This window comes from Nicotiana attenuata, unplaced genomic scaffold (assembly GCF_001879085.1).
Source record: "Nicotiana attenuata strain UT unplaced genomic scaffold, NIATTr2, whole genome shotgun sequence".
NCBI lineage: Eukaryota > Viridiplantae > Streptophyta > Magnoliopsida > Solanales > Solanaceae > Nicotiana > Nicotiana attenuata.
In genome coordinates, this window is record NW_017671424.1 from 134521 (window position 1) to 206609 (window position 72089).

The window sequence follows — 72089 nt, forward strand, 5'->3', positions numbered from 1 at the left end:
CCTTAAGGTTTGCACACTTGAATCACACACGAACTGCTTGCAAAAAAGTCCTTCCTACTTTTGCTTCCCAATTCACGTTTAACTTCTGCGTTTTTGTGCAACCCATTTAATGTGAGAACATCCTGCAATTTATAGAGTTAGTAGATGAAGAAATAACTAGAGTTCTGATGCAACTCATCCTTGGTGGAAGAGTTCTAGTTGATTTCAACTTCTAACTCCTTCCCTATCTTGACTTGTGTTCTCTTTGATTAAGGACTCCTTCTCCTTATCAATTATGCAACCTTTTCGATCAGGAGATATTAAATACACCAAGTTAAGCTTATCTCCTTCACGTGCATCTCACATGCTTGAATCTGCCCGTTTTTGTGAACCTGAGGGATGGACCACTGGATGGACCTGGTTCATGTCTGAGTTCCTTTGTCAGTCTTCAAAACTAACCTTTGCTTGGGCCAACACTTCGCTCTCTCTTGATGTGGCACATGAGCATAGGCTATGCTCCCAAAGATTCTCAAATGCTTGACACTTGGCTTTCTTCCACTCCATGCTTCTTGAGGGGTTTGGTCTCTAACATTCCTTGTTGGAGACATGTTGTTCAAATAAACTGCACAAGAAACAGCTTCGACCCAAAATTCCTTGGGCATACTTTTAGCTTTCAACATACATCTAGCCATATTGAGAATCGTTCGATTCTTTCTCCCTGCAACTCCACTTTGTTGGGGTGAATAAGGTACCATTAGAGGGTGACAAATTCCATGAGACTGACAGAAGTGATTAAATTCTTTTGAGGTGAACTCGCCTACTCTATCGGACCTTAAAGATTTTATTTCATAGCCACTTTAAATTTTTTAGAAACAGCAAAAGCTTCAGATTTTTGGTTCAAGAAATAAACCCAAGTCTTTCTACTAAAGTCATCAATGAAAAGCATAAAGTATTTACTTTTACCAAAGGAAGGTGGATTTATTGGTCCACACACATCAGTTTGAACAAGCTGAAGCGGTTTGGTTGATCTTGACGTGGCCTCATTTGGAAAACTCCTCCTTGCACGTTTTCGAAGAAAACAAGCTTTACACAATGATTGGGATGGTCGATTGATGGTATCATGCACCATGTTCTTTTCTCCCATTGATTTGAGCGCTTCAAAATTCAAGTGCCCAAATCGCATGTGCCAATACCATGATTCATCTTGCACATTAGCCTTCAAACACTTTACATCAATTATTTTAAGATTCAGAGAAAATAATCTATTCTTTGCCATATGCACTTTAGCAATTAGAATTCTATTTGAATCTATAAGCCAAAGATGCATATTTTTCATGTGGATGTCATATTCCTTTTCAAGAAGTTGGCCCAAACTCAAAATATTACGTTTTAATTTTGGTACATAATAAACATCTTGAATTAGCTTGTGACTACGATCTTTATAGGAGATCAGAACTGTACATATTCCTTCGATTTTAATCTTTTAGGTATCTTCAAAGGACACATTACCTCTCACCGTTTTATTGATCTCCACAAACTTCTCTTTGCATCCATACATATGATTGCTTGCTCCATTTTCCAAATACCACGAGCTACAATCATCCTTGTCTTCTTCCTTGAGTGCCAGCAACAACGTTGACTCATCTTCTTCTTTCTTGTGGTAAAAAAGGTTAGCTTTTTCTTCAATATTGATACGACATTCCCAAGAGTAATGGCCATTTATGACAATTATGACACTCAATTTTTTATTTGTCATATCTTTGTCCATTATTTTCTTAGTAGTAGCCACGTCCTCTTCCTCCTCTTTGTCCACGACCACGTCCAGGACCTCTGAGTGTTTGGTGGATTTTAACTTCATTGTTGAAGTTGTTACCATTACTTCTTCCTTTTCCATGACTGCCACGGCCTCGTCCCCGTCCATTCCCTCAATAGATCTTTTCACCTCCATAATCCTTGAAGGATGCTTGAGTTGTAAGAAGTTGCTCCAATGGTACTTCTTGACTCCTTTTGATCTTTTCTTCGTGGGCATGTAAAGAACCCTCCAATTTCTCCACCATCATAGAGTCTAAATCTTTAGACTCCTCAATAGTACACACCACAAAATTAAATTTAGGTGTTAAAGTGCGAAGGATCTTTTCTACCACACGGACATCTTCTGTGTCCTCCCCGTATCTTCTTAATTGATTTACAACATCCTTCACTTTTGAACAATAATCTGAAGAGAATTTTGTAAAATCTCCCAAGCTTCCTTTGAGGTGGTAGCATCTGCCACCTTCTCAAACATGGCATCATCCAAATATTGCTGGATGAGCATGAGGGCTTGTTGATCCTTCTTCCTTGTCGTTTCCAAGACATCTTTTTTATTTTGAGCCAGAACTTCCTCATTATCGGATTTTGCATACCCTCTATCTACGATTTTCGACACATCCTGGGAGCCAAGAATGACTTTCATATGTAAACACTATTTCTCATAATTATCTTTTGTGAGATGGGGGTACTGAAAAGACATCAGACCATTATTCGCCGTGGCTATTGTGGGAATATAATAATTCCGCTCAGAAATAATATCCACAGTAACAATCACCAACTCTTTTAATGGGTGTATAATACAATACCTGAGTGGAGCAATAATACCACTATAATATTACAACTTAGTAGTGTCAAGAGACTACTATAATTTTAAAATAAATAACACTCTTTATTTAAAATACCTCACTATAATATTAATCACACTCACTATTTATCTCACAGACTACAATCTTTGGATTAATCTCTCTAACTTATATTGCTCCTCTCTAATTTTGGTGTACTTAAATTGAAGGAACGAAGCTCCTATTTATAGGAGAACCTGCCAAATATTGAACCAATCATATTGCATGGTTCTGCAACTTGTAATTTACAGCTTGCAAATTGCAAGTTTGTTACAATGTAAAACGTGTTGCACCGACCAAAACCAACTACGCAAATTGGTTTTGCAATTATGTTTCTATCGCCCATTGCAACTTGTTATCATTTTCGTTTTTTTTAAGTGGGTTCCACAGAAGCATCAGCAAAAATAATAAGGAATGCACCAGCAAAAATAATAATGATTTGAATACATTTGTTTACTCAGTATTAAATTATCAACATGGTAATAAGTTAATTATTTGAGCTGAACATAAGGATGTGGGATATATGCAGGTGAGTAACAATTGCTACTATTTGTTGAAGTATTATATCAAGCATTGAATTACAACTACCAGTTTTTACCTTTAGCTCATTATTTACTAACCTCAATTTTTGCAAAGTACTCATTTAATTCATGAGAGTTATTTCTTTGGACTCATAAATATTACAGAAAACAACTTCGAAGGAAAAGAAGTCTAATACGCGGATTAAGAGCTTTAGGTGGTGGTGGTTGAGGCAGTGTAAGAAGTTAAAGGCTCTCTACAAAGGCTCAAAAATGTGCTCACTTGTTTTTCTGATCATAATGAGTATTACAGACACCTTAATCCAAAGTAATAAATGCAAATACCATGGATAAAAAATACAACCCGATTTAAAAACTAACAACCAAATATGACCTCGGAAGAATCGAATTCTTCAGAAACCTGCATAAAAATGAATCAGCGACAGGTCAAATTTCTTTTTGAGAAAACTACCTTTACTAAAAAAAGTAACTATAAGTAAATCTGGAGATTTTGTCTTTGTCACTCTGTGTCTAAGACTTTTTCCTGACAACTTGTACCACCAGGTGTTCAATATTTCCCTCTTATATGCTTTCTTTCCTTGCAATTTCTATTTGTGGAGAAATTTGTATTTATCAGATGAACTCTTAAAAGAGATGTGGTCGGATCTTCAAATATAGTAAATAATTTAACAGATCATTCAAAAGGGGTTGAGGTTTGTGCAGCATAACAGTCAAATCTGCACCCATTATCTGAAAAAAGAAGTGAATTAACAGAAGAAAGATGCAAAAATACTTAAAATTCTCTATAATATAATTAACAAAAGAAAGAAATATACATGATGGGTCTTACAGAAGGACGAACAAATATTTGCTTTTGCTTCTAATAGTGATAAGAGGGTAAAGCAACGCCAATTTACATCGATTAACATACTTGTGCCCAATACCCTTAGTGTGTGCATCAACATCAACATCCCTCTCAATAATACATATAAAAGCTCTCTTCTGGCAAAAGATTCTTTATCAAATTGAATAATGAATAAAATAGAGGATTCCTTGCAGAAAATAATGAAAATTGAAAAGTTAATAAGACAAATACTTTGTTGTTGTAATTGTCACCCATGCATCAAAGCACTGAACACATCAATTGCTTTAATTCTCTACAACTCAGCCCTCCGTCAAAAGCAGGAAAGTCTTCATCTTATCTTTCCTTTTTACTATTTTCTTTCCCCTAATCCATGCACTAAACCTACCAATGCAAAGCTATTGCCGTCTATCATCTATAAATATTTGGTTCATTGAATTGCCTACAGTCCCGTTGTATGATTGAAGGACTAGACATATTGTACTCTTTGAATAGGGACAATGGAAGGTTCAGAAGATTGTATATTGAAGCATATACATCGTATTTTGAAGAGGATGAAGGTTCAACTTTTTTCACAAAGAGCACTTAGTTTTGCAGGAATCATCTATTTCTTACTTCTTATTGTTCTTCTTTCAATCAATAAATCCATCACTAATGCTCAAAATAACCAAGCTTCTCTTTATCAACCTTCAAAACTCTAAAATTACAGAAAGTTCGCTTTTAAAGCTTCTTCCTAATTTGTTTTCTTGTCATAACTAAAATTCACTTTTCTGCATCATTTGCTTCCAACCTTACTGAAGTACAACCAAAGAGTTTTAAAATCTTTTGGGGCAGTTGATATACGTTTAAAATTACTTACAACTATCATAATTGTTGCTCCATCCAGCTATCCCATAAATTATGATTATAAATAGAGAAATAGATTAAAAATTCAAAGTCAATCAATGAAATTACGAAATATGAAATCAGTCTAATGTTACTTATTTTTTTATTTTTAAATAATAGAAGAGCTTTCGGTTTCGACCTGTTAGCCTATTATCAATAAAAATGAAATCGAGGCCATTTTGGACTTTTCAATAGCATTGTGCAAGAAACGTGTCCTTCAACCTCAAATTGAACAGTCCAACGCACCACATTTGCTTTTCTTTTCTACCTTTCTCTAAGGTGTTCTAAATTTCATCTCGCTTTCTTTATCAAGTTCCATCTTCTCGCTTGTTACACCGTTCGCTATTTACTTTGTATAACTCTCTCTTGGTCAGTTTGTTTTCCTTTTGCTTTGTGATTGCTCATAGATTTAGATTGTAGATTGCGTTGGAACTTCATGATGGCAATTCATCACTGAAAGATCTTGTCAACCCTTTCCTTTGGACATAGTGTGTGTGAATGAAAGGTATAATAAGTTTCCCCCCTTTTTTTATGTGGTCCTATTACAGTCGCTGCACATCCGTTTCATGCACATCTTGGGCCGGGAATCCGGGTATCACCGAATATATGAGCTACTAAGTATCAACAGAGTCAAAACTTCTAATATAACTGTCCGGAAAGATATAACAGTGCTAAATAAACTGAAAAGAAGGAGAGTCAAGGTTTGTGGGCGTCATAACAACTACCTCAATAATATCCAAGCAGATATTGCACCAAGTCTAGCAACCACCGTGCTCATAAGTACCTGGATCTGCACATAAAGTGCAGAGTGTAGTATGAGTACAACCGACCCAATGTACTCAATAAGTAACAGGACTAGCCTTGGGCTGAAAGCAGTGACGAGCTCAGAAAGGTACAGTCCAAATCCAGATAATAATAGTACAGATATAACAGGAAAATGACAGTAATAACTCAATGAAATCGCATAATCAATTCGTACACAGTACAGAAATGTAGACATGCATTTAAGTTTAATAGTTTAAGCTCAACACTGTTAAGATATGCCAAGTATAACTAATATAAGGAATGTTGCATCTCTATGTCTACGTGTCAAATATGCATGTCACTTGTAATGCATCACAGAGATAAAACTCATGTACTCACACTCTCGGAGTACTCAATCTCACTGTCTCACACTCCCTACTCATCACTCTCAATCACTCACCACTGTATGGTCTGCTACGGCGTGCAGCCCGATCCCATAATGAATCAATAAAACATGTTGCGGCGTGCAACCCGATCCCATAATGAAACAATAAAATCTACTGCGACGTGCAGACTATTCCCATAATGAATTGATAAAACATGTTGCGACGTACATCCTCTCCCATAAATATCACTCACAATTTGGCCCTTAGGCCCCGACTCAGTCATCAATCTCTCTAGTCTCTCGGGCTCACAAATCTCATGCCAATTAGCCCAAACAATGATAACATGATGTACCATTAAATGACAACAGAGACTGAGATATGATATGCAATGATGAATGTGAATGAGTATATAATTGCAGTTTAAGCAAATAATTCAAAAGCAAAAATGACCTCAGTGGGTCCCAACAGAATAAACATATAACCTAAACTTGATTTCAAACATGGATCGCAGCTCAATTACTTTAACACATAGGTATTACATGAATAGCAATAAGGTTTGATAACTAGGCGGTACCACGGAGTCAACCGAATCACAATTACCACGGTGCACACCCACACGCCCGTCACCTATCATGTGAATCATCTCAACACCAACCACTTAACACGTATTTCAGAGATTCATACCCTCAGTACCAAGTTTAGAAGTGTTACTTACCTCAAATGGCGAAAATCACAACTCCAACAGGCCCTTGCCTCGAGAATGGGCCCTCCAAACGACTCGAATCTAGCCACAGACAACTTAATACAATCAATACAAGCTATAGAAATCGATTCCATACGATAAAGCTAAGTTCTTTAACCAAAGTCAAAAAGTCAACCCAAAATATAGCTTATGAAGTTTCCCCAAAATTTCCCAATTTTTCCATCCCAAAACACTGATTAAATGGTAAAAACAATGATGGATTCATGTATATTAATCAAATTCGAGTTAAAATCACTTATCCCAGTCAACTCCTTGAAAATCTCTCCAAAAATTGCCTCAAACCGAGCTCCCAAAGTCCAAATGTGAAATAATACTCTAACCCTCATTTTTTAAATTAAATAGTCTGCACAGTTGTTCCTCTTCGCGATCGCGGAGAAAAAAAATGCTACCCTAAGATTTACTCTTCGCGAACACGGTGATTAATTCCCCCAAAAGTACACGATCGCGGACACACACACGTGCGACCACGTAGAACAACGCGTCTGACATCCCATATCTCCTCTTCCTGCTTCGCGAATGCGGCACCTCTCACACGTTCGCATAGCACTAAATCCCCAAGCTTCGTGATTGAGGACCAATTCTCGCAAACGTGTAGAACAATTTCACCAGTCAGCTAAACAATCCTTCGCGATCACGGACCTTCACTCGCGATCTCGTATAAGGAAACCAACAACAGATATAACGGTAGTCCAACAAGTCCAAAAATGAGCCGAACATGATCCGAATCACTCCCGAGCCCCCGGGATCCCATCCAAACATACCAACATATCCTAAATTATCATACGAACTTATTTGAAGACTCAAATCACATCAAACAACATCGAAATACGAATCGCACACCAATTCAAGCATGGTGAACTATTAAACTTCTAACTTCTAAAACCAATGCCGAAACCCACCAAATCAACTCCGATTGACCTTAAATTTTGCACACAAGTCATAAATAATACAGCGGCCCAATTATTAATCCCGAAACCAAAATTCGAGCCAGTAACAACAAGATCAACTCTCGGTCAAACTTCTCTGCTTTTCAAACCTTCAACTTTCCAACCTTCGCCAATTCAAGCCAAAACGACCTACGGGCCTAGAATCATACTTGGAGTCTCGAATAGGTGTGGGTAGCTGCTCCGCATCTCCCACCCGGTCTCCCAAGTAGCTTTCTTGACTGGATGACCTCTCCACTGTACTTTCACTGAAGCTATATTCTTTGACCTCAACTTTCTAACCTGCCTTATCAAAATGGCCACCGGCTCCACATCATAAGTCAAATCCCCATCTAACTGAACCGTGCTGAAGTCCATAACATGAGACGGATCACCAAAATACTTTCGGAGCATGGAAACATGAAACAATTGGTGAACACTCGATAGACTGGGTGGTAATGCAAGCTTGTAAGCCACCTCTCCAATCCTATCAAGCGCCTCAAACTGGCCAATATACCGAGGGCTCAACTTGCCCTTCTTCCCGAACCTCATAACACCCTTCATGGGTGAAACTCTGAGCAATACCTTCTTTCGAACCATGTAGGAAATATCACGAACCTTCCGATCGGCGTAACTCTTCTGTCTAGAACGTGTCGTGCGAAGCCGATCCTGAATCAGCTTAACCTTTTCCAAAGCAACCTGAAGCACGTCAGTACCCAATAGCCTAGCCTCACCCGGCTCAAATCAACCAACCGGAGACCGGCACCGCCTCCCATACAAGACCTCATACGGAGCCGTATTGAATACCCGATTAGTGGCTGTTGTTGTAGGTAAACTCTGCAAGCGGTAGAAACTGATCCCAAGAACCCCCGAAATCCATGACACAAGTGCATAACATATCCTCTAATATCTGAATGGTGCACTCAGACCGTCCTTCCATCTGAGGGTGGAATGTTGTACTCAACTCAACCCGTGTGCCTAACTCTCGCAGCACTGCTGTCCAATACTGCGATGTGAACTGCGTGCCCCGATCTGAAATAATGGACAATAGCACACCGTGAAGGCGAACAATCTCACGGATATAGATCTCAGCCAACGGCTCTGAAGAATAGGTAGTCCCAATGGGAATGAAATATGTGGACTTAGTCAACCATCTACAATCACCCAAAATAGCATCAAATTTCTTCAAAGTCTGTGGGAGCCTAACTACGAAGTCCATGATGATACGCTCCCATTTTCACTCAAGAATCTCAAGCCTCTGAAGCAAATCGCCCGGCCCCTAATGCTCATACTTCACCTGCTAATAGTTCAAGCATCGAGCTACAAACTCCACTATATCTTTCTTCATTCTCCACCACCAATAGTGTTGCCTCAAGTCCTGATACATATTCACAACACATCGATGAATGAAATACCGCGAACTGTGGGCCTCCTCAAGAATCAACTTACGTAACCCATCCACATTGGGCATACAAATCCGACCTTGCATCCGTAACACCCCATCATCTCTAATAGAAACCTCCTTGGCATCACCGTGTCAAACCGTGTCCTTAAGGACAAGCAAATGGAGGTTGTCATACTGACGCTCTCGGATGCAATCATATAACAAAGACCGAGAAACCACGCAAGCTAGAACCCGACTAGGCTCCAAAATATCTAACCTCACGAACTGATTGACCAAGGCCTGAACATCTGATGCAACTGGTCTCTCACCAACATGAATATATGCAAGGCTACCCATGCTCACCGCCTTTCTACTCAAGGCATCAGCCTCTATATTGGCCTTCCCGAGATGATACAAAATGGTAATATCATAATCTTTTAACAGTTCCAACCATCTACGTTGCCTCAAATTTAGATCCATTTGCTTTAACAAGTGCTATATACTCCGATGATCTGTAAATATCTCATAAGACATGCCGAAGAGATAATAACTCCAAATTTCAAATGGGGGGACGATGGCTGCCAACTCCAAATCATGAACAGTGTAGTTCTTCTCATGAGGCTTCAACTGGCGTGAAGCATAAGCAATCACTCTACCCTCCTACATCAAGACATACCCAATACCAATCTAAGAAGCATCATAATACACTGTATATGAGCCCGACGCTGAAGGCAAAACAAGAACTGGAGCTGTGGTCAAGACAGTCTTGAGCTTTTGAAAGCTCTCCTCACACTCATCAGACCACCTGAATGGGGCACCCTTCTGGGTCAACCTGGTTAAAGGCATTGCAAATGGACGAGAAACCCTCCACGGAGCGGCGATAATATCTGGCCAAGCCGAGAAAACTCCGAATCATAGTAGCTGAAGACGGTCTGGGCTAACTCTGAACCGCCTCAATCTTCTTCGGATCCACCTTGATCCCCTCGCTAGACACCACGTGCCCTAAGAACACCACCAAACTGAGCCAAAACTCACACTTGGAGAACTTAGCATAAAGTTTCTCCTCCCTCAATGTCTGTAGTACAATCCTCAGATGTTGACGTGAGTACATAGGATATCATCAATAAATACTATGACTGGAACACAATGTTCATCAGATGCATGAAATCGGTTGGGGCATTGGTCAGACCGAAAGACATCACAAGGAACTCGTAGTGACCATAGTGGGTCCTGAATGTCGTCTTAAAAATATCGGAGTCCCGGATCTTGAACTAGTGATACCCAGACCTCAAGTCCATCTTAGAGAACACCCTAGCTCCCTGAAGCTAGTAAAATAAGTCATCAATGCGCGGCAAAGGATACTTGTTCTTAGTTGTAACTTTGTTCAACTACCTATAGTCAATGCACATCTGCATAGTACCATCTTTTTTCTTCACAAACAGAACTGGTGCACCCCAAGGTGACACATTAGGCCTAATGAACCCCTTATTAAGAAGCTCCTAAAACTGCACTTTCAATTCCATAAACTGCGTTGGTGCCATGCGATACGGAGGAATAGAAATGGGCTGAGTGACCGACACTAAGTCAATACCAAAACCAATGTCCCTGTCGGGTGACATACCCAACAAGTTTGCAGGAAGCACATCCATAAAGTCTCACACTATCGAAACAGAAGCAATGGTAGGAGTATCAGCACTAACACCCCTCACAAAAGCCAAATATGACAAACACCCCTCCCAACCATCCGTTGGGCCTTTAGATATGAAATCACTCTACTGGAACATAGTCCAAAGAACCTCTCCACTCGATCCTACGTAACCCCGGCATTGCCAACGTCATGGTCTTAGCATGGAAATCCAGAATAACATGACATAGGGACAATCAATCCATGCCAGAATCACGTCAAAATCAACCATACTAAGCAATAAGAGATCAACTCTCATCTCCAATCCCCCAATAGTCACCACACACAAATACACACGGTCCATAACAATAGAATCGCCCAACGGCGTAGATACATGAACATGTGTAACTAAGGACTCACGGTGCATATCCAAATATCGAGCAAAATACGATGATACATATTAATAAGTGCAATCAGGGTCAAATAATATGGAAGCATCCTTGTGGCACACTAGAACAATACCTGTGATCATTGCGTTTGAAGCTACGACCTCTGGCCTAGCAGGGAAAGCATAGCATCGAGCCTGACCACCACCTGATAGGCCTCCCCCTCTAGGGTGACCTCTAGTTTCCTGAGCTCCACCCCAAGTTGGCTGAGCGGGTGGTGAAGTAACTAGTGCGGAAGTCATAGCCTGACCCATCTGCTGAACTGGACCTCCCAAAAGACGGGGAGAATGCCTCTTCATATGACCAAACTCTCCACACTCAAAGCAACCCTGATCCGACAATAGCGGCTGGTACTGAATCAGACCCCGAGAACCAGAATAACTATTAGAAGGACCTGGTACAGATGAACTCTAAACTGATGGAGCACGAGATGAACTCTGAGCTAGGAGGGAACTGAGAGATGACTAACCCGGACGAGCACTATATGAACCATGGCTAGATGATGCACCACAATGAACCGGATGAGCCATCTGAGCAGGCCTATAAGGGTTACCCCGGCTGTGGTGGGGCTGTCCTCCAGAAGAAACACCGCTGAAACCACCCGAACCACGAGGCCTCTTGGCCTCACTCTCCTTACGCTCCTGGCTACGAACCTGCTCTAGCCTCCTAGCAATATCAACCACCTCGTCGAACCTAACACCTAATGCAATCTCCTAAGTCATAACGAAGTGCAGTCCATAGTTGAGGCCATCAATGAACCTCCTAATCCCCCCCTCTCTCCCCGTGGGAACTAACCAGATCGCGTGGCGAGCCAACTCTAAAAATCTCATCTCATACTGGGTCACTTACATACACTCATGGCGTAGCTACTCAAACTGCCTACGCAACTCCTCCTTGCGGGTCTGTGGAAGAAACTTCTCTAAGAAGAGAACTGAGAACTCATGCCACGTAAGTGGTGCAGCGCCAACTGGCTTGCTCAACTCATAGGCCTCCCACCATCTGAAGGCTGCCCCCGACAATTGAAAAGTAGTAAATAAGACGCCACTAGTCTCTAGAATACCCATCGTGCGAAGAATCTGCTAGCACTTGTCTAAGAAATCCCGAGAATCCTCTGACTCATCCCCACTGATTCTGGAAGCCTGAGCCTCCCAAACTTCTCTAGCCTCTTCAGCTCCTCATCACTCATAGGTGGACCTACCTGGGCCTGAGCAACTGCAACCCGTTGGGCTAGTAGTACCCTCGGTGTCTGAAGTCCCTGAACTACCTGCTCTAGAGTACGGGCGGCGGGAGTCTGAGCACCTCCCGGCCTGAGAAGTGGTTGGTTCGGCCTGAACTGAAACCGCTTGAGCAAGGCTAGTGCATACAATCAATATCTGGGCCAAAGCCTCCTAAAGGCTTGGAATCACAATGGGCACAGTCGGTGCCTGAGCTGGTCCCACCAGCTCAACCACATCTGGCATCTACTCCTGAGGTGGAGCAACCGGTGGCTCCACGGGTGCTGCTCTAGCTGCTGTATGAGCTGCACATTGGCCTCTACCGTGGCGCCGGCTAGGGCGGTGCACGGATCGGATCGAATCGGATTTAGCATATTTATGATTCGAATTTCGGATTTCGGATTCTGAAAAGGGCAATCCGAATCCGATCCGGATTAACATTGGACCGGATAGGATTTTAAACTTTGGATCGGATAATTTTTCAGATTGTCGGATCGGATTGTTACTCATTAGAGTACTTGTTCGTAGTACATAAACAGATGCTGGCAATCACTTTCCAAATACAAATTGAGCAATTATATCTATCAGTAAGAACGACCACTAATAATTCAAAAAAATTATACTCCACGCACGGCATAGAAATAAGTTGAATGACATGTCAAATGCTGGCAACACTAACAAATAAAAAGAGGTTTCATTCTTTTGAATCAGAAAAGTTGGTCAACAATGTCCAATTTACACACATAGGAAAGATTAGTGTATAAATTATAAAAGGAAAAGAATCAGAAAGGGCTAATCCTCCAATAATTTTAAAAACCAATCATAAAATACATACGACAGAACCAAAGAGCATTTTTAGAATGCAAACAAAACACAATTCATCTCCATTCATCTCCAGTTCTCCACACAACTGTTACTGGACAGTAAACACCATTCATCTCTAAACAAAACCACAATCTGAAATATTACATAATGCAACAATTGTCTTTCAAAGTTTCAAACCAAACCAAACTGAAGACCCCAAACAAAACACAATCAATTGTCTTTCAAACCATACCGTCATAGCAAAATAAAACAAACCAAACTACTAAAGTCCCCAACAGTTCTTTAACAGATTACACAAAACAAAAGAGTTCCAAGTTCCAACTTTTGGGAAGCCGCAACAGTCAACACAAACCAGCAACACAACCAGCAACCAGGCCAAATGTAGCTCTCAATCTCAAATTCTCAGTAGGACTGTGAGACAACCAGTTAAAAATCTGCAATTTCAAACAATTCAAAGAGTATTTTCAGAGAAAGGAAAAGACAGTTCAAGGCTTCAAGCTATATAGATTCCAGAATCATACAATAAAACAAGAAGCAAGTGCATAATGAAATACCTGAGCTTGTACAACAAATGGAAAATCACTATATGTCGACAATGCAAGGCTCTCTTCCCATATTAATAAATTCTGTTCAATAAGATAGTAACACAAGAAATTAGTTTAGAAGTAATCTAATTAAACATACAAATAAAGCATACATTAAACACAAGTAATAAGATAGGCTTACCAGCTTCAAGTTGTTCAAGATTATCTAAATCTTCTTCAATTTTAACCGGAGTTGTTGATTCATTCCGAAGCCAATCTTGGACACACACAAGAGCCTCAACCAATCTAGGAGTCAATGAACTCCTAAATGGATCAAGTATGCGTCCGCCGGTGCTAAAGGCTGATTCTGAGGCAACACTAGAAATCAGAATGGCTAGCACATCACGTGCCATTTCAGCAAGAGTGGGAAATCTAGGTGAGTTCAACTTCCACCACCTCAAAATGTTAAACTTTTCATAGTCTTCCTCAACATCTTCACCCAAATATTTATCTAACTCCGTTTTATAATCAACTCCACCACATTTCTTATGCTTCTTTAAATCTAGCATGAATTTTGAGAGCAATGATGAATAAGATGGACCAGAAGATGGAGAAGATGGAGAAGATGGACATGAACCAGAACCACCATTTTTCATTGCATACACATTGAACAAAGTATCCATGTATGTTTTCACATCCTCTTGTATTTTCAAACCTACTGTTTCTCCAAACATAGAGTATTAAACTAATGGCGTGGATCAAGCACACACGAGATAAAAATCATTTTGTTCATCTTATGTGGATCCCCCCAATACTTGTCAAATTTCTCTTTCATATTCTTTGCCATTTCTCTCAAGAAAGCATCTTCATTTTGCATCAACTCTTTCAAAGAAGAATCAACAATACATATTTCAAGAAAGTGCACATTAGACGTAATATAAAGTGTACCCGATACTTTCAAGGTGAGTTCATAAAATTTTTTCAGAAACTTCACAATACGTCTTACACTATCCCAATCACTACTTAAAAGTGGACCTGCAGGTTGTCCATCCTCACAAATGTAGTTAGAAATACATGACATTAAATCATAATCAATATCACAATATTTTGTAAAGTTTTACTCATAAACTGTAGCAACCTTCAACATCAAATATGTGGAGTTCCACCTAGTAGGAACATCCAAGCACAATGAGTTTTTAGAAGTTATCCTATCAAGATCACAACATTCTTTAAACTTTTTCCATCTTGCGGGAGATTGTCTTATGTACCTAACAATTTGTCTTATTCGTTCAACAGACACACTCCCTTCTCTCAACCCATCTTGAACAACTAGATTGATGATGTGAGCCATACATCTCACATGAACATGCTTACCTTCCATCAAGTTAGTGTTCCATCTAGTAAATTGCTTGGATAACTCTCTAACCATCACATCATTAGAACTCGCATTATCAATTGTCACAGTAAATACTTTATCCACTCCCCATTCAAGTAAACACTTAGCAATATCACTAGCTAAATCTTGACCTTTATGACTAGTAATTGGACAAAAATTCAATATCCTTTTATGCAATTTCCAAATCTTGTCAATGTAATGGGCTGTAACACACATATAATTAATTCTTTGAATTGAAGTCCATGTATCAGTAGTAATACATATTCTCTGTTTTGATTCTTTAAGAATAGACCTCAAAGCAAGTCTCTCTTCATGGTACATCTCAAGACAATCCCTAGTCATAGTAGTACGAGATGGAATACGAAATAAAGGTTGAAGAGTTCTCACAAAGTCTCTAAATCCATCTTTTTCAACAGAAATAATGGGAAGTTCATCTTTAATAATCATACGAGCTAAAGCCCTCCTACATGCCTCTTGATCAAATTTCCAAGGGATAACTGAAACATCACCTGATTGATTCGGTTGAAAACCCAATGTTGTCTGGCTACCTTCTGCCTTGTAAGGATTGGTCGGACATTTGGGAATATGTAATAACAAATTGCTTGTGCCTCTATGCTTGGTATCAGCTACATATTCTTCTGAACAATACTTGCATTTCGCTTTTTTCACACCCTCGGCATCAGTGAACTTGTTGAAGTAGCGCCAAGCAATTGATCTTTCTTTAACCATTTTTCTTTTCTTCGAACCCGATTTAGATTCACTGTTGTTGGTTGTGGAATCAGTTGAAGCATTACTTTCACCAACTTTTTCAACAATTTGAAGTTCATTCTGTGTCTCTGCCTCATTTTCCATCTACCAAGACAAACAAAAAATCAAAATAAAATTAGAAGTAGAAGAATAGAACATGAAAGAGACGTAAAAAACAGAACATAAAGCCAAATCGATACATACATACAAAAATTGGAAAAAGACAGCATGAAAATTCAAAATAAAGATGTTGTAATCTCTCTCTAACTCACACAAAAAAAAGACACAAAAAACACACATTATTTGATTTCTGCCGTGAAATAAAAGGTGGAAAACATCACATTTGAGCTCTAAGAGAGAGGGAAAAAGCAACAATGAAACCAACAATAACTAATAGTTAGAGAGAATGACAGGCTTACAGTCGATTAGGATTGGAAATCGAACTGTGAAGACTTGAGAGTTGAGACTTCGAGAGGAGTTTTCTACTTCATTGGACTTTGGAGTTCACTGACTTGAGAGTTGAGACTTCGAGAGGACTGACTTCGAGTGAAGATGAGAGGCGGAAGCTTCAAGCTTGGTCTTCAATGGACTGAACTGTGAAGAGAGGCGGAAGAGAGGAAATATGTGAGAGTGAGAGAGAACATCGATATAACCTAGGGGTTGTCTGATAAATGAATAAGCTTACTTAACCCTAATATTTTAGGGTAGTATTTATATATAGGCCCATATAATTTCGGATTTCGGATCGGATCGGATTAAAATCAAGCCAATTCGAATCCAATTCGAAAATCTGAAATTTTATAAAACATAATCCGTATACAATCCGAAAATCCGAAAAGAGTGGATCGGATCGGATTTCGGATATCCGATCCAAATGCACAACTCTGGCCTCTCGCGGCCCTAACTGGTGGTACTGGTGGCCGTCCGCCCGATCCAATTGCAGGTGTCCTCACCATTTGTGAGAGAATTGAAATACAGAAGTTTAGTTTCCGAAATCAACAATTCTGCACGGCAAGAATACAAGAAAGTGAAGTTTCCTAATGGTTCGGTAGCCTCTCGAAGATAAGTACAGACGTCTCCATACCATCCGCAAGACTCTACTAAACCTGCTCATGACTCGTGAGACCTATGTAACCTAGCTCTGATACCAACTTGTCACTACCCAAATCTCAATATATTGTGATGGCAGCTATCCCAGAACTAGGCAAGCCGACAATCACAAAATAACAACGCATTTTAAAATGAAAGCATGATGTAGTAAGTTTAACAGTGTAAGATATCATAAATAACTAATAAGACAACTGCGACTCAACAACAAAATCCCCCAAAATCCGGGTGTCACCGGGTACATGAGCTACTAAGTGTCAAAAGAGTCAAAACTTCTAATACAATTGTCTGGAAAGATAGAACAGTGCTAAATAAACTGAAAAGAAGGAGAGTCGAGGTCTGCGGGCGTCACAACAACTATCTCAATAATCTCCAAGCAAATATTGCACCAAGTCTAGCAACCGCCATGCCCAGAAGTAACTGGATCTGCAAGCGAATTGCAGAGTATAGTATGAGTACAACCGACCCAATGTACTCAATAAGTAACAAGACCATCCTTGAGCTGAAATCAGTGATGAGCTTAGAAAGGTATAGTCTAAATCCAGATAATAACAATACAAATATAGCAAAAACATGATAGTAATAACTTAATGAAATCCCATAACAAATTCGTATGCAGTACAGAAACGTAGACAAGCTTTCAAGTTTAACAGTTTAAACTCAACACTGTTAAAATATGCCAAGTATAACTGATATGAGGAATGTTACATCTCTATGTCTACATGTCAAATGTGCATGTCACATGTAATGCATTACAGTGATAAACACATGTACTCACACTCTCAGAGTACTCAATCTCACTGTCTCACACTCTCCACTCATCACTTTCAATCACTCAGCACACTCAATCACTCAGCACTGTATGGTACCTACGCTCACTGCTGGTATGTCAGACTCCGGAGGGGCGGATCCTGCCCAACCGCTAATATAAGCCAACATAGCCTGCTGCGTCGTGCAGCTCGATCCCATAATGAATCAGTAAACATGCTGCGGCGTGTAGCCCGGTCCTATAATGAATCAATAAAACCTGCTGCGGTGTGCAGCCCGATCCCACAAATAGCACTCACGATTCGGCCCTCAGGCCCCAACTTAGTCATCAATCTCTCCAGTCTCTCGGGCTCACAAATCTCATGCCAATTAGCCCAAACAATGATAACATGATGTAACAATAAATGACAACAGAGACTGAGATATGATATGCAAATGATGAATCTGACTGAGTATATACTGCAGTTTAAACAAATAATTCAACAGCAGAAATGACCTCAGTGGGTCCCAACAGAATAAGTATATAGCCTAAATATGATTTCTAATATAGATCGCAGCTCAATTACTATAACACATGGGGATTACATGAATACAAATAAGGTTTGGTAACTACACGGGAGCACATAGTCAACCAAGTCACAATTACCACAGTGCACGCCCACACACCCATCACCTAGCATGTGTGTCACCTCAACACCAACCACATAATACGTATTTCAGGGATTCATACCCCTCAGTACCAAGCTTAGAAGTGTTACTTACCTTAAACCGCGCATATCACAACTCCAACAAGCCCTTGCCTCGCGAATCGGCCTTCGAATGACTCGAATCTAGTCACAAACAACTTAATACAATCAATACAAGCTACAGGAATCGATTCCATACGATAAAGCTAAGTTCTTTAACCAAAGTCAAAAAGTCAACCCAAAACGTCAACCCCGAGACCACATCTCGAAACCCGATAAAATTTACAAAATTCGAACACCCATTCAATAACGAGTCCAACCATAACAAAATCATCTAATTCCTACCTCAAATCGCCTTTCAAATCCTCAAAATATAGCTATGATGTTTCCCAATTTTTCCCACCCAAAACACAGATTAAATGGTAAAAATAATAATGGATTCATGTATATTAATCAAATTCGAGTTAGAATCACTTACCCAAATCAAATCCTTGAAAATCTCTCCAAAAATTACCTCAATCCGAGCTCCCAAAGTTCAAATGTGAAATAATACTCTAACCCTCGTTTTTTAAATTAAATAGTCTGCCCAGTTGTTCCTCTTCGCGATCGCGAAGAATAAAAAATGCTGCCCCTAAAATTTAGTCTTCTCGAACGCAAAGATTCCATCGCGAATGCGGGTGACTAATTCCCCCAAAGGTACGCGATCGCGGACACGGCACCTCATAGAACAATGCGTCTGACATCCCAGGTCTCTTTTTCCTTCTTCGCGAACGCGGCACCTCTCACGTGTTCGAGTTGCACTAACTCCCCAAGCTTCGCGATCGCGAACCAATTCTCGCGAATACGTAGAAAAATTTCACCGGTCACCCAAACAACCCTTCACGATCACGGACCTTGACTCGCAATCACATATAAGGAAACCAGCAACAGACATAACAACAGTCCGACAAGTCCAAAAATGAGCCGAACATGATCTAAATCACACCCGAGGTCCTCCGGGACCCCATACAAACATACCAACATATCCTAAAACATCATGCAAACTTAGTCGAAGTCTCAAATCACATCAAACAACATAAAAACACGAATCGTAACCCTATTCAAGCCTAATGAAATATTAAACTTCTAACTTTTTGTCGAAACCCACCAAATCAACTCCGATTGATCTTAAATTTTGCACACAAGTCATAAATAATACAACGGACCTATTTGAACTCCTGAAACCAAAAACTGAGCCCGGTAACAGCAAAGTGAATTCTCGGTCAAACTTCTCAACTTTCCAAACCTTCAACTTTTCAACTTTAGCCAATTCAAGCCAAAATGACCTACAGACATCCAATTCAAAATCCGAACATACTCCCAAATTCAAAATCACTATACGAAGCTATCGGAACCATCAAAACTCCATTTCGGAGTCATTTACACATAAGTCAACATCCGGTCAACTCTTTCAACTTTAGCTTCCAACCTTGGTACTAAGCATCCCAATTCATTCCGAAACATCCCCGTAACCAAACCAACCACTCCAGAAAGTCACATAACAACAAACAAACATAGAATAAGCAATAAATGGAGGAACGGGTCTATAATACTCAAAATAACCGGCCAGATCATTACAATTAAAGATTTGTTTCTCTATGATCATATGCTTAGGTCACATTTTTTTCTTTATTTATAAAGGCTTCTTTATAACAATAATCTTCTCTGTTTTGTAGTCTAAGTATTAATAAATACTTTCTTTCCATTATCTTTTATTTGGTTGACATATGTTCAAGGAAGAAACTAAAATTTTTGTTACTTATCTTCTGAATGGGTGCATGATATTCATATTTAATATGTCAACAATATGTACTGCTGTGCCTTAAAGTAATGGAATTAAGCTGAGTTATAGTCAATCTCTACTGATATAAAAGTGATCACATATTTTTGTTATATGCTTAGACCGAGTATTTAAATATTAAGAATACTAGTCTTAGTTACATATATCCCTGTTCTTCTACAAGTTAATTATGACATATACTGTCATATTTAATGGATGTAGAAATTCTAAGTGTTTCTTTGTTCCTATTCCAGACATGGCTGGACGGGGACAAGCTCGAAGTACCCCAAGTAGGAGTTCTCGAAGTCGAGCAAGGCGACAACATAGAAGGATGTGTCGTTGCATGACTTATTTCTGTATTGATTCAGACAAGGAGTCTGAAGTCATCAGGAATGTCCCAAAAGAGAGGCAAAGTGATTTAAGGGATCGAAGGGCCGAATGAGGGGAAGGAGAAAAGAAATTTAGGGAGTTTAAGAATTTTAAAATAGGCCCTGATGCTTGCATTCCTGAACATGTACACTTTTTTTTTTTAGTTAAAAAGAGCCGAATTTTCTAATTATATAGAGATTACTAATTGGTAAGCGTTAGCAATTTTGGCGGACTCTCTTCGAGAGCCTTGGGGTGAAATTTTAACTGATGTTTATCATGATATCTGGCCTAGTGAACCTTTTAGCATATATGCGCAAGAGTTAGTATTCAATTGGTATATGTATGTCCTAGAAAACATGTATTATTTTAATGAAATTTAAATTATGTTGCTTGTCTCACTAGTTACATATATTATTTATTATTTTATTTTGTAATGGATTGAGACTTGAAATGAAATATACGCTAAGAAGTTTTTAATATTAATTAAAATATTTAGATATATATGATGGATAGAAACATAGTGACCTTTCGATTCTATACTAAATGTAGAATTAATATTATAATTAATTTTTTTGAGTGTGTAATCATAGCATAAATTGAATGAAGTATATATAAATGATTTAAACTTGTAATATTGTCTCTAATAATAGATATGGCATCGAAAAGTATCATTGCTGACTTGAACAAGGGTGACAAACGAAATGGTGAAAATTATGACATTTGGAGTCGTAAGATGTGGTATGTACTCGAAGAGAAAGATGCTCTTGAAAGTATTAACTATGGTATGAGTCACCCAGAAGAGTGTAAGACTGCCTAACACAAGAGGGATCTGGAAACTTATAACATTTGAAAAAAGAAAGATTCCACTGGACGTGGAATTATTGTAAATTCAGTTGTTAATGATCTCATCCACGAATGTGAGTAATATCCTACTGCTCAAGCCATATGGGCAAATTTAAGAGAGACATATGACGGTACAACTGTGACTCGCCTTAGACAGCTCACAATCAAGTTTGACAAGTACAAAAAGTGTAATGATTATTGGTGGCAAAATAGTTAAAAAAAATACTTATCCACCCATATTATCCATTAAAAATGGGTTAAATATGGATAAGAACCATATTATCCACTTAAAAAAGGATAATCAATGGATAATTAATGGATTTAACTTTTACATTTGTAAAGCCTCAATTTGAGGGTTCCTCAAGTTTGGAAGACTAAGAATTTTTCCAAAAGTGATCATATTCAAGAAGCCATGGATAATATGAATATCCATATTATTCGCTGATTAACCCATTTTTTATCTATATTAAATATGGATCGTATCAGATAATTTATTCATTTTTTGCAGTACCCATTTTTACTCGTCCATATCTGATCCGCCCCGCCCGTTTGCCACCCCTAGTAATGATCACAGTGTCAAGCAACATCTAAGGGTAATGTCAAATATGATTGCTCAACTCTAAAGTGTTGGTCACGTTCTCTCTGATGAGCAGCAGGTTCAAGCAGTAATTCGGTCTATTCCCATTAATTGGGAACATCTAAAGGTTAACTTGACCCACAATGATAGCATCAAAACTTTAGCTGATGTTGTCATTCATGTGGAGCTTGAAGACGAGCGGCTTGGTGCTACTAAAGCTGTAAATCTCTTCATGTCCTTATTTATAATTTGATACTTAAAAGCACTTCTTGAAAAGCTTGGCCAAACCCAAATTTTTGGTATAAAATGCTTTCCAGATTGATTAGTCAAACACAAACCGTTTTCCTTCAAAAATACTTTTTTCGAAAAACACTTATAGAAAAGACACTTTTCCAAATAAATTAATTATTTCAGCTTGACCAAAGAGGCTATTAATCTCCTCTATGTTTTTGGTTTCTTGCAAATGATTTCGTGTACATATTTAACCAGATGTCCACATCCTGTTTGCTTTACAGTTGTCAAAATACAAAATGTCATTTCCTTCTTCTATTTTTGGTACATGCAATTATTCCTGCCAATGTAGAATCTTTAGCCAGCGTCGCTGGCCATCAATAAACTTACAGGATAATTGCACTTTTGATATATTAGCCATTCTTTATTCTCATTTTGATCCTTTTGATATTTGATTGAGTATATTTAATTTCCAATTAATAAAAATGTGTATTTTTAGTCTCTTTCTTTAGAATTTGTGCTATATTTTAATAATTATAGAGGTATATCGTCCTCAAATATGGAGTAAAAATATGAATATAGCATAACACATGAGTAAATAGATGGTTTAATAATTGACAATTCCCTAAATTTGTGTAGATTTACAAGTAGGTAGATCGCACAATATAGATTTCAATTAATTGAAGTTTATGTATGCTTAATCATAATATTATAAGGAACGGAATTAGAATTTGTCAATGTTTCAGCCATTAAAAGCACAAATAAATTATTCTTGACTCGATTTTCATTAGACCTATTTTGGATGTAACAATCATGCAAAAAAACTATACGTCACCCGGTAGCAGGAACAATTAGGTTATTGTTTGGCATTTATACAACGGTTAAGTCCATCTTTAAATTTTATGCGTTTGGAGCAAAAATAAAGTGAAAAGTTTTCCCGCCAAAATTTTATTTTTCTAAGTTATGTTGTGTTTGGTTGATAGTTTTTAAAATAAAAAAAAAAGTTTTTTATCGAAATTTGAACTTGAGTTTATTTGATAGTTTTTTCAAAAAATGAGTTTTGTCGAATATCTGAATTATACAAATTGTGTCTTTTTTTGTGCAACCTGGGGATGTAGCTCAAATGGTAGAGCGCTCGCTTTGCATGCGAGAGGTACAGGGTTCGATCCCCTGCATCTCCAATATTAATTTGGAACTGCATTTTTTATTCTCTATATTTCTTGATGAAAGTCCACTGTACTCTTTTAGTTTTCCTTCACAAAAATTCAATATATTATTTGATATGAATTGTTCCAGAATAACTTGCTTGTTCTTCGAGCCCTCCAGACCCTTCACTAAAAGCTAACTAATATTTTTGCCCCAAAATGTGGTTTTGAGTATCCCAAAATATTTTTTGTAGTGTCAACTGTCAATATATAGTACCTGATGATGCATTCACTATATTCAACTTGGTTATGTACATACAGAAACAATAGAGGCGGAACCAGGATTTCAAGTTTATAGGTTCGAGATTCTAATCGTTTTAAGCTACTAGGTTCTAAATTAATGATTTATATATATTTAATGAATTTTTTAAGACAGATACATAGTTCGATCCAAAGCTACTGGGTTCAGCAGAATCCGCTCGGAGCACTCTAGCTCCGCCCCTGGAAACAACTACTGTTGTTGGAAATCACCTGAAAGAAAAGAGTTCGCAGAACATTTTTTCAAATTTTGATTACTAGTATATTTTAATCTCAAATTAGTTAAAATAGGCAGTGTGATCTCAATATCTATTCTATTTCATTTGGACTCTTCTCATTCTAACTCACATGTGTGAACAATTTGGTTCCAACTCTAGATAAAAAAATAAAGTTACTAATAAATTGACAATTAATATCATTGGGGAGGGTGACCAGGCGGGATACAGCGTAACTTGAGCTAACCGAGGACATGATCCTGGATAGGAGGATGTGGAGGTTGAGGTTAGGGTAGAAGGTTAGTAGGTAGTCGTGTGTTTCTCTTTGTCTTCATTAGTTCGATAGTATTAGTGTTAGTATGGTACCCCTTTTATCCTTAGTTAAATATTATCGCATATCTTGTTCTGTTATTACTTGCCATCAGTACTCCCTTAGTTTGCTATGAGTACTTCTTTCATATTCTCTATTGCTATCTTGGATCTAGTTTTCTAAATATGTTGTCTTGCTATCGATACTTTTTTGCATATTCTCTATTGCTATCTTCGATTTAGTTTTCTAAATATATTGTCTTGTAATTACTTGCTATCAGTGCTTCTTCTATCTTCTTTAGCCGAGGATCTATCGAAAACAGTCTCTCTGCCCTTCCACAGTAGGGGTAGGGCTGCGTACATCCTACCTTCCCCAGACTCCGCTTGTGGGATTACACTAGGGTGTTGTTATTGTAGTAATTAACGTTGACAATGTAATATCCCATATATTGTAGTTTGTCTTTATTTTTATGTTGGTTTATCATGATCATATTATGTATTTTTTCCTTCCTTTTTTTGGGTAGAAATACGAAATTTTCATTCATTAGATAGTACGATTACATAAAGGTAAGGTCCCAATGGGATCACTGGCAGTTGCAATCCTAGGGCTGTTGATACTAGAATTACAGTTAGCAAAAGGATTTCCAAGTTCAGCCAAGTTTGCTGATACAAGCCTAGAAGGCTAGAACTAGTTGAGCCGATTTTGTCTTTATCGAGAAGCTTCGTAAAGGCAGCAGGAGGGTACGTCCAACTGACAGTGGGCTATTGCTTGCCTGCTTGGATCCTTTAGTAGCCAAAAAGTGAGCAATCTTTTTTCCTTTCCTAAAGTTATGCCGGATCGGCGGATTCCTCGGTTTCTTCAGTAGTGACCTGCACGCAGTAATCCACGGTTTCCTTCCTGGTTCTTCAGGGACTTAGAATTATTTGTCCAAAAATCACATTGGTGGTTTGAGAACATCTCACGGAATTTGCTTTCTTTTATATCTTTCCTCTGAGATATTTTCGATATTCCACTATTTCAAAACATAACCTCACAATCTAGCTAGAGGTGGAGCCAATATTTTACCTTTATGGGTTTTGGATCTTAAAACGACGATATCAAGTGCTTTCAAATTTTGTTATATATACATATTTAATAAAAAAAATTAAATATAAATTCACTATTTAAACAAATGCTATTGGGTTCAGCCAAATCTTTATTTGTCTTCTAGCTCCTCCCCAGAATCTAGTGATTGATAAATAATAACATGATAAATGGTATAGTAGTTTCTCTCTAGAAAATCTATCCACCTAAGTTCTAGTGCTTTCTCGTATAGTTACAATAGTAGGATTATCGAACTCCAACAGCTCACAAAGGGCATTTGGTCTAGTGGTATGATTCTCGCTTAGGGTGCGAGAGGTCCCGAGTTCAATTCTCGGAATGCCCCCTCAATTTTTATATTTTTCTCCCTTCCCCTACATTTTTTCAGTTAAACTCTCTCATCCTCAATATGAAGAATCTGAAAGAATTTGCTCAAATTGTCAAGTTCTCAATTCCCTTGAACCATTTACAGCAGCATACCTGTTAAATTGTAATAGGAAAAGATGAATTCTTCTGGAGTTAGCAAGTGTTTTAGAGTTCATTATAATGCATATTTATCACATTTTCAAAACTTTAGCAATCAAATTCATGTATTTTTGTTTCTCGCTAGTTGCTTACAACATTGGAATTCCGTTCACTTTTACTTGGCATGTATACTAGAAATAAATTTTCATTTTTTCTTGTCACTTTACACATATCTGTATAGGGACGTGGCATGACACGTGGACTGGTCAAATGGTCAAAACATGATGATCAGTTAAGAGGCACGGGCGATATCAGATACGAGGAGAAGAAAGTTAAATAGGCACGAGATGCTATTCAAATGATACGAGTCTCGTATCTATTTAACTTAATTAAATCCAGGAGGTCAGAAAGAATTGAAGATATGAATCTGATGGCATAAAGGAGTCTAAATTCAGTATTAAATGTCAAATACGTTAGCGAATCAGTATTGAATAGGAATGATTGTGTAACGTTTCATTTAATGTCATTTAATGCTCATAATTGCCTCTTTAAGGCTAAGGCATTATACCTTTTCCTAGAAAAATTAACTATAAAAGGAGGAAGTCTCAGCATTTGTAGGGACACGAAAAATCATTGAGATTACATTGAAATACAAACTTATTTACTGCTTTATTATCCTCAAAAATTTCTTATTCTTTTCGTCTCCTGATTATCAGTAACCCGATTTTTTCTCTTAATTTCTAGTTTTAACCGAAATTCTATTTTTTGGTTAAACAGTTTCTTAATGAGTTTATGTACATCCGTAGTTGAGTTGTAATCTTTTTATTTGCTCTTCATTGTATTTCCTAGTTTGCTTTCTTAGAAGCTGTGTCTTAGGAACAAACCAAAATTCATAAACTCCCTGAGTTTATGTTGTGGCTAGGTTTAGTCATAAGCAAAATCCTTTGTAACCGAAGAGTCACAAAGTGGCTTGTGGTGGAAACATCACAAGTTAGTCAAAGCCTTTGTAACTAGGATAGTTATAGAGTGGCTTGTGATGAGAGCATCACAAGTTAGTTGAAGTCTTTGCAATAAGTTTATTGTAAAGTGGCTTGTAATAGGGAGATTGCAAGTTAGTGAAGTTAAAAGCCTACAAGAGTAGGTCGTGGTTTTTTTATCCTCTTGTGTGGGATTTTTCCACGTAAAAATCCCTTGTCTTCTTTACTTTTAGTATTCGTAGCATTCTCAACATCATCTCATATAGGACCAGGTACTCTATAGTTTGATGGACTCATATAAACTAACAATTGGTATCAGAGCAGATTCCTCTTATCAGGCTAACACCTAGGAAGGATCCTCATGGCTGCTCCATTAACTTTGAGGAAGGACAATCAACCTACAGACCTCCCAGATTCAATGGTCAGTACTATGGCTGGTGGAAGACCCGTATGCATGATTTTATGATGGCAGAAGATTCAGAACCGTGGGACATTATCTGTGATGGTCCACATGTTCTCATGAAGAAGCTTGAAGAAACAGGACAAATGGTGCCGAAAGGCACAAAAGTGTACAACGACATCGACAGAAAAGCTGTAGAAAAGAACTATGGTGCCAAGAAAAATCTTGATGTGTGGCATAGGACCTGATGAGTACAACAGAGTCTCAGCTTGTGACACTGCCAAAGAAATATGGGAAGCGTTGCAAACTGCTCACGAAGGAACCACTCAGGTCAAACAATCCAAGATTGACATGCTCACCACGGAATATGAGCTCTTTAGGATGAAGGATGATGAATCTATACAAGATATGCACACCAGATTCACCTCCATCATAAATGAGCTTCATTCACTTGGAGATGTCATTCCCAGAAACAAGCTTGTAAGGAAAATCCTCAGTGTCCTACCTGGGTCTTGGGAAAGTAAGGTAAATTCCATCACTGAAGCTAAAGATCTACAAACTCTGACCATGGATGAGTTGATTGGTAATCTTAAGGCATACGAGATGAAAAGAAAGAAATACAGCGAAAGAAGAGAGCCTAAGAAGGAGAAGAACCTAGTACTCAAAGCTGAAAGCAGTGACTCAAGTGATGAAGATAGTGACATGGTCTATCTTACTAAAAGATTTAAAAAGATGGTTCGAAGAAATGGTGGTATACCAAAGAAGGGAAGTTCAAGTAAAGCAAGGAACAATGATCTTTGTCATAGGTGCGGAAAGTTAGGGCATTTCATCAAAGACTGCCCACTCGCGAAACAGGAGCAATACAAACAAAATCCTGACAAAGCAGCAAAACGGAACCTGGTTCCAGACAAACGATTCAATCAAAAAAGTGCTGCTGACAATATTGTGAAGCAGGCTCTTGCTGCTTGGGGAGACTCCTCTAGTGAATCCGAAAGAGAACCAGATGCAGAAAACAGTTCCATGATGGCAGTGGAAACTGAAGCAACGAAGTATGATTCACTGTTCGCGCTGATGCCTCAGTCTGATGATGATGAAGAAGATGAAGACGATGAGGTAAATTTTAGGGATGTTCAGAGAAATCTGAAATCCTACTCTTCTAAGAAGTTAAGGTCTTTAGCAAATGTCCTAATCGATGCCTATTATAGCCTTGTTAATGATAAAGAGATCCTGACCACAAAACTAGGAGAAGCCGAACAATCTAGAGATGATCTGGTGGTATGTGTGTTGGATCTACATGAGACCATAGCTAATCTTGAAAAAGAAAAGGAAGCCTTGAATGAAAGAATAACTAGTGTTGAAAATGAGAGAGACGATCTGATGGTAGTAGTTGTTGATCTGAAAGAAACAATAGAAGGTCTTAGCAATGAGAAACACACCTTAGAAGAAAAAATCGAAACTATAGAGCAACAGAGGGATGACCTTTTAGTGATAAGCACCGATCTAGAGGAAACCATTGAGGAACTCAATAGAGAACATAGGAATGTGAGGCTTGGTAAAGGGAAGGAAGTAGCTAGTGAGTCACACATTAAGCTTGAAAAGGAATTAACTGCTGTGAAAACTAGTCTATGTGGTGAACTTGAGAAGAATCAGCAACTTCAAGCTGAATTGGAAAAATTAAGAATTGATCTTGAGAAATCTCTAATGTGGACCTGGTCCTCAAATGTTGTCACTGCCATGTACCTTAACAATAGTGGAAACAGGCAGGGCACCGGGTTCCAAAGGGAGAAAACCGGTTACAACCCTCACAACAAGTACGTCACCGTCCCTGATAACTGGCTATGTACCCACTGTGGAAACAATGGGCACTTTAAAGAAAATTGCCAGGCCAGGGTTCAGTCTGTTCAGAAAAACAAAATGTTCACTGATAAAGTGACTACTAACAAGGGACCAGGTACCTCTCGCAAAAAACGGATGTTGCCAGCATGGACTAGGAAAGCCCTTATTCATCCTTTCTATCATAACAAGGGACCCAAACTAGTTTGGGTTCCTAAATCTAACCTTTGATTTGCATGTGCAGGGAACAGTGAGAGGAAGTGAACTGCAATGGACTATGGACTGTGGATACTCAAAGTACGTAACTGAAAGCATCGTGAATTTCTCCTCACTGAAAGCCCTGCAGGAAGGGAATGTATCCGTAAAAGAGAAGAAGAGGGTACATTAGTGAATGCAAAGTTGGAAAGTTTCTTCGTCACTCAGTTGGGAACGTGTACTCTGTGAATGACCTAAAGTACAGTCCCCTGAATGTTTCTCAAATCTGTAATAGAGGGAACAAAGTAGAGTTCTTATCAAGAAGTGTGCACAGTTGCAAATCTGATAACTGACCAGAGTGATCTCAGTGGACAAACGAAACAAGAACATCTTCTTTGTTGGCCCTGATTTTCCATAAGCTTGTTGTATGAAGTGGTTGAAGTCGGAACTTTGGTGTGAAAGATCGGTGCATGCAAGCCTCTCACCTCCGAATAAATTGAGACAGTAGAACCTGGTCCTTGGTCTGCCAAACTCAAGATTCACCTGGTCACTGGCTCACAAAGACAAAATTGAAGGAGAACAGATCAGATCCGACCACGGGACAAAATTGAACATCGCCAAGAGTTTCAGGGCAAAAGCAGTAAATACTGATTTCCTACTTAGTGAACAGGTGCATGATCAGGCCCCTCCTGGACAAAACCCTCTATGAGCTGCCAAGTGGAAGAAAATCAAAGGCAACTCATCGGAGGACCCTTTGAATAAAGATGTCGTGTTCTCAACAATGGGAAGGACCAACTTGGGAAGTTTGATGCAAAAGGCAACGAAGGAATCCTTCTGGGATACTCTCCACAAAGCGAAGGCCACAAAGTCTACAACAAAAGAGGCACACTGGGTAAAGGAATACTCATATGCTATTCCACGAAACACCTTCCTCTAACGAAGAAGGAAACATTGATGATCAATAAAATGAAGCACCTCCGATCCCCAGGAAATATCTGAGATTTCAATTGGGAAGGCTGATATAATGTGAAGGAGAAAGGTGAAAGACAATGCAACATCCTCTTTCGCTTCCCACAAGGAAGCTGGTACTGAAAGTGTTGTCACTGAAGCTGAAGAAAGAATAAAGATACAGTGCAAGACACTCCACAAGTAACAGAACAAGGAGTGGAGGGAAATCCAATTAACCTACCAAGCTCCTCTACCAAGCAAACCTTAGTTTCAAACTGGAAACTCAAAATCTCCCGTCCACCGATAACACAATTACTCCCCTTCATTCTGAACGGAAATAAGAAATCAGAAATGTGCATTTTCCTTCCTAGTCCTTTCTGTATTTCCCCTTGAGAATAGAATCCAAGCTCAAGTCCTAATGTCTTGAGTTATCTTAGGGGAACACAAGACCTGGTCCTGTATCACCCCGCAGGAAGCAAAACTCAATGACTTCATAAATAACTGAAGCAGAATATGTCAGAACAGAAGACCAAATTCTAGATACCTTCACCAAAGCTTTGAGTAGGGAATATTCTGGAAGAAACAAGGTGAAGATAGAGTCATGAGAGTCCAATGGGGAACGTGATTCACCGTCAGTTGGATATGCGAGACACCTTCAGGTAAAATTAGCTAAAGTGTTTTATGAACAAGCCTAACTCACATCGATACCGTTGCAGGTAAACACGCATGATGATCATAGAAGCCGAAGGTACAGTTCTGAACTGCGAAAGAAGAGCTGTCAGAACCTTTTTCAAAAAAAAAGAAATTGTTCGGGCATCAGGTTCCTATACCACAGGTTAGTAGTAATGTGTTTTTTTCTCTCTGCATGCCGTCTCAAAATGTTAACGTAATTAACTCAACTGCCACATCATCCAACTTGTCAAAGTCTGTATGACATGTCTTGTCTTTCAAATCCCTTCATCCCCTCTGCACGATAATGATTTCCATAAACCTACCGCCGTTTTCAGAACTACTCAGAACCCATTTCTCTCTCTTCTCATCATTAGTCCTGTTTACAATAAAACTTTCCCTCTCCCTCACAGCAAGTCATGAACCTTCATCTCTTCTGTATAGCTGTGAACCTCTCTTCATCTCTCTCACTACCTACATTCCAAATACTCCTATAATGACAATCGAACGATCGCCTCCCTCTCCCTCCATTAACACCACTCCCACTTCCCTATCATCCTTAAAATCATTCCCAATTCACTATTTCACTCCTTCCAATACCACTGTATCCACACCTAGTTCCTCCTCTTTTCTTATAGTGTTTTCCTTTCTGACAAACCCTGTTTCCCTTCCACATACTGAGAGCCCTATGTCTCGTCACTCCTCTGATCTTATCAAAGAACACTCAGGAGTTCTTACCTCTCAAGTATCAGAAGTCTCTGAGGACGATCCTGATCAGTATCTAAACTCCTCAATGTTGGACTTGGTGACACTCACAGAGTCACCAGAAAAGGAAGCAGCGCATAACATCATGGCTATCGCTGCTGAGAGTCTGATCAATGAAGGAGCATATCTCTCATTTGAGTATCAGGGGGAAGACACTCCATTCCTGAGTGATGTAAGAACCATAGTACTCCTTGAGTTTGGCTCGTGAGACCCTCCCAGAAAAAACTGCTGAAGAACCTGATTCTCTTCCAGGCAAACCCACTTCTGCACCTCCTGATCATCCTAAGATCTTAGGATCCTCCTCCAAGTCACCCACTATCAGGTCACAACAGAAAGAGGTTTTTGAGTCCACTGTGTAGAAAAACAGGAGCAGTGTCAAGACAAGGAAAGGGAGGTTGATGAATCAAAGGGAATGTGTTACTGACTAGAGTGTTCCAGATAGTGGTACTGATAAAAATACTCCAAAGGAACCTGGTTCCTTAGTGCACCAATCTATGAAAGCTCAAGAGCCTGTGGATAAAGCTTCCGATGAAACTATTGAGAAACAAAATGGTGCATTCATGAAAGGTAGCGACAAGTCTAAAAGGAGTCAAGTTGAGAAAGCCATGTCTGAAAATGATACTGAGGGGTTAATAAGCTGGAAAGGAAAGTCCGTTGAGGGATCTAGCAAACGAAAACGGGAAACTGTTAGAGAAATTGGTGCTCTAAGGACAATGCCCAGTGATAGAGGTCTTTGGCAGCAGAGACTAAGAACTCAAAAAGTCTTGTGGGGTCGTACATTTGACCCAGCAATTTCAGAGATGGCAGGTATGAGACAAATTCTGGAGATCGTTGAGTTTCAGCAATGGGAGCACTTGTTTCAGGAAAGCATGCCTCTGGTGTACGAAGATGCGGTGCAAAGCTTCTACGCATCTCTCTTCACTATTGAGGGGGATCACATTTGTGCGCTAGTAAATGGAGTAGACATTGTTCTCGATGCTTCAGCGTTGGGAAAGATTCTCAGAATGCCATGTGAAGGGATGTCCTCAGTCAAAGGTGTTTGTGGTGTCAACTTTAGGAGAGCAATCATGAAAGAGCAAGCTATTCAGCAGGGGGAACAGGTGCATAAGAAGGTATTACTTCCTGAATATCAGCTTCTCTTTGAATTGGTCAATAAGGTACTCTTACCTCGTTCTGAGAGGCGGCCTATTGCCACAAAGTCAGATATGGTCTTAAGGGAATCGCTTGATGAGTTTGTCCCAATCAATTTGCCAGTAATCATGATAGACCACATGCAAAAAGTGGCAAACTTTAAAGGTGGGAATCATGGGTTACCATATGGCTTTCTCCTCACTCAGGTGTTCAGATTCTACAAGGTCCCCTTGGGGAATCCCAAAGTGGGCACACGCAAGAAAACCTTTTATAAGACCACCTTAGAAGAATGTGAATGTGTAGAAAGAGTTGGTGGAAGCATCTCGACCATTTCTCAGCTGTCAACGCTCAAAATGTAGCTTCTGAAGAGATCAAAAGGTTGAGGGATCAAAATGCCATACTGGAGACTCAGCTCAGTCAAGCCAGTAAAGGACCTGATTTTGTTAATGAAGAAGTTGCCCGACTGACAAAGGAGAATGATAAACTTCGAGCACAATTACTTGAAGAACAACTGTCTACAAATGCTCGACTGGACCTGTTTCTCAAAACCATTGCTGCCTCTTCTTCCAAGCCTTCTTCTTGTAGTGCCCTCTAGGATCCTATTCGTGTCCAGCTATTTTTGCTCTAATATTTTGTGGCTGTTGTTTTCTTTCTGTTTGCCTTATTTTTGTGATGGCATGCTGGAATTCACCATTACTGCTCCTGTCTTGCTCAGTCCATTGTTAATAGTAATGAAACAGCTCCTCTTTTTGCATGTACATTGTTGTTTTCCTCTGGCTTCTCTTTTCTGTCATGTTGTGTGCACATATGTGGCATGAGTTAGCTGTGTTAGACTTCTTTATGCTGATTATCTGCTTGTGTTCTTTTTAATGATGCCAAATGGGGGAAATAAGGGGATCTGAGATTCAAATTCAAAAGATTAAGGGGATGTGAGATTAAGGGGGAACTTGCGTAGTCCTGGTAGCTTATGTGGTTGTTTTTGCTCTAATCAAATAATATCATCCATGCCTAAGTTTGTCATCATCAAGAAGGGGGAAATTGATGGGTTCTCAATGTCTTTGCCTTATGCTTATGATGTTTTGATGATCTAACAAACTTGTCGTGAAGAACCAGATAGAGAACCTGACCTACATTTCAACTGTCCTGATCTATGAACGACCTCAGGGAGGAACACAACAGGGACCTGGTGACTCGGTTCCTTAGAGTTCTCTGACAGATCTACAAGTCTGTGACTGCTCTCAATCATTACAAAGAGGAACACAACATAGACCTAGTCTCTAAGGTTCCCTGGCAGAAGTACAAGTTAACTGAACAACCGGAACGTAACAGTGGAAAGTGACTATATCGCAAATGTTACAGAAGAGGAACACAACTGGGACCTGGTCCGTTTGTGTTCTCTGATAGAAGTACAAGTCCACTATCCAGCTGGAACGCAATTGCACAGAAGTGACAGTGCAACAGACAGTGAAGCAGTCACTTGTCATTAGGAAGAAGTGTGTACCAAGAAGTGACATCACTATCCATTGTGAATTGACATCACCATGGTAATGTCTTTTGTGATATAACAACCTGGTGCAAGCCACAACTTCTTTCTTGTGCATTCAGTGATATTCTCTTAAGCATAACATCGTTCATCCTGCATTGAAGTCACTAGTGTGTCAAGAACAAGAAGACAACTCCACTAAGGATCAGTTTCTTAATGAGTTTATGTACATCCGTAGTTGAGTTGTAATCTTGTTATTTGCTCTTCATTGTATTTCCTAGTTTGCTTTCTTAGAAGCTGTGTTTTAGGAACAAACCCAAATTCATAAACTCCCCGAGTTTATGTTGCGGCTAGGTTTAGTCATAAGCAAAATCCTTTGTAACCGGAGAGTCACAAAGTGGCTTATGGTGGAAACATCACAAGTTAGTCAAAGCCTTTATAACTAGGATAGTTATAGAGTGGCTTGTGAGAAGAGAATCATAAGTTAGTTGAAGCCTTTGCAATAGGGTTATTGTAAAGTGACTTGTAATAGGGAGATTGCAAGTTAGTAAAGTTAAAAGCCTACAAGAGTAGGTCGTGGTTTTTTGATCCCCTTGAGTGGGATTTTCCACGTAAAAATCCCTTGTCTTCTTTACTTTCAGTATTCCTAGCATTCTCATCATCATCTCATATAGGACCAGGCACTCTATAGTTTGGTGGACTCATATAAACTAACAGACCGTTTTCAAAATATGAAAACTCGTCGAGGACAATTGTAAATAAATGATGTACATATATGTTTTTGTTTACTTAAGGATGAAAGAATTATGTATGTCTTACTTATTAGTTGTAGTGACCAACTGATTATGGTAGTATTTTGCTAATTGGAAGATATTTCCAATTGTCAAAAGATGAAAGAAGTTGTATTTTTGTACTTTTCATGTAGAAGAAATTTTATGATATACTGCTGAAAATTTTATGATGTGCGCTAAGTTGTCATAATTTTTTTTCGTTCGATATATTTATCTATATAAATCGAAAAGATGAATAGCTAGAACCGAAGCACAAAGTTGATCAAACCGACTATATATTTATCCCATTTGGACCGTATAAATAATAATACATCTATGTATAAAATAATATGGCGCCCAGAACCTTCAAATCCTAGATCCGCCTCTGAATGGAACTATAATCGTAAGTATCTTGCCATATGTTCGTTATTTTCTTTCTTCCTCTTCTTCTTTCATTTTCGACTCACTCGCGGATTCCTTGTTTTCATCTGAGAGGTGTGCACCTTCTCCTGTTTTCGATATTGAAGATTGGGTCGCTCGCGTGTTACTCCACACCATGGGAATTCACGACTGGGCGTCCTTTCACAAGCGCTTTAGACCCAAGACTTCGTCCAGTAAGTGTTATTTCTACCTTCCAACTTATTGCCGTTCTCTATCGCCTTTTGATGCGACCTTCCTTTGGTGCCAGGTCGACGAGTTTCCAAAAAGGCGAAGGCTCTAGTGCCTGCATTTCGCCAGCTAGCGCGTCGACTGGAATGCAGTTTGCTTTAGCTAAGTCTGCTCGAGGAGGTTGGACTCAAGTTCCGCTAATGAGGGACTCCGCCCCTCAAACTGTTCCCACGCTGGATAAGATCTCTTTTCAGCCTATCTTTCACCTTGTGGACGAGTCGTCTTACGGCGAGGAGGCATCACCGAGGAAAAGACGAAGGGCGGAGACCGGGAAGGCCATTGTCGCTGATGTTGAGCCGAAGAGATTCATTGTTTTGGAAGCAAAATCGGTGCTTACACCAGACGTCGAGGCCGTTTCTGCGGCGGGTGCCGCCATGAAGAAGAGGCCCTCTAAGGTTGAGGGGTTTCCTGGTAGCGGAGAGCTTATGCGGGCTGCTGAAGGTGGCTCATCATCACCGGCTGGGAGAGGTTGAGCTGTCCCTGCGAGGGACGATGACTCTAGCTCGGACATCGACCCTGAGAAGGTACGGACCTTCATGGAGAGGAATACTCGCGTGGAGATAAGACGGAGGGTCCTAATCGACATATAGTCATACCCGTGGATAACGACCTCTTGGCCTACTCAGAAAGGGCGGTGTCGGCCTTCTCTCCTGTGTGCGGCTTCCGAGAATAGGACGCTACAGACGCTGAAAGATGCGGATCTGTCATTGGGTATATCTGGCATGGCCTTGCGAGTAAGTTTGCTTTTCCCATGTTAGGTTAAGTTTGTTTCGTATGTGTAACTTGCATACACTGACCTCCTTTTTTTGCATGTTAGACCATTATTATGGAGATTGAGCACGACCGGCGGGAGGAGCGGAGGAAGGCCATTTTTAAGAAGATGACCTCCAAGTACAGACAGTATCGTTCCAAGCACCGAACACTAGTCGACTTTCTCAGCCAGGATGGCTAGTTTTAGTCGCTCCGTGACGGGCTCAAGCAGAAAGACGAGGAGCTGAAGAAGAAGGAAGAAGAGCTGAGGGAGAGGGACGAGGAACTTTTGAGGGCCATCAGCAGGTGCAACATGCTTGAGGGAGCGTTAAAGACTAAGGAGGACGAGCTCGAGGTGAGCAAGGGGATAATGGCCGAGAATGCTGACCTTCAGGCACAGGTGGCGTCTTTAATGGTTGAACTCGAGAAGAGGGAGGCAAGGGTCGTCGACTTGAGAGATGAATTGAGTACTAAGATCGAAGATTTGGGTCGAGTTGAAAAACTCAGAATGGCCGCTGCGGCTGAGGCGGCGGTCCTAGATGACGCCCTCTGTGTTTGTAGGTCCGAGCGGGCTAACGAGGCGGAGACATTGGCGCTCAAGGTGGCGAGGTTAGAGGAGCGGATCATGGGTTTGGAGGTGGAGTTGTCCGAGTTGAATGAGCAAGTTGTTGTCCTAAGGGCCGAGAAGACACAACAGCAGGCACAACCGTCTACATCTCATACTTTCGCCGATCCCGGTGTGTCGCGGGAGTTGTATGAAATGTGGGTCCATGCCGAGGGTCAACGTGACATGTACAAGTCTTTGAAGGCTGCCGGGAAGGTTTCCGAGGAGGAGCTTGGGGGCTTTCGTGTCAAGGCACGTGCAGCTCGTGAAGCTTGTGATTAGGACCCTGGTACACCCGGCGAGGATAATGATGATGACACCGCGTATGGGCTTGCCTCTGATCCTTGGTATGATGATGAGTATGATGTGGCGTGTAGCTCTTGTACTTAGTTTTTTTTGGTTTGCTATTCTTGTGAGGGCGTCCTCGAGCCCTTTGTAAAAAGTATTGTAATCCAACAATAGAAATGGAACAACTTCCTTTTTGCTATGTATTCTTGGATTCTTGGTCTGTTTTTTTTATTATGTGGGAAAGTCCCTGATTTTTTCGGCCGTATGCATGTAGTGTTGATTTTGGCGGAATCAAACATAGGCCGACTTGAGGCCGAGTGTTAGTTAGCTTGAACGAGGTCGAGGTTTGATTGATTCGAACAAAGTCAAAAATCAAATAATTTGAGCGAGATCAAATATAAAATATTTCGAGCGAGGTCGAATGTAAAGTAATTCGAGCGAGGTCGAATATCGAATAATTCGAGCGAGTCGAATGTAATATAATTCGAGCGAGGTCAAATATCAAAAAATTTAAGCGAGTCGACTGTAAAGTAATTCGAGCGAGGTCGAATGTCGAATAACTCAAGCGAGTCGAGTGTAAAGTAATTCGAGCGAGGTCAAATGTCGAATAACTTAAGCGAGTTGAGTGTAAAGTAATTCGAGCGAGGTCGAATGTCGAATAACTCAAGCGAGTCGACTATAAAGTAATTCGAGCGAGGTCGAATGTTGAATAACTCAAGCGAGTCGAGTGTAAAGTAATTTGAGCGAGGTTGAATGTCGAATAACTCAAGCGAGTCGAGTGTAAAGTAATTCGAGCGAGATAGAATGTAGGATGTAAAATGATTTGGTGGAGTTGTGCAAAGATGTTGTATGCTGCTTTGTTTATTTCATTCATTAGAGAGTATTACATGTTTCTGTTTGTTCCATACATACATTTGAGAAGTTGCAGTCTACCGAGTTCTTCATTGCTCGGCATGGAGAAGTAGTTAACAGGCGGGGCGATGAATTAAACTTGAACTTCGAGACGTCCCCTTCGTCGCCTCGTTAAAAACCTCCCCGATAAAATCCAATCGGGATAAAACCCGAGTGAGGGAAAAACAGTACGACTAGAAGGGCGTCCGTCCTTAGAAGTTGAAGTATTTGAGGTGGGCGATGTTCCAATTGTTTGGTAGTAGCTTTCCCTCCATTGTTTCTAGTTCGAATGATCCTTTGTTTGCTGCTACCGTGATTTTGTATGCCCGTCCCAATTGGTTCCTAGTTTACCTTCTCTTGGGTCTTTTCTCGCATGTGTTTTGGCCTTGAGCACATAGTCCCCGACTTTGAGTGGTCTTACTTTGGCCTTTTTGTTGTAATACCGTTCTGCTTGCTGTTTTTGAGCTATCATTCTTATGTGAGCCATGTCTCTTCGCTCCTCTGCTTCGTCGAGGTCTTGCTTTCTGTTCTCGTTATTGCTTCGTTCGCTCTCATTGGTGTATCTCAAACTTGGTTCCCCGACCTCGACTAGTATCACTGTGTCAGTCCCACAGACTAGTGAATATGGAGTTTCTCTTGTGCTTGTTTTTGGCGTGGTACGGTATGCCCATAGTACTTCCAGAAGCAATTCCGACCACAGTCCCTTGGCGTCTTCTAGTTTCTTCTTCATGATGTTTAGTATTGTTTTGTTGGAGGATTCGGCTTGGCCGCTGCCTGTAGGGTGATATGGCGTGGAGAGTATTCGCTTGATGTGCCATTTCTCGAAGAATTTGGCGGTCTTTTTCCTCGTGAACTGGGGTCCGTTGTCACATATGATTTCTTTGGGGATGTCGAAGCGGCATATGATGTTCCTCCATATGAATATGATAACTTCTTGTTCGCATATTTGGGCGAATGCACCTGCTTCTACCCATTTGGAAAAATTATCAATTGAAACCAAAAGAAATCGTATATTACCTCGTCCTGCTGGAAGGGGTCCGACGGTGTCCATCCCCCATTTGATGAACGACCATGGTGATGTGATTGAGTAGAGGTGCTCGCCCGCTTGGTGTATCATAGGAGCGTATTTCTCGCACTGCTCGCACTTCTTGACGAAGTCGGCGGCTTCCTTCTTCATGGTGGTCCAATAATAGCCTGCTCGCATGAGGCATCTAACGAGGGCTCGGTTGCCAGTATGGGCACCGCAGTGGCCTTCGTGTACTTCCTCGAGGACGCGTCTTGTTTGGTTTGGCCCTAGGCATTTCGCCAAAGGACCGCCAAACATTTTTTTGTATAGGTCGTGGTTTATGATGCTGTATCTGGCCGCCTGCATTCGAAGCGTTTTGGCTTATTTTTGTCTGATGGGAGTATTCCCTCCTGCAAATATGTTATAATACGGTTGCGCCGGTCCCAAGTTAGATTTGCAGAGTGTACCTCAAGTTGGTCTATTGACAAGTGGAGGGGGGTAACCACGTTTTCTTTTCTACTCATGTTTTTGGTGGCTGCTGCTAACTTGGCGAGGCCATCTACCTCGATGTTTTGCGCTCGTAGTATCTGGTCGAGTTGACATTTGTCAAATTCCAGCAGTAGTTTATGAATTTCTGCCTGGTACTTTTGTAGCCTTTTCTCTTTGATTTGGAAAGTCCCTGTGACTTGGTTGACAACGAGTTGTGAGTCGCATCGGAGGACGACTCATTGTGCTCCGTACTTGAGAGCTAGCTTTAGTCCTGCAATTACGGCCTCGTACTCGGCCTCATTGTTAGTCATATCGGGGCATCATATGGGCTGGCGGATGACTTCGTCTGTTGGGACCTCGAGTACGAGTCCCAGTCCAGATCCTGATGCGTTGGAAGCGCCATCCGTGTATAGGAACCATAGGTTGGGTAACTTGGGAGAGGTACGAGAAGTTTCCTACTCGACCTCAGGCATTATTTTGGCACTAAAATCGGCGACGAAGTTGGCCAGTACCTGCGATTTTATCGCTGTTTGCGACTGATAAGTTATATCGTGCTCTCTCAATTTTATGGCCCACTTGGCCAATCTCCCCGACAGCTCGGGTTTATGTAGGATGCTCCTTAGGGTTAAGGTTGTGACCACTGATATGGAGTGACATTGAAAATAGGGTCTAAGCTTTCGTAAAGCTATGACTAATGCCAAGGCCAACTTTTCGAGGTGGGGGTACCTCGTTTCCGCGTCGACCAATGTTTTGCTAATGTAATAGATTGGAGATTGCGTACCTTTGTTTTTGCGGACCAGCACTGCACTTACTGCAACCTCTGATACGGCCATGTATATCAGGAGGCGCTCGTCGTGTTCTGCTTTGGCGAGTAGCGGGGGCGAGGACAAGTATGCCTTTAGTTCTCTTAAGGCTTCGATGCATTCTGAATTCCACTGGAGTCCGTTGTCCTTTATAAGCACGTTGAAGAATTTGTGACATCTGTCAGAGGATCGTGAGATGAACCTCGACAGGGCAGCTATACGACCGCTCAGTTTTTGTACCTATTTCTTGCTGGTCAATACTTCGGGTATTCCCTCGATGGCTTTGATCTGGTCGGGGTTGACCTCGATGCCTCTTTGTGACACCAGAAAGCCGAGGAACTTGCCCGAGGTTACGCCTAAGGCACCTTTTCGGGGTTCAACTTCATGCCGTATCGCCTAAGTATATCGAAGACTTCCTTCAGATAGTCGATGTGGTCTTCCTTCCTTTTTGATTTGACCAACATATCGCCTATGTAAACTTCTATTGTTTTGCTGAGTTGGTCCTTGAACATTTTAGTGACCAGCCTTTGATAAGTCACCCCTGCGTTCTTCAACCCGAATGGCATGACTCTGTAGCAGTACGTACCTTAATGGGTGATGAAAGTAGTCTTTTCCTGGCCCTCTTCCTCCATGAGGATTTGGTTGTAACCTGAGTAGGCGTCCAAGAAACTTAACAACTCGTGCCCTGCCGTTGCATCGATGAGTTGATCGATGTGAGGCAACGGAAAGGAGTCTTTCGGGCAGGCAATGTTTAGGTCCGTGAAATCCACGCACTTCCGTCACTTTCCATTTTTCTTTTTCACCATGACCACGTTAGCGACCCATTTGGGGTATTTTGACTCTCGGATGGAGCCGTTAGCGAGTAGTTTATCCACCTCATCACGGACGGCCTTGTTGATTGCGGCGTTGAATTTTCTTCTTATTTGTCGTACCGGCGGGTAGAGTGGATCGACGCTCAAGTTCTGCGTGGCAATATCTTTTGGGATACCTGACATATCTGCATGGGAGAAAGCAAACAGATCGGCGTTGTCAATTAAAAATTTATGAAATTTACCTGGTTTTGAGAGTTTATGGTATGGACGATGTAAGCCCTTTTGCTGTGGTTGCTGTTGTCTAGTTGGACGGGGTCGAGGGTCTTCTACCATTGACCCTGTGGCTTCCACGACGTCGGGATCCTTGATGACGTCTTTTTATTCATCGAGCTCGGGCCCCGACTTTGGTAATTGCTATGCTCTCGAGCCTATTCCCTTTAACTATTGAGTGTATGTACAATCTTGGGCGATGCGGTAGCACTCTTGGGCTGTGCGCTGTTCACCTCGGATGCTGAATATCCCCCTCAAAGTAGGAAACTTGATTACTTGATATAAACTGGACGGGATGGCCCTTATGGCGTGTATCTAAGGTCGCCCTATGATGGCGTTGTAAGCTGTGTCCTGGTACATGACATGAAATGTTGTTTCTAGGGTGACGCCCCCGGCTAGAACGGGCAGCGTTATCTTCCCTGAGGTTCGCTCAACTGCATTGTTAAAACCTGTTAGCGTTATGCAGCGTGGTACTATCTTGTCCTCGAGTCTCATTTGTGCGAGAACTCGAGGGTGAATAATACATGCGCCGCTCCCGTCGTGTACCATTATTCTTTTTACATCAGTGTCTGAAATACATAAAGTAATGACAAGGGCATCAAAGTGAGGAAAGGTCAAACCGTGGGTATCTGACTTATCGAAGATGATACTGTCTTCGAGGTCATCATACCGTTCATGGGTGATCGACCGCTTTTGTTTATGTGTGGTGGTGAACTTCACGTGATTGATTGCTGCTTCGTTGCCTCCACCGTTGATCATTTGGATGGTGCGGGCGGGGGAGGGTGGCTTTGGAGGGCCTTGGTGTTGTTCTCGTCCGCGGCCTAAGTTGGCTCTTCCTCGGTCGCTCATCAGCTCCCTTAGGTGTCCTTGGTGGAGCATGTTCACTACTTCTTGCTGTAGGGCTATGCAGTCTTCGGTTTTGTGACCCCGCTTCTGATGAAACTCACAGAGGGCGTCCGATTTTCTAGTACTTGGGTCGGACTTCATCTTTTGCGGCCACTTCACCTTCGGGCCGAGCTTCTCTAGTGCGTACACTATTTTTGAAGGGGAAACACAAAAATTGTGAGCAGATAAGAGTGGAGGCATACCTCTTTCGTTTCGCCGAGTCCCTGTATGTGGCCTGGATGGACCTTCTGTATGGCGAGGAGAGGGTGGGATGCCTGTTCTGAGATATGGTTGGTGCCTGTCCTGGTTGAGGCGTGGACCTGAATGGTCTTTCCGGCCGTCATTATGGCGGTCTTTCCTCGATTCCGTTTGGACTGATGTTAGCTGTTGGGTTGGACCATTGAGGCATCCTCGTCTGCTCTTACCTCGGCACAATAGGCATTGTGAATTTCTTCCCAAGTGGTGGGGGGTATTTCATGAGTCTGCTCAACAACTTTCTGGTTGCCCTCGACCCATTCCTGTTCAACCCATTTTGGAAAGCTACCACTGCCATCCCTTCTGATACATTTGGCAAGCTCATTCTTACTCCGTTGAACCGGGCGAGGAAGTCCCTGAGTTCCTCGCCAGGCGATTATCTGACGGCGAATATGTCATTCACCCTGGCCTCCGCCTTCCTAGCCCCGGCGTGGGCGGTGACAAACTTGTCGGTCATTTCCTCGAACATTGTTATTGAATGTGCTGGTAATTGTGAGTACCATGTTAAGCCCCCTGTTAGGGTTTCACCGAACTTCTTCGGCAACACTGATGGTACCTGCTCTTTTGAGAGGTCGTTGCCTTTTACTACTGTGACGTAATGAATGATGTGATCTTCGGGGTCTGTTGTGCTGTCGTATATCTTCAAATATGGTGGCATTTTGAAGGTCTTAGGTATGGCGTGTGGGGCTGCATCCTCGTTGTACGGTTGTTCGACGAACCTACCGACGTCTCGTTTTAGTAGCAGTTTCGAGGCGCCCGGTATCTTATCAACCCTTTCTTGATGCTCCCTCATTTGGTCGCAGAGCGCTTTATTCTCGTTCTCCATTTCTTCCATTTTCTTTAGAATGGCCGTAAGTGCGTCATTGCCTGCATCAATAGCGGTGTGAGTGTTACCTGTTGGGAGAGAAGCGGGAGCAGGTTGCTCGTTGGTGGTTGCTGCGGTATCCGCTTGTACAGCGCTTCTACTCGCCCCTTGAACGGGTTTGTCGAGTATGTTGTTTAGAGTACTTGTCAACCATGCCTCCAGTAGTTTTTTCACTGCTGGTGGCGCTTCCTCAGTTGTGGACGTGGAGGCTCCCCTTTCGTGTGAAGCGGTTACACTACCATGAGGGGGAGGTGAGTCGCTCCGCCTGGGTGTAGCGCTCGGGTCACATTCTCCTCGTCTTCTCTGTCAACCTCGTTGATGGTGTTCAAGAGGTTGGCAGTGACGTCTACTACTGCTTTCAGTCTTTCATCTCCCTTTCCTGCCATTGTTAGTTTGTGCAAACGAGAAAAAGATGGTTGTTGTCATATATTTTTTTTTTGATCTAGAAAAAACTAAAATTTGAACAAAAAACTCCCCACAGACGGTGCCAAATTGTTTTACCAAAAAAGTGCTAAGCCTTTTCTTAAAATGAATTAATGAGAAAATAGAGGGTGAATCCTAGTTAAATATAATAACCACTAGATCTAACGTTTAGATGTATTGACGATGTAGGGCTGAATCCGAAAATGTTGTATGCCAACTACAAATGCTCAATGATTGTCAATGAATGTAGTAATAAAAGCATGCAATAAATGTAGATAATGGCAATAAATGTAATAAGAAGGAATTTATCACCCAAATGTTAGATGACTTGGATGATTCTCCTTCCTGACAGCAACGTGGAGTAATAGAAAATGAAGATGGACAAGGAATCTTTGGATCTTGTGAATAAAAAGCGTATATCGAACAATGTAATTAGTGGACAAGACAAGCTTTTGTATATTCTTTATAGTCAACCCTTTACAATGTGCTCTTATGAGAAAATTGAATATCCCCCTTTTGTCCTTTATCTCTTCCTATTTATAGGGGATATTCCTAAGAAACTCTAAAAAGTACAACAGAAAGAATTCCAATGGAATATTCTTTCTTTCTATTCTAGACTTATTCTACCGTTGCTTCCGCACACTTTTTGCTTGACCTCGGCACTAACCCTCTCAAGACGACTCCTCGCCCTTGTGCCGTGGTCGGCTTGATCCTCGACCACGTCCATTTACAGTTATTAAGTCCAGTCCAAATTTTGTCCAATACAATACACTTACATCAGAATATTATAGTTAATGAATTCAGACTCTTTCTATTAAACTGAGAGATTATTTAGAATTATGCGATTACATCATAATTTACTATATTTTACTTACAAATTCATAGTTTTTGAACTTAACCGAATGGATCCAGTTGAGCTCCCATTTAGTACTCTTAGGAGTCGTTTGGTTGGAAAACAAGTTATCCCAAGATTAATTATTCCGGGATTGTTATCACACTCTATTATAGGGATAAAGATAACACTACAATCCCGGGATAACTAATCTCGTGATTAGTTATACCATAGTTATATTCTAAACAAATATAAGATAAACTCATTTCAAATTTAATCCGTAGATTAATTATTCCTTATCCCTCGTACTACCATCCTGGGATAACTTATCTCAGGATTAGTTATACCGCAATTATATCCTAACCAAATATAAGATAAACTCATCTCAACTTTAATTCGGATATTCATTATTCCTTATCCCTCGTACCAAATGAGCCCTAAATCTGCCGGGGCTTAAGATTGCTTATGGTTAACCAAACTAGCTAGGTGCATAAATTGTGTCCATTAATTGTTGACAACTCAGTTCAACATGTACTATAAGCATATTAATTGTAGGAGAGAAAATTCGCTCTAATTATGCATATTAATTGTAGGAGAAAAAGTTCAATTACACTTTCACGTTCTAATAGTAGTAAATGTAATACGTTTAGTTTTTAATCAACCCCAAAATCATAACTAGACAAGCTCTTTTATCAAAATCTACTCTTGATTGAAGTTTCTAATTGAAGCATGCACGTAAAGAGTACTCCCTCCGTACACTTTTGCCAATTTTACTTGGCATGTATACTAAAAATAGATTTTTATTTTTACTTGTCACTTTGCGCATATCAAGAGAAGTAAATTTTTTTCATATTATACCCACAATATTTATTACTCATTTCAAATCATTTTCTCAAATCCAATAAAATATGCATCAATTAATATTAGTATCATGATAAATTATACACTTCATCTATTATTTCTTAAGGGGCGTAAAAAGTCAAAATGTTCCAAATAAAAGTGACCAGAGGGAGTATTTGGTTTATAGTAAATATATGGAAATTTCGTTAACCTTTTAGTGGGAAACTAACAATTTAATTGAAATATAGATTAGGAAACTATGAGAATCTGTTATATGATTTTCATTGACAACTTCTAGAGTTTGAAACTTCAATTAGCAGACAAAAAACACGTACTTGTTAGGCGTCAACTAGAACTTAGAAGGCAAGAAGTAAACTTACTACAAACAACAAGAAATTCAACGAAACAATTAATTCTTTAGTGATAAAGAAATAAAACTAAATCAAATAAATGATAGAAGCAAACGCGTGGGCTCCACTAACTTCTACAAAAGATCCTTCCCTTCTATTCGTGCACACCAAATTCGAAGAATTCGTCAAAATTTAGCAGAGTATGGGTGTGTTTGGTACGAAGTAAAATAGTTTTCGAAAAATATTTTTTAATTATTCATGTTTGGTTGGCTTAAATATTTTGAAAAATATTTTTCTCATGAACTCATTTTTCTCCAATTGGAAGAAAATGTTTCCCTTGTCAAGAGAAGGAAAAATATTTTTCAAAACTCAACCTTCCCCATCTTCACCAACCCACCCCCACAACCCCCACCCCACCTACCGACCACAGCCCCGCCCACCCTACTTCACCCCCGCCCAACCCCCGCCCCACCCCATCCCCAACCTAAATAAAAATATCATTAATAATACTTTCTTTTTTATGTTATAGATAGTTTTTTTTTTTTTTTTTTCATTTCAACAAAGAGTATTTTCTTTTCATTTTGGGATGGGGAAGGGGAGGAGCATGGAAACATGTGGACTTCGGGGGGGGGGGGGTGAGAGAGTACCATAAAAAAAATATTTTCTATTCTCTAACCAAATACTAGAAAATATTTTCTGGAAAAAGTTATCCACTCACCCACCAAACTAGGGAAAATAAGTGACAAAACTACTCATTTTCCATGAAAACATTTTCTAGGAAAACATTTTCCATGAAAGATATTTTTCTTCGTACCAAACACATCCTATATACCTTATAAGCTGAAAATTAAAAAATAAAAGAAGATCAATAATATTCACAAAATAAAAAAAATATAAAATAAACAAACAACTAGGAATTTAACCAAATATTCTAATCTCATACCGCATTTTTCTCCTCTTCCTCCTCCTATCTTCCCTATATAATTCAAGAAACCCCTCCATTCACCTTCATCTCAAAAACCCCATATATATTTCCTAACTCCATTAATCTTTTCCTCGAGTTCGTCAACAAACAAATAGCCAAAAGAAAAAAAAGGGAAATCTCCCAAAAGGGAAAGGAAATAAAATAGAAATGGCTTCCACGTTGAAATATTCCATGGTTATTTTCTTTGCTAGCGCCCTTTTTCTCCAAGGCACTTTGGGTACGTATCGTATATCTAATCTTCTTCCTTTGCATGCTTTTGTTTTCTTTGAATATGTCAAATGCATGTTTTCATTTGCAATATCCAGAGTAATTTTTCATCTCAAGATCAGGGGCGGAGCGACATGATCTGGAGGGTTTTAATTAAATCTCATTCGTCGAAAAATTATAGTACTGCATAAATAGGGTTATAACAAATTGTTTTGTACATATATAAATTGTTGTATCCCCTCGAGTTAAGGAAATCTCCTTGTGTAATGACAAAGATGGTTCAAGAATTACTTTAAGTCAAAAGTTTTATCATATGGGTGACATATATTCTTGTACAATTCTTAAAAATCCCCTTCTTAGAATCTCTGGATCGGCCAGTGTCCAGTCCACAACGTGTGGAATAAATGTAACAGGTATATGTATCATAAATAGTAGATTTTGATCATTTGCTTTGTTCGTGTGTTTAATAATGTCAGGGAATTTCATTTGTGAGGATTTGCCAACAAATGTGTGTGGTTTCGCGATCGCGACATCAGGGAAGAGGTGTTTGTTGGAGAATTCAGCAGGGGAAGATGGGAAGGTGGAGTATCAATGCAAGACATCTGAGTTTGTTGTTGGAAACATGAAGGAACATATTGAGACAGATGAATGTGTTGATGCTTGTGGAGTTGACAGGAACTCTGTTGGGATTTCTTCTGATGCTTTGCTTGATTCTCAATTCACCTTTAAGCTTTGCTCCCCTGCTTGTTACCAAAAATGTGCTAACATTGTTGACCTTTACTTCAACTTGTCTGCTGGAGAAGGTAACAACATTAGCATTTTCTCTTCCTTTATTTTCTGTGATATATGGGCACCACATAGCTGAGTTATTTCTTGATCCCCTGCATTGGTATTTCTGGTTTAGTAATTATTAGAATAGAAAAAGGGCCTAAACTACCCCTATTGTTTGCTAAATGGTTTATAAATATTCCCGTCCATCTATCCGTCCAAATAAACACACGATGTTAATTCTATTAACAAAAATACCCCCACGACTAACGGCAGAATTGGTGAGTCTTTCCTTTAATGACGTGACAATTTTTAACTGGGCTGCATGAAGTTACCGGCGATGTATTGGATCAACTCTATTCAACAATCTATATCCTCATGTTATCGAATATCGACAGAGAAGAGAGTAGGAAAATAGTATGTTCAGCATACACCGTATGTGTACTTATATGGGACCAACTAGGGTTAAAGTAATAACTATAAGCACTAGGCTTTACCCTAATGGGCCTTAAAAGCCAGTGGCCATCTTATAGCAAGGGGTGTCAACTAACATCCCTTAACGGGAAAATACACTATGTAGGTAGGTAATATTTTTTATATGCATATGCGGACTCTCCTTGAATTTTTCATATACAATAATAACAATAACAAAAAACTCAGTGTAATCCTTCAAGTGGGGTTTGGGGAGGGTAGTGTATATGCATTACCCCTACCTTGTAGAGGTAGAGAGGCTGTTCCGGTAGACCCGCGACAAATTCGACACCCCTTAATTGTTTCTAGATTTTTTCGTATATTTACTTTTATATAATTTAACATCCCTCATTGAAAATTCTGTCTCCCTCACGGTTAGAAACACCCTTATGGGTGGATTCTTTTTTCCTACGGTGCTGTTATTGTGTATGTTTGAATTTTGCAGGAGTGTATTTGCCAGATTTATGCAACAAGCAGAGGAGCAACCCACACCGTGCTATGATTGAGCTATCGAGCAATGGAGCTGCTCTAGAAGATGTAGCTGATGCTCCAGCTCCATCCCCTGTTTCTTTCTAATTTACTTAATACATTTGAAAAATTAATACTACAACATATACTGCATACAATTTTTTTGTTCCTTTAAAAAACAAGTATTATCATTAATGTTGTATTTTTCTACAATGAAAGAGGGATGTGGGGGAATTTTGATTTGTTTCTAATTCCCTTGGATTTGTTGAAAATTGTTCCGTGAAATTCTTTTTCCAACAGAACTTGAATTAAATATTCTTATATATTTGGACTGCATTAATTATCTCTTGTTTCAAGTTCTTTGTACTTGTAAAGTTTGTGGTATTAAAATTACCATATTAGTCCTAATTTTAGTGCCAATAGGAAGCCGAAAACGAAAGGAAAAGGGAATTGAACAACCAAATCCTAATATAACACAAACAATAAAAAATCCTATTGTTGTCATGTCTCCTCCTCTATATATATACATATAATAATACGATTCTAGTAGTAAAAGTACAACAGTTTTTTTCCTCTGCTTCTTTCTATCTGTTTGTGCAACAAACAATGGCTTTAGCTCCCTCTTCTCTTCTCAAAATAACAGTACTAGTTGTAGTTATTCTACTACTAACTTTCACTTTCACCGCCCTCTCCACCACAAAGCAACTCCTATCATCAACAATATCCACAGATAATAATATGACTATAAATATAAATATTACTATTATATTCCCACAACATTGACGTCTCCTTATTCTAGTTCCAATAATCTTCAATAGGGACATTCCTAATCGTAATGAACAGGGCAAGGATCCTCGTCCAACATCCGAGGACACAACTTCAAAGCATATAAGTATAAGTGGATCATAAGTGGCTTTTGATGTTTTATACTTTAATACCACACAAGTGGGAAGATTTGTGTGGGGATCAATTTTTCGCTTAAACTAATTATGGAAGGACCTGGTTCTTCTATTGTTCCTTAACCTACTATTGCAGAAATAGTAAATGCGGAAAGTAAAGAACACAAATATTTTACGTGGAAAACACCTAGCTCAAAAGGTGAAAAACCCACGACCTACTTTCCAGTAGGATTTTCCCAAACTCTCCACTAAAATCACTGAGCCAAAAACTGCATTTACAAAAACTCTTTTGTAAACCTAGGACTAACTCTAATCCTGTTGCAGCACACATCCTCTAATGGTTGCGACAACTTCAAGTTAACTCTAACTTGAAGACTTTGAGTACCTATTACAATTGCCTCTAGATAAAGTTGAAACGTACAATATAACACCGCCTACTATAATTGAACTAGAATAAAAGACAGACACTTGAATCTGGTTCTTTTATCCGGTTCATGTAGCTTCAGGTTTGCACACTTGAATCACACACGAACTGCTTACAAAATTGCCTTGCTATTTTGCTCTCAATTCACGTTTAACTTCTGCTTGTGTGCGTTACTTGCAAAAGAGAACAACACTGATATTTATAGAGTTAGTAAATAGAGATTGACTAAAATTCTAATGCTACTCTTCCTTGGTGGAAGAGTTCTAGTTGATCTCAACCTCCAACTCCTTCCCTTTCTTAAACCGTGTTCTCTTTGAGTAAGGAGTCCTTTTCTTTATCAATTATGCAACCTTTTCGATCAGGATCAGGAGATATCAAAGCTGTCAAGTTAAGTTTATCTCCTTCACGTGCATCCCACATGCTCAAGTCTATCCGCATCTGTGCTCCACTGGGATGGACCTAGTTCATGTCTGAGTTCCTTTGTCAGTCTTCAAAACTAACCTTTACTTGGGCCAACAAATTTCCCCTTTTTGATGATGACAAACTCCGTGCTTTTCATACATTTCATACACTTAAGCCCTGCTAGAACTCAGCTCAACATCAATGCAATGTTAGAAATATTTTTTCACTTATCATCAAGGATCAGGTTCATTAGGTTATAAACATCACTGTTCAGAATATAAAGCACAATTTCTTTTTCCCCTTTTGGCATCATCGAAAAGTTTCATAAAAAATGTGTAATTCCCAGATTTTAAAAATTACTCATGGTCACTGGGGCAACTGCAAATGCATTCATGGATTAATCATCAGTAATCAACTACACATTCAAACTATCAAGGCAATATAAATAGTCAATAAGAGCAAAAGCAGCAACTTCATTGATAGAGAATATGATTCTGCCACAATCCACAAAAAAAAAAAACAGTTAAAACATGAGCAACAAAAAGAAACATCCCTAATCTGGGTCACTGAAAGGTCTAGGCATGGCTTAGGAAATTAAGGCTTGGAAGAACTGGAGGTTTGGGTTTTGGCTTGGAGAAGGTGCAGCATGTCTTGAAGAATTCCATCAGTCTTCTCCTTTTCCTTTGTGAGCTCAGTTCTGAGAGCATCTCTCTCAGATTCTACCTCTGCCAAACGAGTCATTAGCCTTGCGATCTCAGCATCCTTTGCCCCACTCTCCTGCAATAGAGCTCTGACCTTGCTATTGATCGGCTCCAACCCTATACCACTATAAAATGGCAAAGAGTGGTCGATGCAGCTTTTACCCGAAAGGTCAGGATCGATATCCATAAGGAGCTAATATTGGTTGGGAATTGGGTTTTTATCAAATCTAGCTATGCGTGTTGTTCTTAATTGCACTTCTAACCATGCTTTGTTTTGTTTCTATTCTACTTTTATGCTAATGAATGCTGAAAGTAATCTAAGTATAATATATTTGTAAAGGTTTTCTCAATTAATAAAAAGCACTAGGGAAGTCACTTACACCTAGGCGAGTATCTAATGGGGTCTAAAAGTTAGGACAAGATTGTTATAATTGGGATCATGATATAACCGTTGCACATAATTACTCACTCTATACCTCTCGGTAGTTTGAGTGACTTTGCCCTAATTGACTTTCTCAAGTCCAATTGGATGTTCAAACAATGCAAGCAAAATTAGCTCAAGTCGGGTATTACTATCTCTAGGTTTAACCCTTTAATTGGGGCTATCAATCTCTTGAATGCACCCCAATTCCTTGTTAGCCTGAATTTCCTAGACTTAGTCTCTCTTTCTCAAGAAGAGTCTAAGTCATATAGGCACGAATCAGTGTTTGCAACTGTTGACATCCAATTTTGTCCATCCTTTCTTCCAATCAATTTTCTTGAGCTTTTAAGTTATTTATATACTTTACTTTTACTACTTTTAAGTTATTTATATACTTTACTTTTACTACTATTATTGTTACATTTGTTACTATTACTATTAGTAACATTATTATTATTATTATTATTATTATTATTATTATTATTATTATTATTATTACTACTACTATTACTACTACTATCACTACCACTACTATTGCTACTAAATAATAATATTATTAGTATTATTGTTATTCTTATTAATTATTAAATATTATTATTAATACTATTATTGTTACTATATAATTTGTTTTAAAGATCAAGTATTTGAACAAACTTAGAAGCTTTGGAAGAAGTGCAAGAAGAAAGGACCATTTCAAGTCCAAATTAAGAGAACCATTTAAGGTCAGCCCAAAAGACCTTTATTTCCCCAAGACCAAACCCACTCGGCCAAAATTTAAGTTAGCCCAAGTTCTCTTAGTAGCCCACATACACCTATTCAGAATCGATCCTATCCAACAATCCAAACTAATTAACCCACTATTATAGAGATACAATACTAGGGTTCCTAAAATCTCTTTACAGCTGGGCATCTACCCTTTTTGATAAGGTTCCAGACTTCTATTTTCTCAAATTAGATTGGTTCCGCCATTTCCATGCAAAGGTTGCTGCGGTTTCAGCCTTTTTCATAGAGGTTATTATCTCTCTCATCTGCAAGGAGCTTTAGGAAACACAAGAAGCCAAATACTTTTAATATTTCTGAAGCAAAATCATGTGAAACCCCCTCTCAAATCTCCTATTCAGAGATATGCTGATACAAACGGCTAATGTTTCTTGATTTTGGCTTCTATTTCAAACGTTTCTCTTTGACCGATTTCAAATTCGTAATCCCGTTTAACAATTAAAACCCTAGAATTTCCTCTATAAATACCAGCGTTTGGGCTTGAAAAAGGAGCGGCACCTTTAACCCACAAAAATGGTGGGAGCCGCCTCCTCCTCCGAAACTCACTAACTTTTTTTTTTAAATCATAGCTCAACCAACTCTTTCTCTATTTGGTTTGCAATCTCAAAGCAGAGGCACTTGTCTTTTGCTTTGCCGAGGTAGTGAGTTTGAGGTCGAAGTGCGATAGTTGATCGACGACGCTCTTAGTTCATTGCCCCGAAGAAGGTCATTAACTTTTCTTCTCTTTGTTTATTTCGACTCTAAAATTTGAAACACTTTTATGTTATGGTACATTCTGTGAAAGTTGTTAGCTTTTTGGTTTTGTTAAAAATAGATGGTTAATATGCTTTTTGTTGCCTAGTTTTGAGTCGCCATTCTGTTCTTCCTAGAAATCCTATATTAGGATTTTTATCTTACTAGTATTTGTAAAGTCATGTCATTAAGAAAATGTATGCCCCGGTTGTGCAACTGTCTGTATTGACTGATAAGTATTTGATAAAATGCCTACATGAATTATCTTTTGTCATGACTGTGGATAAGAAGGGCAACTTGTTTAGTCAGTAGTAAACAGTAATCTCGCAATACTATTTAGGATGGATGTAGTGTTTGCTCACTTAAATATCGCATAAAAGAAATGATACAACTCGTTAATGTGACGGGTATGCTTTCTCCTATTTCTTAGATTACAAAGCATGATAGTAGTTATATTCATTCACAGAATATGTAAATCTTGTATCTAGAATTCAAATATTGTGTATGTGATTTTCTTTATCTTTTAGAAATAATGCTTATAAGATTCTAAAACATTATCAAAAATGCTTATAAGATTCTAGAACATTTTTGCTCAAAAGAAATTGAACCCAAAGTAAACGTAGGCTGTTATATGAGAAGTTCGATTTTCTTTGTGCTTAATATAGATCTTGTTTCATTCAATTTGTTTTCTTGAAATCTTTAAAGCAAAAAAAAAGTACTGTTTAATCTACATAACTCCGAATAATAATATTCTGATCTATCATTTTCACTCATCTACTTGAAAACGAAATATAAATATGAACTCATCGTGACTTTATGAATTGGACTTCACTGGCCTATTTGTTCTTAGAAATAGGATCCAGTTTGCTACTATACTCGTTCGTCTCAATGGACGAAAGTAGGAGTAAGTAGTTCTGAGTCTATTATCTCTACCTGCTTAATAGATATTCATTAGCATTCTAATAAAATAGACCAAGTACATGACTGTAGGTTAATGGAACTCTTATGTTAGACATTGGTATATTGTTATTATGTATTAGAATGAGGATGAAAACTTCCAGCTCATGAAATGTGTTCACTGCCCAAATAGTAATTCCGTTAAGTATTCTTGTATTGCTCTGGATCATCTTTGTACTTAAAATGGATAAAATAAGTTTGAGTAATGTGATAAATGACTTATACTAACTTACGGTGTAATTATTGGGTAATTTATAATGACAAAGTATTTTGTTAAGTTCTTGCTGTATTTGTAGGATAAGAGTGACTATATCCGTGGGAGTCTGAGTTTTACTCATTGTTAAAATATATTTATTCCGAAACCTTTGCCATAAAATATATGAGTCTTTTATTGAGATGTGGTGCTGAAATATTAGATTGCCATGTGTATCTACGGTTGTTTCATTATTTTAGCTCGCTAGAAAGCATGCCATTAGGATATTTTAATGTCTAATCTCAAAACCTGAAGTAAAGATGTGGCTGAACTCCTTGCAGAGTTATACTTTATGTTTATGAATCCTTAATTCATTTTTGTCTTTTATTTATCTCTTTAAATATCTACTTTTCTAATTTTATTTATTTATTTGCCTTTGCATATGCACGAGGATTAACAAGAGTCTTAATGCAAGATTTGCCGTCACGCATCGCACTAGCATGAAGTCAATACTATGGAATTTTAGGCTATACGTTGGACATGAAGAAAACAAGCAAATTTGTTTGGGCTCGCCTATGGCGGCTTTCATTATTCTTTACTCATTCTGTCTAAATATATTTGTTAACTTTTGGTGGCTTGGTTTTGTTTTTATCTATAACTGATGATTAATCTTTTCATGAGGGATTACAACTCTAATTTTAGTAAGGCATTTTGTTGATTAAGGACTAGCTTGATCACCTAGCATGGTGAGGATGCCGTCTTTGAGACCTAAAGGAAAAAGTGTTTCTTTTTAATCACATCAGGACGAATTGGAACACAGTTTTAAAAACAAAAGTCTTTGAGTTGAAATTTTGAAGAAGTTTAGTGATTCCATCAAGTCACTTTCTTGGAAAACAAAAGTAGTCTTTGAAGCTCCATTTATAACGTCAATGTTATAGTGATCATAAGTTATAAACTTTTGTCCATTCATTTAAAGTATTTCAAAGTTGAATCACGTACTAATAGGTTGTCTTCCCTAAAACCATGTCAAAATGCAATGTTTCAACAAGTATTAAAATTATTAACCTAAGTTTGACCAGTTAAATGTATTTAATGGATCATATAGAGTGCTTAATACCTTCTCTATATGATTAATTAGGACCCTTACCCATAGTCTTAAAGGTTAAGTAGGCCATAAAACAGAGTAACTTTAAGCATTATTTAGCTAAAATTGGTGTCCTAATTCATCGTTAAAATAATTAGGTGGCGACTCTTTTTAATTAATTAAACCTCTAGAATTACCCATATGTTGTACTCTAATTTGGCCCGTGTTAATTGTGGCCGCACCATCGTTAGACCTTCCGCGGCCGCCCTTTTCCTCCGCTGTCAGCGCTTTTAGCTTAGCTTTGAACTTGTGCAGGTTTTACTCCTTTATGAGCCGGTTATGACTTTCTTGCTTCATTTTGACCGAACACTGCAAACAAGCACAATAAGTTAGTTTTCGGGAATACTTTTACACATTTTTGATCCAAAACCTAAGAAAAAAGGAGCATAAGATAGGCTAGAATCCCTAGTTATCAGCTATTTACAGGTGTCTTTTTGGATGAACCGGGTTCATTGGGAATGGCAGCGATCTCATAATCAAAGGCAAGCAGAGTATTGATTCCAAAATGGTCTTTGCCTGTGGTCATCTCCCACTTCTTTAGAGGCACCTTACAATGAGCAAGAACAGTAGTGAGAATGAAACCATAAGGAGTGGCATGGGCCTTGGAGCCATTGATAACCCGATCTAGAAGCTTGATTACAAACCCAGTCCAGTTGATCTGCCGCCCACTATCCGGACATTCCATTAAAATCAAGTCCATGTAGTTGGCAATGTGCCTTCTTTCCTGCCTAGGCAGCACACACTTGATGACGAATTCAAACAATACCTTGTGGGGAGGCTTCATTTCACTTTTATAAACAACCTTTGGGGCACTTACTTCCTTACTATCACAGAATTTCATAGTAATGGCTAGGGCAGTAGGAAGGAGTCCAGACATAGCCATTTTTGCCTTGTGTAATCATCATAACCTTCAGAGGGTATACCAAGGATTTCACCCAGTTCTTTTGCATCAAAGAAAATTTGAACCCCTTTCACCAGGCTGGTGACCCTTCCATCCTTTACCTCAGCATTTGCCATGAATTCAATAATCTCATTTCTGGCCAGTCTGCCATCTAACTGAAGGACCACGTCCTTCCACCCCTGTACCTCTAGCCTTTCAAGCAGTAGAACCATCCCTTCTTCCTTCAAGAGCCTTCCCTTCAATATAGTTCGTTTGCCAAACTTGGTTAGCTTGTCCTGCTCATTATCAGACTCATCCTCCTCTTCACCACTCCAGTCTTCTTCTTCAGTAATTTTCACTTTTTTGGCTTTCACAGTAGACCTTGTCCGTTTAGCCAAAGTAGAGGGTTCAACAGACTTAGATATAGATGACGACTTCTTTGAGGAAATTTTGGCTTTCTTGGGCTTAGGGGTCTGAACCTCCACCTCAACATTCACATGTTCACCTTGATGGAACGGGTCCATCTCATCCACATCAACAACCTCAACAGGCTCTGCCACCTTTTCTTTCCCTTTGTTCATCCTTTTCTTCTTACTTTCTTCTATAGCTCTCTGCAACTCCTCCTCACTTTGCTTCAGCTTGCTCCTCGTGGCCCTTCCTCTTGGGAGAGAAGTTTCAGTAGTGTCAGAAGGAGCAGCCTTCCTTTTCTTGTTGGCTCTTGCTGTTCCAGGAGTCTTTGATTTTGGAGTTCTCTTTTTCTTGGGGTTATAGCTATCACCTACCTTTTTCAAAAGGTCTGCTATAGTTTCTTCCACAGATGAACCAAGTTCATCTGTGTGCTTTCCAAGATTAATTAGTCCTTCAACAGCTTCTCCTAACCCACTTCCCCCTGTTTTCTTGCTACTCTCTTCCACCTTTTCTGACTCAGCTCCACAGATAGCCATTTTAACAGTTTCAGAGGTGGGTGAAGAATCAGCCACTTCTTTCCCTTTTCCCCTCTCATCACTACGCACACCCTCACTCTCAGTTTCTTTTTCTCTTTTATTTTTACCTCCTCTCCTTCTTGACTCAGTCGTCTCCACATCCACCACAGACCCAACCAAGACAAATCGATTTTCCAGATTTTTGGCCAAATCAGAGATTACTGCAGTAGAAGGATTTTGCACAGATGTTACCTGCTCAGAATCGGAAGACCCAGTTCCTTCCCCCTCACTCGTAGACTTGAAAGAATCATAAGAATTTTGGGAATCTTGGGCTTGACTAGCCTTTAACTGTGCGTTTAATCTCCTTGAAAGCGCACATGTAGCCACAGTTTTTCGAGCAAGCATCTTTACTCGCCTTCTCCTAGGTTGAGTGGTAGTGTTGGGTTGAGGAGTAGTGGAGAAATCGGAGGGGGTAGGTGGAGGAGGTGTACCTGGGTTATCTTGGGGGTTAGTCATTCTCTCTAGATTCATTGAAAAAATGGGTGGTTTGAATTTTGGAAGAGAAGACAGAAATTTTTTGACGGGTTTTAGGAATTATGGGAGAGTAGCAGTGGTAATGATGACGAATTTAATGGAGGAGGATAATAAATACACAACGACGGATTTTAGTAGTCAAATAGAAGTCTAATCACCCTGAAATTTCAGTTTGACTAGGCGGTTAGGCTTCCCTAGGATCTAGGCATTTAACACGGTGAGGATTCTTGTTGAAAACGGAACTGGTTCAAACTTAAAAGGATAGGCTTTTAAAGTTATTGGACGTAGGTAGGACTCTGCTCATGAATTAAATATTAGTATTTCAAATTGTGCAAAGTGTAGAAAATATACCGCGTTATTCAGATGAACCAGTACCGATGAACCAGGTTCTTCACTGAGGCTCCTCTTGATCATGTCTCAATTTGCCAAAATAGAGAAAATTTTGTTAGAGATCAGTGAGTCATATTAAAACATGGAACATGAGTATACTATTTACAGTATACTCCGAAGAGAGACATCTAACAACTCGACTAGAGCGGATCCCGGGACTTAACCCCTTCCTTTAAACTGTTGGGCACCTGAGCAAAGATTAATCTAGTTATTTACACAGGTTCCAGATTTTTTAACCAATTTTTTTTCATTGTGCATTCTGAACTGGTTCCATTAGGTGATCTTAATCATCCCTAATTCTAACCTGTTCCTTTCAAAGTTCTCTCTACTCAGTGCTTTTGTAAAGACATCAGCAATCTGCTTATCAGTAGCACAGAATTCATCAAGCCTTTCTCATAGTTGTCCTTCAAAAAATGGTGCCTAACATCTATGTGCTTAGTTCTCTTATGATGAACCCGGTTCTTTGTCATACTAATAGCACTAGTGTTATCACAAAAAATAGGGATGCAAACAACATCAATTCCAAAATCCATTAATTGCGGTTTGATCCACAGTAATTGAGCGCAACATGAAGCAGCAGCAACATACTCAGCTTCAGCAGTAGATAATGCCACTGAATTTTGCTTTTTAGTAGTCCATGACACAAGACATGAACCAAGAAAGTGTGCCATACCTGAGGTGCTCTTCCTGTCTACAAGGAAACCTGTATAGCCGGCGTCAGCATATCCCACTAGGTTAAAATTACTACCTTTTGGATACCAAAGGCAAAGGTCAGTGGTGCCTTTCAAGTATCTCAATATTCTCTTGACAACGGTCAAATGGGATTCTTTAGGATTTGCTTGAAATCGAGCACAGAGCCCTACACTGAAGAAAATGTCAGGTCTGCAAGCAGTAAGATACAAAAGTGAACCAACCATTCCCCGATACAACATCTGATCAACAGATGGACCAGGTTCATCTATGTCCAATTTTGTGGCTGTTGCAATAGGAGTACCAATTTCCTTTGATTCTTCCATTTTAAACTTCTTAAGCAGCTCTTTTACATATTTTTGCTGATGGATCATAGTTCCATTTGAGTTTTGTTTAATTTGTAAGCCTAAAAAGAAATTAAGCTCACCCATCATACTCATTTCAAATTCGCTCCCCATTAGTTTAGCAAATTCCTTACTTAGTTTTTCAGTAGTTGCTCCAAAAATTATGTCATCAACATATATCTATACTACTAGAAGATCTTTACCTTTTTCCCTCAAGAATAGAGTGTTATCGATTTTACCTCTCTTGTAGCCATGTTCAAGCAGAAATTTTGATAGTCGTTCATACCATGCTCTAGGAGCCTGCTTGAGTCCATAGAGTGCCTTGTCAAGTCTGTATACATGATCAGGACACTTCTTGCTTTCAAACACTGGAGGTTGCTTGACAAACACTTCTTCCTTTAAGTAGCCATTGAGGAAGGCACTCTTGACGTTCATCGGGTGAAGAGTAAATTCCATGTATGCAGCAAAGGCTATGAGGAGTCTTATTGCTTCCAACCTTGCAACTTGAGCAAAGGTCTCATCATAGTCTATGCCCTCCTCTTGGCTATGTCCTTGAACCACCAATCTTGCCTTGTTCCTTGTAACAGTTCCATCTTCATCAAGTTTGTTTCTGAAGACCCATTTAGTGCCAATTACTGGTCTGTCCTTGGGTCTTGGAACCAGATGCCAAACTTGACTCCTTTCAAACTGGTTGAGTTCATCTTGCATTGTATTTACCCAGTCTGCATCCTGCAAAGCCTTAGTAATATTTTTAGGTTCAATAAGAGATAAGAAAGCATCAAAAGCACAAAGATTCTTTAAATGAAGATCTAGTTTTAATTCCAGAAGTTGGATCAGTAATTATGTTCTCAATGGGATGAGAACTTTGATACTTGTAAGGTTTCACAACCAACTGGTTTCCGCTTGATGTTTCTCCCATGTTTTGTTGCTGAGGAACAGGCTCCTGGACAGGTTCCATTGAGGTATTAGATTCAGTTCCTCTTTGTTCATTTCTCCCTGTCAGGTTACCCTGGATGGAAGAACTTGTTCCATCACCTGTTCCTTCTTCTGGTGCAGCTTCAGCCTGGGCTGTGATTTCATTTAAACATTTTACCAGCCCAATAGCTTCATCTTCATGTTCCTGTCTCTCAGAAAGAACGTTAGTTTCATCAAAAACCACATGTACACTTTCTTCTACACACATAGTTCTTTTGTTGTACACTTTATAAGCTTTGCTATGTGAAGAATATCCCAAGAATACTCCCTCATCATTCCTGGGATCAAACTTACCTAGGGAGTCCTTTCCATTATTGTGCACAAAGCACTTGCATCCAAATGCCCTAAGATGGGAGATTTGGTTTTCTCCCTTTAAGTAACTCATAGGTAGTCTTCTCTACAAGAGGTCTAGTCATGCATCTATTAATGATGTAACATGCAGTGTTTACAGCTTCTGCCCAGAAGCTATGGGGTAGTTAACTAGAAAGAAGCATAGTCCTAGCCATATCTTCAAGTGTCATATTCTTTCTTTCAACTACTCCATTTTGTTGTGGAGTCCTAGGGGCAGAAAAATTATGATCTATGCCATTCACATCACAAAATTTAGCAAACTTAGCATTTTCAAATTCAGTTCCATGATCAGACCTAATTGATGCAAGTTGATTACCTAGTTGTTTCTGAGTTTTCTAACAAAAGAAGCAAACATGTCAAATGCTTTATCTTTAGATGTTAAAAACAATGTCCAAGTAAACCTAGAGTAATCATCAACAAGCACCATCACATATCTTTTACCACCTCTTCTTAATGTTCTCATTGGACCACAAAGATCCATATGGACCAGTTCCACCGATCTGGTCGTGCTTACCACTTTCTTGTATTTAAAAGAGGATCTTACCCACTTCCCCCTTGTACAAGCCTCACAAACTTTGTCTTCCTTAAACTTGATGTTAGCCAACCCTATCACCAGGTCCTTGGAGACTAATTTTTTGAGTTGACTTAGACTTGCATGTCCAAGTCTCTTGTGCCAAAGGAGGGGATCATTGTCCAACACACTTAATCAAGTGAGTTCATTTTCTGAAAGAGTGGACAGATCTACAATGTATATATTGTTTACTCTTTTTCCCTGCAAAACAATCTTGTTAGTGGTAAGATTTATCATAAAACATTTGGTAGAGGTGAATGCTACCAAGTTACCTCTGTCACAAAGTTGTGATAAACTAATTAGGCTGTATTTCAAGCCATCTATCAAGTAGACATTCTCAATGGAGTGTGAGTCTGTCTTACCTACCTTTCCAACCCTAATGATCTCACCTTTCTTACCATTTCCAAAGGAGACATTACCTCCTTTGAGGTCCTCAAGTGAAAGGAACTGGTTCTTGCTTCCAGTCATATGCTTTGAGCAGCCACTATCCATGTACCATATTTGACTGCTCCCCTTCACTTGGACCTGCAAAAGAAAATCAGGGGTTAGTCTTAGGAACCAAAACTAGTTTGGGTCCCTTTCTATAGGCAAAAGGGTGTATTAAATTCTTTTTAATCCATCCTGGCAGCCTATTTTTCCTTTGAACAAATGTTTTGTTCTTTTGACTAGCCTTTTATTTTGCAGTACATTCACTTTTGTAGTGACCCGTCTTACCACAGTGTGTGCAGATTTTGTTCTTAGGAAGTGTGATGTACTTGATTTTGGGATCCCACTTAGGTGTAGGGGACCCGTAGCCAAGTTCTCTCTTATTGCTACTATGGTGTTCTTGTAGCCATGAAAGTGCATCAGAGGACCTATTCCATTTACAAGTTCTGTCTAGCTCGTGCTTAACCTTACTTAGATATTCTTTTAAGACTCTTATCTGCTCATCTCTTTTGTACAACTCATCTTTCATTTTTCCTAGATTTTCTTCTAAAGTGAGATGTGTGTGATCAACTTTCTTTTTACCTATTCCTAATTTCAGTTTTAAATTTTCAGATCTAAGCTCTAGCACAGTGGTGTCAAGTTCAAGAACCCGGTTCTTTAACTCAGCATTTTTACTATCACTTTCACTAGCCCTAAGTTTCAGATTTTTACACTTAGCTTTCAAGATCACACATTCCTTAGACAACTGTTCTTTTTCATTGTTTATGACCTCAGATTCATCAATGAAATCTAGAAGTAACTCATATAGACTTTCTTTAGATAAAAACTTAATCTTGTCTTTGAGATGAATCACACTTACCTCAGATTCCTCATCAGATTCTCCAATGGCCATAAGTGCTTGTTCATCTCCATCTTCATCCTCTGAATCCTCATCTGAGCTTTCTCCCCAGGCAGCAACCATAGCCTTTGTTGATCATTTGTTCTTCTTGGGATGAACCCGTTCCTTCTTCCTGTTTCTTCGTTCAGCCCTTTCCTTCTTCCACTCAATTATCCACTGAGGGCAGTTTTTGATGTGGTGATCAATCTTACCACACTTGTAGCAGCCCTCGTTGGTCTGCTTTTCAGGAACCCTTGATTTGTTGTAGCTTGCACCTCTTAAAGAACCCTTTCCTCTCATTAGATACTTCTTGAAATCCTTTGTGATCATAGCCATTTCATCCTCTTCTAAATCAACACCTTCAGTGATTCTGAGAGCCAGGCTCCTTTCCTTCTTGGGTACATCCATCTTCATGGTTTGCCTTCTATGTTCATAGGTAGTGAGATTTCCAATTAGCTCGTCCAACTTAAGGGTGGCAATGTTATTTGATTCCTGAATTGTAGTGATTTTGCTTTCCCAAGTGACTGGCAAAACCCTTGTCAAAATTTTCTCAACTTTGTCTCTTCAAGAATAACCCTTCCAAGAGACTTAAGTTCATTTGTTGGTGTGGTGAACCTTGTATACATCTCCTGAATGATTTCTCCTTCCTTCTTGGTGAAATTCTCATATTGAGAATACAACAGTGTTCCTCTTGATGTCTTCACTTGAGGAGTTCCTTCGTGAGTCACTTGCAGAGTGTCCAGAATTTCCTTAGCAGTGGTACAACTTTGAATTCTACTGTACTCATTTGGACCAAGTCCACACACTAGCCATTTCTTGGCCTTAGCATTCTTTTCCCACTTCCTCAAGTCCTCAGCATTGCAGTCAACTCTTATTTTTGGCACGTCTACTCCTTCCACATTCTTCTTCATGGTAGCCAGGGGACCATCAGTGACAATATCCCATAGCTCATAGTCCTCTCCGATGATGTGATCTCTCATCCTATTTTTCCACCAGGAGTAGTACTGGCCATTAAAGAGTGGAGGCCTAGCAGTGGATTGCCCTTCCCAGTTTCCAGGTGGTGCGCTCATCTTGATCTGTTCCTAAGGTGTTAGCCTCTTCAAGGATAACCCGCTCTGATACCAATTGATGTTTTATACTTCAACACCACACAAGAGGGGGGGGGGGGGTGATTTGTGTGATGACCAATTTTTCGCTTAAACTGATTATAGAAGGACCTGGTTCTTCTTTGTGTTCCTTAACCTACTATTGCAGAAATAGTAAATGCGGAAAGTAAAGAACACAAGTATTTTACGTGGAAAATACCTGGCTCAAAAGGTGAAAAACCCACGACCTACTTTCCAGTATGATTTTCCCAAACTCTCCACTAAAATCACTGAGCCAAAAACTGCATTTACAAAAACTCTTTTGTAAACTTAGGACTAACTCTAATCCCGTTGTAGCACACAGCCTCTAATGGTTGCGACAACTTCAAATTAACTCTAACTTGAAGACTTTGAGTACCTATTACAATTGCCTCTAGATAAATCTGAAATGTACAATATAACACCACCTACTACAATTGAACTAGAATAAAAGACAGACACTTGAAACTGGTTCTTCTATCTGGTTCATGTAGCTTCAGGTTTGCACACTTGAATCACACACGAACTGCTTGCAAAATTGCCTTGCTATTTTGCTCTCAATTCACGTTTAGCTTCTGCTTGTGTGCGTTACTTGTAAAAGATAAAAACACTGATACTTATAGAGTTAGTAAATAGAGATTGACTAAAATTCTAATGCTACTCTTCCTTGGTTGAAGAGTTCTAGTTGTTCTCAACCTCCAACTTCTTCCCTTTCTTAAACCGTGTTCTCTTTGAGTAAGGAGTCCTTCTCCTTATCAATTATGCAACCTTTTCGATCAGGATCATGAGATATCAAATCTGTCAAGTTAAGTTTATCTCCTTCACGTGCATCCCACATGCTCAAGTCTATCCGCATCTGTGCTCCACTGGGATGGATCTGGTTCCTGTCTGAGTTCCTTTGTCAGTCTTCAAAACTAACCTTTACCTGGGCCAACAACGTTTATATTTGTTGTCATCACTGTTCTAACTTTTGCGTGTTTTGGCTGTACTATCTGTATAATCAACCGCTACATCTTAAAATATCCTTAATCTAGTGTATAGTCAGCATACATACTTTGATATTAAATTGTGATTATGGATATTATACTTTGGACAATTTCCAGTAATTTCAATTCCCCCTCAAATAATTTGGTAAAGAATGCTTTTTGATGTATGTTAGATAAATCCTTCTCATGCAATTACCCATGAAGTGCTTCCCTTTTTTATTTTTAAGTTTTCATCAAATTTAAGAGTTTTTTAGTTCAATATCAAAACTAAAGTTTGATTAATTACACTTTAGTCTTTCTCTATTTCTTGTTCTTTTTACCCTAATTGGTTATATATCTTCGGTCATCTACTTGTAAAATACATACTATCAAGTTAATAAGGTGCTTAAAAAGGGGAAAATATGGTCTACGTGAGGAAAAAACTTACCCGCACTGGATGTTTACATCATGTTAAATTAAGTTAACCATAGAAAGAAACTAATTAAGGTCTATTAGGAGTCATATTTTAATAAATAACGAAATAAAAAAAATAAAATCAATGGCCGGCCATAACGACCACTTCCTCTTCTTCCTCAAACACCCCCTCCCCCCGCAACCCACCCCACCCCAAACTCTCTCTGCAAATCTCTCCAATAAATCCTTTCGAAATTCCTAAAAATTAAAACCCCTTTTTCCTTTGAATTCATTTATTTATTGCTGCAATGGCAACTCTTACTCCTGAAATTCTACTAAAGCTACTCCAATCCATTAACACTGGTCCACGTGTCACCGGCGACCACCGTACGCCGCTCCTTCAAGTTATTGGAATCGTCCCAGTGCTTTCCACTTCCGATTCACTCTAGCCACACCACGACTTCTATGTACAACTCTCGGACTCACTCAACTCCATTTACGTCTCTCTCTCCAACCGCGACATTGATCTCATCCTCACTAACCGGCTTCAGCTAGGTCAATTTGCTCATGTTGACTGATTTACCTTTGATTCCCCTTCTGTTCATGCGTTGTGAACCCCCGACCTATTGCCGCCCGCCATGGCTTCATCGGGTCGCCTGAACCCTTAGTTGCTAAAATTTCAAATGGGGGGTTTCTCATCCAGCCCATTTCAGATTCAGATCATATTTCTGTTTATTTGTCAGAAAATGGAAGAACAGAGTCGGGTTCTGGCCCGGGTCCAAAAGATGGGAAGGAAAAAGTTAGGGTTAGAGAAGTACTTGCACCAAAAGAAAATGTTGAAATTAAGGACGATTTGAAGAAAAAATCTTCTGAAAATATTCATCAACCGAGGAGATTTTCGTTTCCAGCATCAGCAAAGCAAGGTTAGTATCAGCAGGGAAGAAGAATGTGGGGAGTGGTGAAAGGGATCCATCATCGGCCGTTAAAGTGACGAGATCGACATCACCAGTGCCATCAAAATGTGTTGTACCAAGTTTGGCGCCTGCGAAAGAAGAGAATAGGAGCACAAAAAAAGAAGCAGCTATTATAGTGCCGTCAAGGTACAGGCAGCCGTCGCCTACAGTAACAAGAAGGCAAGGGAGTCCATTGGTGGCAAGAAGGATGTCTTTGTCGCCTGGACGACGGTTTTCTGGTGGTGTTAAGGTTTCACCTGCTGTTGATTCCTCCGAGAAGAAGAAAATGGTTGCTATTGCTGCTAGAATTTCTAAATTTTCTGAGGCGATTGTTGGGTCCGGTAAATCAAGTAGGAAGAATTGGGATGAAGGGACGGCGAGTAGTGGTGACTCTTTTGAACAAACAGAGAAGGTTTTCTCAAAGAAAAAACTGGATATTCAGGCAATTCTGAGAACTCAGGCTGCTATTTCAAGGCGTCTGAATGATGCAAGCAGTCATGCTGATGATTTTGAAAGTGAAGGGAAAGTAAAATCTGGTGTTGCTGAAAATTCCCCTAACACTGAAAAGCCAAACAATGTAGCTCCAGTCATTCCAGTTCATGAGTAGAAGTTGACTGATGGAAGTGTATCACTAAATTCTGTGTCATCTGAACTCGCTAAGCTTGGAAAGGAGGCTATGCAAAGGAGAATAACCGCTTCAACAGCTGCAGCTGAAGCCTTGGAAGAGGCCCTTGCCACTACGACTATCGTGAGAAATTTGAGTATATTTTCTGATCTACGCTCAACATCCAACTCGAAAAACCCTCTACCAACTATTGATCGTTTCATGTCAATTTACGAAGATGTAGTGAAATTAACAAATGTTGTTGAATCAATTACCATCAATCGTGGTGTGCAAAAATCTAATGAAAATATCATAATGGAGCAACCAAAATCATCACTTCTTTGGGTGGAAGCTGCTCTGGCAACTGATCATGAAATTGTCTCCCTTTTAACAAATCAGAACAGTGTAACTCAATCACCATCATTGAAAAGCTCTCCAATATATCAATCATCAAAAACATTTAATAAGAATCCTTTGATTGTTTTGGCAGTAACTGGAACTTGGACAGGAGGTATTGGGATTAATGAGACAGTAGAACTCGCAACGAAGTTGCAATCTGAGATGCAAATATGGTTCGTCACTTTTGTTGAAGAGTCATTGGATGCAGGTTTTCGTGTGCTCAAGAATTGCTCCATGGCTTCTGATGGAGGTTCAAACTGTGGTTCAATTACAACTATTTTATCACAACTCAAGCGAGTCAATGCCTGGTTGGATCGCGTATTTTCAAAGAAGGACGAGCAATTGATACAGAAGATAGAGTGCTTGAAAAGAAAAATTTATGGATTTGTCATTCAGCATGTAGGAACAACTGCTGAAAATTCAACTACTACAACATCCTAAAATTTATGTTCTATCTTTTAGTTTTTGCTTTCTTTCTTCGGTGTAAGAATAATGTCTACTAGTTCATCAGTTTTAGGAGTGAAGAATTTCTCCGTTCTTCAATGTATTGGATTTGTTTTAGCAAAAAAAAAAAAGGGTGGTGCGACTATTGAAAAAACTTACTTGCATTCGCCTTTCTTCTCCTTCTGCACGATATTCTACCAAAAAACTCAACCGAGAGTGTAATGGGGAGACAATTTCTTAGGTATTATATTCAGTTTATTATTTGTTAATGTGTGCTGAAAAAATTCTCCTGAGCTTTAGTTCGGTTAGTAACCCCACTTAGACTTGTTTAACCAGAAAATAGGAATTTCGGTCAAAGATAAATTTTAGAAGAACTCGGGTTACTGATAATCAAATTTGGAATAAATAAGAAGAATTGATTTAAATGATATCTGAGTAAAAGAAAGCTAAGTAAATCAGTGTATTCCAATAATATTCTGTGTCTTTACAAATGTTTATTCCTCTCCTTTTATAGCTACTTCTAAGTAATACGTTTCTTTCTTCTCACAACAGAGTCATTATGAGCAATTAATGGCATTAATTTAATGTTATAATTAGCAATCGTAACTGTTTTGTGAAGATTCTGTAACATTTTCCATCATTGATGCTCATTAACTATGGATAATACGCATCTGTACTTTTTGCTATCTAGGTTCATTCCTCCGATATCTCTTCAAATTACCAAGAGGTCCGAGTAACCGTCCCTTCTCATCTTCTGGGATTCTTGCCCGTACCTGTTAAGTCTCACAGCTCCTCGAATACTCTCTGCCAGTTGTCACGCTTTTATTAATCCACGTGTCTTCACATATCAGCGTATAATTAAAATCAAACGTCAACTTGATTTTTCCCCATACAGATAGTCCCACCACTTGCCATTTATTCAACAATTGAATATTTGGGAAGTGGATCTCATTAAAGCGGGAATTTTTGCCGCCATTATACCTTCTCCAGAACTGACGCTTCGCATGTCACTTCCATTTAATGCTCGTGGAAAGTGGCATCTTTTGATTGGGTCTGCAACTCTTCAGTGTCTTTTAGGGCTTTTTGCGGCTACATCAATCATGAAGTGACAGTTTTCATTATGGCGTTCCCATCATTACCTTTTTTGTTTGACGGTTACTTCTGAGTATAAATATATCCTTTGTTTCTTCTTTCATAAAAAAGTTTTCCATCTTTGACTTATTCAACCTTCCTTTCTTCTCCGTATAGATATGTCTTCTTCAAACCCTGATCCTCATAAAGTTCTTATAGTAGATGAACTCCCTCTTGCTCCAACTAGGAGCAGGAGAGGAGGTAGGTTACGTAGTTTAGGATCAACGTCAATTCGAGGTTCGCCTTCATCTTTACCTAGTTCTACTCCTCCTTCCTCTTCTAGAACTAGGGGTTCTCTTCCACATAGATCTTCTACCAGAAGTAGGGATTCTAATGATCCAGTCCGTGAACCAACAGTAGACGAAATTATCCCCTCTGAACTTTCTTTTTATTCTGATAGAGAATCAATTAGGAATCATGTTTCTTCTATGTCCTCTCTTGATCGTGCTGACGTTTACCCTTCTCAGATTACTGAAGGTTTGATCTCTATTGTTCGTAGAGATTGCCATTGGAAAATTGATTTCCCAATTATAATCCCTAATGCAAATCAAAGGATCACGTCCTACAAGGCTGGCTTTTCTTTCGTGTATACATATCCCTTTACACTGGATTTTAGACCCCCCATTGATCCTGTTATCATCGAGTTCTGTTGCTTTTTCAATGTCTGTTTAGGACAAATTGGCCCCATCGTGTGGAGAGTTGTTGCTTGTCTAAGGTACTTAGCTAACTTGGCTCAATTGCCTTTTACCTTTTTTCATCTGATCCACCTCTACTCCCCTAAGCTGTTCCGACATGGAATCTTTACTTTGGTGGCGAGGAGTAAGAGGGTTTTAGTTAGCCCTGAGGATGACAAGGACCATGGCTGGTCAGATTTGTTGTTGCTCCTACTGTAGGGTTAGTAGGTGAAGAAAATATGCCATTCCCTGAAAAGTGGAATTTTGCACGTAAGTTTTTTTTTAACTTTCTCTTTTTTTTATTTAAAAAGAGTTTGGACTTCCCGTGACTGTTTTGCTTTTCTATTCCAGCAACCATGGGAACTGTTAAAGACATTTCCAATTTTCATGGTTGGGAGGAAAATTATTGACCATTGCTCCAATGGAAGTTATATCTCGGAAGTACCTCTCGAATAGGTTTGGTTGGAAGGTTAAAAACCGGTAAGAATTTTTCCATCCTGTTTTCATCTCATTCTTTAATTAGAATAGTTTTAACCCTTCTTTCATCAGGGTTTCCTATTCGTGGTGTTAGTGCTGAATCGATGGTAGCTTCTAGACTTTCTTTGGCAAGAGCTCAAGAGATAATTTTGAGTTCTTCATTGAAAAGGAAAGCTAGCAATCCCCAGGATTCCGAAGAGGAAGAGGAACAGGATGGGAGTTCATTGATTTCAAGGCCGCGAGCTAGAAGACGTGTTATCTCAGATGATGAAGTTACTCCTCCCCGTTCTATTCCCATGACCGAGCCTACTGAGCCACTTTAGTGAGTTCTGATGAAGGCACTCCTATAGAAGCTCGTGACTCTAATGAACATCTTTTTTCTCGTGGGTTTGATAATGAAAGTTTTGATTTGGTATCTGATGAAGTTTCTCTTGCTTCATTTCCCGTGTCTGTCCCATTGGAACAATCTTTGCCCATTTTTACTTCTAGTGTTTCTGCTCCGTCTCAAGCCATTATGACTTCCTCTAAAGTCCCCGCTACTAATATTTCTCAAATCGAAGCTGGTTCTTCAAGTGGGAGTAGAGTGATGAAACAAATTACCATTGAGGTCCCTGCCGAAGGTAATCTTCTAATGAAGTCAGGTCAAGCTGACGTGTGGCCGAAACCCTTGATTAGTCCAGTTGAAAAATCTAAGCTAGAAATTCATAGTTCTTTGACTTGGATTAATGACATCCTGCAATCATCATTGAAGGTATAAATTTCGTGTCAAATTGTATACCACTTTCATTTTGCTATGATTCTTATGTATTCCCTTTTTTTAGATCAATCTCGTCGACACGGAGATGATGAAAAAGGTTTCTCAGTCGGAAAAATTGATGCATGATTACCAGATTGAGGCAGATAATTGGAAAGAGCAGTATGAAAGTCTTCAGCTTGAGATGGAAGTTCTAGAAGAAAGCAAATGTACCTTAGAGCAGCAGTTAAAAATCATGGCATCAGAGCTGGAAGTTGAAAAAGCTTCTTCCAACCAGACGGGCAAGGATAAAAACCTCCTCGAGTCATCTTTTGCTGAACAACTCTCCAAAGCTACCGAAGAGATCAGAGGTCTGAAGGCCTTGTTGAATGAGATAGAGGTTTATGCAGGTGAACTTGTTCAAACACTCACCCAGACCCAAGAAGATCTCCGTGTGTCTTTAGATAAGGTCAAGTTTTTGGAGATTTCAGTTGCCCCTTTGCAATCTTCTTACGATGCTGCTTTGGCTGAGAAGGAGGAGCTCAAGAGTGAAATTGATCAATGGGAAAGAGGCTACGAGGTTTCTTGAGGACAAAGCTGCTATCAAAGTGAGTTGGGCCATTAGGAACAACGCCATGATACCCTTGTGGAGGTTAGTCAAGAGGGTTTTAACTTGGATGCTGAGTTAGCTAAAATTAAAGAGACCATTGAAAAAATTCAGCAAGGCCAAAGTTTTTCTTCACCCATGGCAGATACTCCCTAAGACATTGAAGCTAATCCTGGTACAGTGGATGTCCCAGCTCCTTCAGACCAACCCCAGCCTTCTGTTGCTGATGATGTTGTCTTGAAATCATCTTTTAAACCTGCTCCATAGTGAAAATCGATTTGTGAAGTTTGACTCTTTTTTTTTTGGTGAAAAGTGTGGTGGTTTTACCCCTGGTCCCATTTTGGGGGTAATGTTTTTGGTGATAGTAAATCCCCAGGTCTTTTTGGGGCTTTTTGTAAAAATGACAATCAGTTTATGACTAAGTTTATACTTAGTTTTAATTTAATATTATAAAGTTTTCGTTTTAGCTTAATCCTTTCGAGTTTCTGTTATACTCTTTTTGCCTTGTTTTTTTTATAAGTCCTAGGACTTGTTTTTAATTCGCGGGTTCTTGTCTTACCCTTTTGATTTTTTGCATTTTTAGAAATGCTTTATTAATTTCATGGATCTTTGAATCAAACATGAATTATAAAAGAGGGCCCTTTTATATACGACACTTAATGAAGAAGACGTCTCAACTTCATAATGGTGTAAACATACGAAAGAAGAAATAGGAACACACATGTTTCTTGAAATAACTTTGATAAAGTTTTCATTCGAACTTTGTCAAATGTAAATAACATTTTACATGCATTTAAATATCTTCTATTACTCTTCCGTAACTGTTTTCTTTACAATAGATTTGCGAAAAAGAAAATTTAAGTGTTTCTTTATGACCCAGGGCTAAATACTGCCTTTAACCTAAACATCGCAAGATTTTTAAATCTGTATCCACGAGTGTATTCTTCACAGGTTTTTTNTGAAGTGTGAAATCTCGAGCACTTGATTATTCCTTCCACGCGGTCCTTTTCCTGAAAAGGAAAGACATACGGGACTCGGAGGTAT

At 39.4% G+C, this 72089-nt stretch overlaps 1 protein-coding gene and 2 non-coding genes across 3 annotated transcripts; all 3 read left to right on the forward strand.

Annotated features, from left to right (window-relative positions):
- Positions 1 to 23379: 23379 nt before the first annotated feature.
- TRNAA-UGC lies at positions 23380 to 23452 on the forward strand. The gene has a single exon. It is a non-coding gene; the product is annotated as a tRNA-Ala (tRNA).
- Positions 23453 to 25613: 2161 nt separating this feature from the next.
- On the forward strand, positions 25614 to 25685 carry TRNAP-AGG. The gene has a single exon. It is a non-coding gene; the product is annotated as a tRNA-Pro (tRNA).
- Positions 25686 to 47005: 21320 nt separating this feature from the next.
- LOC109208205 lies at positions 47006 to 49247 on the forward strand. The gene is made up of 3 exons (XM_019371269.1): positions 47006 to 47209; positions 47676 to 48002; positions 48884 to 49247. The coding sequence occupies exons 1-3, from the start codon at positions 47140 to 47142 to the stop codon at positions 49012 to 49014; spliced, it is 528 nt and encodes a 175-aa protein (XP_019226814.1). The 5' UTR covers positions 47006 to 47139; the 3' UTR covers positions 49015 to 49247.
- The last annotated feature ends 22842 nt before the right edge of the window (positions 49248 to 72089 follow it).

Excerpts from the sequence above, each read along its gene's own strand:
- LOC109208205 (XM_019371269.1), top strand. The coding sequence starts at position 47,140 with ATGGCTTCCACGTTGAAATATTCCATGGTTATTTTCTTTGCTAGCGCC. Across the intron at positions 47,210-47,675 it reads TTTTCTCCAAGGCACTTTGG|GGAATTTCATTTGTGAGGAT; the intron begins GTACGTATCGTA and ends TAATAATGTCAG. Across the intron at positions 48,003-48,883 it reads CAACTTGTCTGCTGGAGAAG|GAGTGTATTTGCCAGATTTA; the intron begins GTAACAACATTA and ends TGAATTTTGCAG.